The sequence below is a fragment of the Leptodactylus fuscus genome, chromosome 7, assembly GCF_031893055.1.
Source record: "Leptodactylus fuscus isolate aLepFus1 chromosome 7, aLepFus1.hap2, whole genome shotgun sequence".
Lineage (NCBI taxonomy): Eukaryota > Metazoa > Chordata > Amphibia > Anura > Leptodactylidae > Leptodactylus > Leptodactylus fuscus.
In genome coordinates this window covers 142,374,916-142,435,898 of record NC_134271.1, presented here as the reverse complement: position 1 = coordinate 142,435,898, position 60,983 = coordinate 142,374,916, and the positions used below count along the sequence as shown (strand labels likewise).

Sequence of the window (60,983 nt, the reverse complement as noted above, 5' to 3'; positions counted from 1 at the left end):
ATGTGAACAGAGATGGCTGACCGGAGCAGGAACGTGCTCTGCAGACGGCTTGCATTACATAATAGGCCTCTGTGGCTTTCCTTCCAGGCCCTGCAGATGACATGTAGACAGCAGGCCGGAGTGCAGAGTCATGCTGGCCCGGGCTCCAGTGCTGACATGTAATCCTGAGGGGTGTGCGCACATTTATAGATCCACCTGGGACACAAATACAAGAGCAAAGCCGTGCCAGAGTCTGCCTGTGCTGCCATAACCTGCCCCGACCCAGCAAATATACGCGACTCGGCATTGGTTAACCCCTTCCTATACCTCAGGAAGGTGCACACTTGCTTATGCAACCAGATTGCAAGCGGCATCAAGCCCCAGCCCCAGGGGAGCCCCAGACGGACCTGCTTGCACATTAATCTACAACTATGTTAATGGTGAGGAGCCGGTGAGGGCCCGGGCGTCCATCATAGTACATTGCCTATAATAATACCTCTTATAATTACTAAGGTAAACCTGGGTGTAAACCAAACTGTGATAATTGGCAGGGCAGACACGGTGCTACACCCCGACTGTCTATACTCAGCCTCCTTTAATAGCTCGGTGTGTCATGTGACCACACGGCCGCCTCTATAAGGGCCAAACTATAGGGGCAGCAAAGGCCATACATAACAAAGAGGATACACCAAAGCTCAAAGATTAGCATGGATCACTTCTGGTGTAGACGTCCCCTTTCACGGGCTGACAATTGCACCCTGCAGTAAAGTGAGGTGTGCTGCAATGCTGCAAAACTGCCAGAGAGAAGGCCCTGGACTCAACGCCAATCACTAACATAAACCAAGCAAAAGCCCCCTAACTGTAGCTGGTGGTCTCCTGTCTCTCCAGGGTATGAGATGGGCCCGAGGATTCCTCTACAGGTAGACATTCCCCACCCTCCGTGACAGGAGCGGCTGCAGGGACTCACAGACCCCCCCCCCCCCATATTCCCTCCCCAAAATGCAGATACCTTTTTTTTTCTGCAAATGTCTAAACTAGGGCAAAGATGCCAGAAAATCTGAGAAGCCTCCACAGGGTTTCCTCGGGAGCCGCTGTCAAACAAAAAGAGCTACAGGCGTCTGAAATACAACAGAGGAACGTGATTGTATAGAGGAGGAGGTACGGGGCGCGACATGGACGGCAGAGAGGAAAGCAAGGAGGGCGAGATCCATCGAGTGGTCTAGGCCTGGTCTGTTCACTGCACAGGGGCATCAACTTCTTAAAACACAGAACTACAATGTGGCAGAGATACACGCCAAGGCGCCAGCCCAACATGGCAGAGCTACACACCAACGCAATAGCCCAACGGGGCAAAGCTACAAGCCAAGGCGACAGCCCAACATGGCAGAGCTACAAGCTAAGGCGACAGCCCAACATGGCAGAGCTACAAGCTAAGGCGACAGCCCAACATGGCAGAGCTACAAGCTAAGGAGACAGCCCAACATGGCAGAGCTACAAGCTAAGGAGACAGCCCAACATGGCAGAGCTACAAGCTAAGGAGACAGCCCAACGTGGCAGAGCTACAAGCTAAGGAGACAGCCCAACGTGGCAGAGCTACAAGCTAAGGCGACAGCCCAACGGGGCAAAGCTACAAGCCAAGGCGACAGCCCAACATGGCAGAGCTACAAGCCAAGGCGACAGCCCAACATGGCAGAGCTACAAGCTAAGGCGACAGCCCAACATGGCAGAGCTACAAGCCAAGGCGACAGCCCAACATGGCAGAGCTACAAGCTAAGGCGACAGCCCAACGGGGCAAAGCTACAAGCCAAGGCAACAGCCCAACATGGCAGAGCTACAAGCTAAGGCGACAGCCCAACATGGCAGAGCTACAAGCTAAGGAGACAGCCCAACATGGCAGAGCTACAAGCCAAGACGTATAGCTCTTACAAGTCATCCCAAGTATGTGCAGAGTGTATATGGGGGGGGACGACAAGAGACTAAACAAGGCCCAATGACTTGTCGTGAACCCGAGCTGGTAACAAGCCTAGCAGCGTGAACAGGTCTGTACTGGTGTATATTATATTAAATATATATAATATGATCTATATATATTGCATTATACTATATACCACTATCAGAAGACAAAAACCACAAGCAGGAAGAGGAACGTGGAAAGAGCAGTCATAAACGGCTGCAATGTGGTAACTCGTACCATTACTATAGGGACACCGAGCGCCTCGTCCTGTACATGTATCCTGACATAGCCATTATATGATCAGTGTGTACACGTTATTGTGAGGCCTCCTCCATAGAGGATAAGACATGTCTGCTCTCCCAGAGCTGGGGCGGCTGCCAATCTATGACAGATAAGAGTGGCGGGAGGCCAGCGGCAGATAATCCTGGATGACTGTGCTCAATCCATGTTATTCTGACACAGTGCACACACACCATAGTGAGCTGTCAGCTTGGCTGCACATGTATCGGGGCTCGCAGCGCCCCCCTCCACCAGCCACATTGTGCATTCCTGGGAATCCTCTAAGCTCTTTACATACACAAAGCATAACCCCGCCGCCGGCCCAGAACATGACCCCGAATATCACAGGCTGGCTGATCCTCCAGCGGTAACAGGATTACAGCCCGAGTGTCCTGATGACACCACCCACACCTCCATCTTATATCACGATGGCCCTCAGATCTCATAATCTTGCGATCACTGGGGAAGACCAAACCGGACAAGGACTGAGCTGAAGAAACAGGTGAGAAAAATGCAAGATGGAGAGAAGAAGAGGAGTGAAGGAAACAGTCAGTGAAGAAGAGAGGCTCAAACCTGTGACCGGAAGTCATGACCCCTCTAAGCGCGATACTTGATCATCACTGAGACAAGGGGAGACAGTCAGAGGGAGGCAACGATCACTGAAGCCATGGGCTAAGCCCTAGGCCTATAGGTGGAAACTGTCAGCAAGTATTTCATCGCAGTCAGATGTCGCTCCTTGGCCAACCTTGCATCACTACGAGGGCCACAGACGAGGCAAAACAAGACCACCCCATAGTATATGTGGTAAGGATACAGAGTCAGGTTACAACAACCGTCAGCACTGCGGCTGTTGTAACACTACATATACCAGACTGACTGGAGCATGCTGGGACTTGTAGTGCAGAGGTCAGGATATATAGGAAGCCTAGCGTGGAGAGAACAGGCCGGGTCTGTAAATAGGACGATCCATAAAACCTATAATCACAATGCAGAAGGAGCGGAGCCTTGTCAGACAAGTTTACAACATCAGAGGGACGGACGACGTCGCCGAGTGCCCAGCCCTAAAGAATAACTGACACCGGCTATTCCTCCTAGCCCCCCATACACATGCACACCTATGGGGGGGATTAGGGGATCTCTAAGGAGTGTCAACGCTTCCTTCAGGGTTTTTTTTTTTTAAGGCTTTCAGGATGGGTCGGTCACATGACATGACCCCCCCCCCCTGCATTCACTATAATGATCCATCATACCTGCAAACCCACAACGGGATGGGAACCCTGGTCTGCTGCGTGCACAAGGGTGCAGGTTTCATCTTTTGCAATGCAAGACATGTAAACTTGTCAGGGCTGTGAAATGACGCTGGGGGTCCGGTGGGGGCTCAGATCATGTGACTCAGGGTCAGGATCAGCCCCGAACCCTCATGTTAGGACCATAAAGAACCCAGTGGCTGACGCAATGGAAGAATGGAAACCTTTCCCCTAGGTTCTTTATGGGCCAAACATGGGGGATCCGAACCAATCCTGAGCTTAGATCACATGATCAGACCCTGCACTTGACCTCCATTGTTTGCAGGTAGGAGTGGGGCAGTAAAGCCAGGTAACATAGGAGAAGGGGGTGAAAACGACTCCAATGACCCCAGCGTCATTTCACAGCCCTGACAAGTTTACATGTCTTGCATTGCAAAAGATGAAACCTGCAGCCTTGTGCACGCAGCAGAACAGGCCTGACTGTAGTGCCGTACGTAAGATTACATGGCAGGGCGCTGAGCGGCCAGGAAGGGGCCTGACCCAGAGGCTTCACAACCTACAAGTGACGGCCGCACCGCCCTGTTTTACTACAGCTTGCAGCTTCGTGGCTGAACCTTTCCAAATAGAGCTAAAAGTCACCCAGGACGGACCTTGGACCTCGCCGAGGGTGGAAGAGTTTTGGCAAGGTCTCAAATAAAGGAAGGATTAGAAAAACATGGCCGCTTCCCCCTCATCTCCACCTGTGCACAGGCTATGCGTGGTACCTATGGGACACATGTTTCCCCAGGACATGTGGTCACCCCAGGGCATGCTGGGATAGCTTCCAGATTCCCGCTCCAGGGCCGAGACCTTGGTAAACACAGTTGGTTATCGCTATACAGGAGCAGTTGTAGAGTGGATTACCCAGCATGCACTGCTGCACCACAGGACAAATAGCCTGCAGCCGCCTCTAACATAAAGTGGTCACTCAAGTCCAAACCTGGTATCCATTATATTGAGTGCATGCAAAACAGTGCCCCCTATAGGAACACCAAGAGACCGGGTCACGGCACCCAAGCTGTGCCATTCCTGGATGCCAGGTTATAATAGTGCTCAGCCCTGAAGCCTCGCACCCCTCCTCCCCCACATAGAGAGGCCAGATCTAGCTTATAAGAAGGGTTAAAGGGAATGTTCCACAAATTAAAGGCATTTATTTTCATGATGGCCATCAATAGCTGGACCGAGTACTATAGGATGGCTGGTGCTGGAAGCAGAGGGCGCCCTATACATTAGTGGCCGAGCCAGGTTACTGCAGTTCAGATCGACAGGATATCAATATCAGGGTCCGACACCCACCCCCTACCCCTCACTGAGTAACCAGGTACAGAGTCCACCGCTTCCAGCCATCATAGAGTGTCAGCTCCTGCGGCTTAGTATATTGTATCTTGGCCCTGCACAAACCCATCTCGCCCGCTGCACGATGTACCGAGCCCTCGGCTTCATAGACTTATCCCCCCCCCCCCCCCAACCACAGGTCAGATCGGGAACCCAAAGATTACAAACCCCCCCCCCCCCCCCCTGCTAATAAAAGCCAAATACCGTGCCCGCCTACCCCAAAGAGGCACACGTTAACAGACTGGGTAGCGGCAAGGACTCTTCCCCGTTTCTGGTCTCCACTTTCTACCAGTACATCAGGGGTTAAAACGGTTACCCGGTTTCCAGTACGGATGCCCCATCCTTAGAGTAGGTCACTAATATTCAATCTGCGAGCCGAGACCCCTCCCCAGTAATGTTTCCATGCCAAGCTTCAATGAGACGGCTGCAGTACCGAAAGCCGCCACTACACTTCGGATTGCCAGTGAGCAGGTAAACATTACCGCCCCCCCCCCCCCCCCCCCAACAGCAGATCTGGCTATCGGACCCTCACAGATCTAACAGCGATGACCTACCCCTAAGGACAGACCATCAATACTACAAAACTGGGTGATCCCTTTAAGTTGGAGCATTTTTTTTTTTTTCAATAAACTTTATCACGTCAGGAAATCGATAATAACACGGGAATAAACATATAAGTGCACCTTTGAAAATAAAAACAGTGACCTGACCGTAGCGTTCACACGGACGAGGTATTGATGAGGATTTTTGTTCCACTCCTGGATTTGGCTCCAAAACTTTATCAACAAACCTGCACGTGTGAACAGTGGCTTACACCCCACCCCCATTGTCTCAGGTCTGTAATGTGATACCCTACAGTAATGGCTCCTTATCTGCAGCACGCTGACACCAGATGTGAGCACACATGGCCCCACAAAGGGCACAACCTGGAGGCAGGAGCCGACCCCCGCCATCAGCCTGAGGTACCTGCACCCGTTCCATCCATGTAGAAGTAAGAGACACAGAACTACAAGTCCCAGCACAACAGGCCAAACATCTAGTAGGGACTCACGTCACGTGTGAACTACAACACCCAGCATGGCCGCACTATAAGGCGAGACGGTCCCGTTCATCTATTATCACACAGATCTGAGGAGAACTACAAGTCCCAGCAGAACAGTAAGGAACACACCTGAGACATAGGAGTGAACAGGCGGCAGCAAGTCATATACAGTATATACAGGAATATATATAGGAGATCAATACACTCTATGGATCGCCGTGACCAATACAGAACTACAAGTCCCAGCAGAATATAAACCTCTATACAGTAAGGAACGCACCTGAGACATAGGTGTGAGCAGGCAGCATATATACAGTATACATATACACAGGAATATATATAGGAGATCAATACACTCCATGGATCGCTGAGGCCAATACAGAACTACAAGTCCCAGCAGACTATAAACCTCTATACAGTAAGGAACGCACCTGAGACATAGGTGTGAGCAGGCAGCATATATACAGTATACATATACACAGGAATATATATAGGAGATCAATACACTCTATGGATCGCCGTGACCAATACAGAACTACAAGTCCCAGCAGAATATAAACCTCTATACAGTAAGGAACGCACCTGAGACATAGGTGTGAGCAGGCAGCATATATACAGTATACATATACACAGGAATATATATAGGAGATCAATACACTCCATGGATCGCTGAGGCCAATACAGAACTACAAGTCCCAGCAGAACAGGCCAAACATCTAGTAGGGACTCACGTCCGGGACTCCATATGAACAGGCAGAAACTACAACACCCAGCATGGCCACAAGGTCACACTATAAGGCGCTGTTTACACATGGCGACCCGGTCCCATTCATCTATTATCACCCAGATCTGACGAGAACTACAAGTCCCAGCAGAATATAAACCTCTATACAGTAAGGAACACACCTGAGACATAAGTGTGAACAGGCAGCAAGTCATATACAGTATATACAGGAATATATATAGAGAGAGAGAGGAGATCAATACACTCCATAGATCGCTGAGGCCAATACAGAACTACAAGTCCCAGCAGACTATAAACCTCTATACAGTAAGGAACGCACCTGAGACATAGGTGTGAACAGGCAGCAAGTCATATACAGTATACATATACAGTATACACAGGAATATATAGAGGAGCTCAATACACTCCATGGATTGCTGAGGCCAATATAGAACTACAAGTCCCAGCAAAATACAAACCACTATTAGGGACAATACATCTGAACGCACCGTGTGAACAAGCAGCAAGGCCTATACAGGATACCCACACACCCCCATAGATCAGAGCAGTCCAACGTGGAACTACAAGTCCCAGCAGCCACATCCAATATCTAGAGGCCACCATGAGAAGGCAACAGGTCTGGGTAACATGGCATGCACAGTGTGACCAAGCAGTAATACGTCACCAGGATGTGTCTGGGCTCCATGTGTCTGGGCTCCATGTGCCTGTGCTGTGGGACTACAAGGGCCAGCGTGCCCAGTGCCAGCTCCACACATTACATAAGAGGCAGGCGGAGGAGGAGGAGGGGGACTCACCCGGGCAGGCCAGTGCGGGTAGCCCTTCATCTTGGCGAACACCAGGTCCCCGCACTTGTACTCCTTCTGTCTGTTGGAGCGGGACATGACGAAGCTTCAGGCCTCAGCGAAGACTCAGAGGGGGGAAAGAGCGGGAAACGTAGCAGGAGCCACCCAGAGGTGAGGCGGGCCGGAGCACAGGGCAGGCCCGAGGAGGACGCGCTGAGGGCGGCTGGCGGGGGCTGAGTGGAGGGCGCGGGGCTGCGGCCTGGCTCTAGTGCTGGGCGGGCGACGAGTCGGTGTCCGGCGCTGATGGGTCGGTGCCCATCCAGTTGTTTGTGTTTGAATCTCTCCTCTCTGGCGTTGATTTGCTCCCTCCTCCGCTCTCCTCCCCCCTCTCTCTCCTCCTCCTCCTCCTCCTGCTGTGCGGTAATCTGCTACTCACGCCTGGCCCCTTTTGAAAAATCCGGGACTGGAAGCCTAATCCCCGCCCACCGATGACGTCCGACGCAGGGAGTCAGGGAGAGCGCCGAGGAGGATGGATTGTTGCCGTGGAGACGAAAAGGCGCGAAATAATACAGCGTTATAGTCGTGTGCGCGATGAGCGCGCATGCGCCATGGATAATGGCGTCACTGAGAGGGAAAAATACAAAAATAATGGAAATAATAGAATAATAAATACATGGAAAAATAATGGAAATAATAGAATAATAAATACATGGAAAAATAATGGAAATAATAGAATAATAAATACATGGAAAAATAATGGAAATAATAGAATAATAAATACATGGAAAAATAATGGAAATAATAGAATAATAAATACATGGAAAAATAATGGAAATAATAGAATAATAAAGAAATGGAAAAATAATGGAAATAATAGAATAATAAAGAAATGGAAAAATAATGGAAATAATAGAATAATAAAGAAATGGAAAAATAATGGAAATAATAGAATAATAAATACATGGAAAAATAATGGAAATAATAGAATAATAAATACATGGAAAAATAATGGAAATAATAGAATAATAAATACATGGAAAAATAATGGAAATAATAGAATAATAAATACATGGAAAAATAATGGAAATAATAGAATAATAAATACATGGAAAAATAATGGAAATAATAGAATAATAAATACATGGAAAAATAATGGAAATAATAGAATAATAAATACATGAAAAAATAATGGAAATAATAGAATAATAAATACATGGAAAAATAATGGAAATAATAGAATAATAAAGAAATGGAAAAATAATGGAAATAATAGAATAATAAATACATGGAAAAATAATGGAAATAATAGAATAATAAAGAAATGGAAAAATAATGGAAATAATAGAATAATAAATACATGGAAAAATAATGGAAATAATAGAATAATAAATACATGGAAAAATAATGGAAATAATAGAATAATAAATACATGGAAAAATAATGGAAATAATAGAATAATAAATACATGGAAAAATAATGGAAATAATAGAATAATAAATACATGGAAAAATAATGGAAATAATAGAATAATAAATACATGGAAAAATAATGGAAATAATAGAATAATAAATACATGGAAAAATAATGGAAATAATAGAATAATAAATACATGGAAAAATAATGGAAATAATAGAATAATAAATACATGAAAAAATAATGGAAATAATAGAATAATAAATACATGGAAAAATAATGGAAATAATAGAATAATAAAGAAATGGAAAAATAATGGAAATAATAGAATAATAAATACATGGAAAAATAATGGAAATAATAGAATAATAAAGAAATGGAAAAATAATGGAAATAATAGAATAATAAATACATGGAAAAATAATGGAAATAATAGAATAATAAAGAAATGAAAAATAATGGAAATAATAGAATAATAAATACATGGAAAAATAATGGAAATAATAGAATAATAAATACATGGAAAAATAATGGAAATAATAGAATAATAAATACATGAAAAAATAATGGAAATAATAGAATAATAAATACATGGAAAAATAATGGAAATAATAGAATAATAAATACATGGAAAAATAATGGAAATAATAGAATAATAAAGAAATGGAAAAATAATGGAAATAATAGAATAATAAAGAAATGGAAAAATAATGGAAATAATAGAATAATAAATACATGGAAAAATAATGGAAATAATAGAATAATAAATACATGGAAAAATAATGGAAATAATAGAATAATAAATACATGGAAAAATAATGGAAATAATAGAATAATAAATACATGGAAAAATAATGGAAATAATAGAATAATAAATACATGGAAAAATAATGGAAATAATAGAATAATAAATACATGAAAAAATAATGGAAATAATAGAATAATAAATACATGGAAAAATAATGGAAATAATAGAATAATAAAGAAATGGAAAAATAATGGAAATAATAGAATAATAAATACATGGAAAAATAATGGAAATAATAGAATAATAAAGAAATGGAAAAATAATGGAAATAATAGAATAATAAATACATGGAAAAATAATGGAAATAATAGAATAATAAAGAAATGGAAAAATAATGGAAATAATAGAATAATAAATACATGGAAAAATAATGGAAATAATAGAATAATAAAGAAATGAAAAATAATGGAAATAATAGAATAATAAAGAAATGGAAAAATAATGGAAATAATAGAATAATAAATACATGGAAAAATAATGGAAATAATAGAATAATAAAGAAATGGAATAATAATGGAAATAATAGAATAATAAAGACATGGAAAAATAATGGAAATAATAGAATAATAAATACATGGAAAAATAATGGAAATAATAGAATAATAAATACATGGAAAAATAATGGAAATAATAGAATAATAAAGAAATGGAAAAATAATGGAAATAATAGAATAATAAAGAAATGGAAAAATAATGGAAATAATAGAATAATAAAGAAATGGAAAATAATGGAAATAATAGAATAATAAAGAAATGGAAAAATAATGGAAATAATAGAATAATAAATACATGGAAAAATAATGGAAATAATAGAATAATAAATAAATGGAAAAATAAAAATAATGGAAATAATAGAATAATAAATAAATGGAAAAATAAAAATAATAGAATAATAAATAAATGGAAAAATAAAAATAATAGAATAATAAATAAATAGAAAAATAAAAATAATGGAAATAATAGAATAATAAATTAATGGAAAAATAAAAATATATTTGTATTTAAAAATATTTACATTGTAGCACCACAAAGACTGATAACGCTCAAGTAACTTCCATAAGGGTATATTCACACTTGCAGGTTTTGAGGCCAAAACCAGGAGTCAATTTAGGTCAATAAAAAAGTTGTTATATATGGAGATTTGTTTCCTGCCATGATTCACATCTTATTTTACATAAAAATGGCATCAAAAAATGGAATAAAACCGTAATAAAGCCGTAAAAAAGTGTTCAGCTGTCCGTTGTTCTGATCCATCGGAGCAAAATAGCAGTTACATTCAGAGCCGGGTGCGCGCAATACCGTTTCGTCCACCGATTTCCAGCAGACATTGTGATAGAGACTCTGATACAAAGATTCACTCTAGCGTTTGGGTTTCCATCCTTAAAAAGTGACTATAATGGGGTCCGCCATGTCTCCATTGACTCTATACTGAAATCGGTGAGAGAAAAGTCCTCCGATTTTAAGTAAAATCTGGGACGGAGCAAATGAAACCAGCAAACGACAGTAATGGACCCTGAGGAACCTCACTAACTAGATTGGGGTCCATTGATATCCCTTATGCAGTCGGGTTTCCGTTCTTCAGGTCTGCTTGGGAACCCAAAAAACGGAAACCCAATCCCCTTAATCCTGCGGAAATCCGTGGACCCCATAGACTATTATGGGGTCCACCCAAAAAATGCACAGTTTTGCAGGACTTTTCTCTGCATTTTTCAAGTGGATTTGGGTATTCGGAGACAGGGCGTAAGCGTGAACCTAGTCTTAGATTTGCCAATGCTTCAGTGCTTTATTATTGAGTAAATTTGGGTGTAATGGGTACACGTGTATGGGGTTTGTGTGTACTCTATTATGTAAGTGGTGTCTGCATTATACTGGCCCTCCTGAATGGGGCTCACAATAGGCAGCATTTACATTTTTCGCATATAAATGTGCAGCACAGGATCCGTTGTTTTTCCTGAGGTTTGCTTAAAGAGATGGAAATAAATGTAAATTTTTGTAGATTTTTCACTAAAGAATTGGCAGACACCAGGGGAGGGGGCTGTAAAATGTATACTGGAGCTCGTCTAACTGGTTTATGAGCTGGTTGTATGGGACATCTTATATACAGAAATACTTGTGGGCCCAACTACAGGGACTGGGGTGTTTTGCGCCCCAGTATGAATGGATTGCCAGGTCAGACTGCCCATGCAGCTCCATTCTTTTCAATGGGACTGCCGGAGAGAGCCAAGTGCAACCCCTTTAAAGAGTTTGCTACACCCCCCCCCCTTCCCCCTCAATACTTGCTGATCAGTGGAGGTCCAATCATGAGGGTTGGGGTGTTTGCACCCCAGTTTGAATGGATTGCCAGGTTGGTCTGCTCGTTCAGCCCCATTCATTGCGCCATTGCTGTACTTTGGCTATCGCTGGCCATCCCATTAATACAAATGGAGCTGCACAAACAGTCCAACCTGCCGAACACAAGATGAGGTGTTTTGCACCCCAGTTTGAGCAGAGGGGCAGGTGTCACAGCACGCACAGCTCCATCTGTATTAATGGGATGGTCAGTGATAGCCGATATATAGCTCTTGGCTCTCTCCGGCAGTCCCCTTGAAATGAACGGAACTGCATGGGCTGACTGATTTGCCATTGTGTTCAAACTAGGGAGCAAAACACCCCAGTCCTCATGATTGGACCTCCACGATCAGCAGCTATCGGCGATAACTTGTTCTTTACTTCTAGTGGCAAGACAAACCCTTTGAAAGGATTATACGGATCTAAATTGATTTCACCCAGGATAGGTCATCAGTATGTGATCTGTGGGATCCGACAACCAGACCCTGCACAGATCAGCTGTACCTGCATTCACTGAGCGCTGGAACCCTCTAGTGGACAGGGAGCATGTTCTGCATTGCTCCTGTTCAAGTACTGTGTGCAGCACTGCAATTCCCGCTATGCAGTGGACAGGGCTGCTGCGCCTCTCATATTGAATAGGGGCAGCAGTGTACGCACTCCCCGTCCACTAGCCAATTTTGGCCCCCAAGGATGCAAGAATAGCTGATCTGTCACACCCCCTACAGATCACATACTGAACCATACTATTGTGGATAGCGATCATGGCATCCAGGGGCAAGTTAGCCCCCCTACCCCTCGGATCCTCTGCAATAAGCTTGCTGTGGCAACAGCCTCCTGACTACCTATGCCCTTCATACATAGTGAGCCCATGTGCTGAAATACTATGGTATGTATTGCAGTACATTGCACTGGGGTTCAGAGATCCCTTGAGAGCAAGGGGAAAAAACATAAAGTATAAAATAATAAAAAATTAAAACAAAAAAACCTTTTAATAAATAAAACCATAATATAAACAATAAATAAACAATAATATAATAAAGACACCAGCCCATCAAGTCCAACCTATAACCCTACAATCCCTACAGTGTTGATATGTGCGTAAGTCCGTGCTATCCAAAAATAGTCTTATGTAACCTGTACGGTGAACACTGTAAAAAAAAGTGATCAAAAAGCCAAACATACCAAACCTTGGTATGAATAGTAAGAACAACTTGTCCTGCAAATAAAAAGCCCTGACACATCTCTGCCAGCAGTACAGTAACATCGTTATACGCGCCGGAATACGGTGACTCCAGGAAAATCGCTCATTTTCAAAAAGCGACATTTTATTAGCAAATGCAGTAAAACACGATAAAAACAATATAAATCTGGCATCGCCGTAATTGTAATGACCCATTGGAAAAAGCTTCCATGTCATGTCTAATGCAGAGAGAAGGCTGGAAAAACTAAATTCTTTTGTTCTCAGGGTCTCCACTGGAGGTGCAAAGGGTCTTTTGACTGAAATATTGATATCGATGCGGCAGTTATTGTAAGGCCATGTTCATATCTGCGCTAGGGTCCCCATTAGAGACTACGTGGCAGAGTCACCCAGTTCCAGTTTAAAAACAATGTACCCCATTGTACTTAATGGGGCCCACATATAATCGCTGTTTGAACAGGGAAACGAACAACAAAGGCACCTAACATAATCGATTGTCCCTATACAGTTTGTTCTTGTCAGCCGCACATCTCCGGGTATCAAGTAACATTCATGTGCCCCCAGCGTTTGCTCATTTGTCAGGTGACTGGGGGCATGTTCACATGGGAACAAATATCTCTACAATATAGTGTTGGCCAAAAGTATTGGCCCCCCTGCAGTTCTGTCAGATAATACTCGGTGTCTTTCAGATAATGATTACAAGCACAAACTCTTTGGTAATATCTTCATTTATTTTGCTTGCAATGAAAAAACACAAAAGAGAATGGAAAAAAGTCAAATCATTGATCATTTTACATAAAACTCCAAAAATGGTCCGGACAGAAGTATTGGCCCCCTCAGCCTAATACTTGGTAGCACAACCTTTAGACACAATAACTGCGCACAACCGCTTCCAGTAACCAGCAATGAGTTTCTTACAAGGCTCTGCTGGAATCTTAGACCATTCTTCTTTGGCAAACCGCTCCAGGTCCCCCCTGAGATGTGAAGGGGGCCTTCTCCAAACTGCCACCAAGAGATCTCCCCTCCCCCACAGGTGTTCTATGGGATTCAGGGCTGGACTCATTGCTGCCACTTTACAAGTCTCCAGGGCTTTCTCTCACCACCATTCTAGTGCTGACCTGAAGTGTGTTTTGGGTCATTGTCCTGCTGGAAGACCCCTGACCTCTGAGGGAGACCCAGCTTTCTCACACTGGGCCCTACATTATGCTGCACAATGTGTTGGGAGTCTTCAGACTTCATAATGCCATGCACACGGTCAAGCAGTCCAGTGCCAGAGGCATTTCATCTGGCTGCAAGTGTGATTTAGTTATTGCCACCACCTGTTAGGTGCCTCAGGTAAGTAACAGGTGCTGTTAATTACACAAATTAGAGAAGCATCACATGATTTTTCAAACAGTGCCAATACTTTTGTCCAACCCCTTTTTATGTTTGCTGTGGAATTATATCCAATTTGGCTTTTTGACAATTCTTTTTGTGGTTTTCCATTGAAGACAAATTAAATTAAGATATTAATACCAAAGAATTTGTGCTTGTAATCATTTTCTGGAAGAAACTGAGTATTATCTGACATTATTGCAGGGTGGCAATACTTTTGGCCAACACTGTATATAACCCCGCTGCTGCGCTTTTTAAAATGATTCTATTCACTTTTATAGCACCATCCAATCGGCAGCGCTGTACAGAGATTGTCATTACTCACATCAGTCTCGGCCCCACTATCTAAATTCCAAATTATTTGTTTGTTTTTGAGAGGAAACTCATGTAAACAGGGAATAACACACATATGTCACACTTTGTGGAATTTGATTCCTCTATAAGCATCTGAATCACAATATGTGAGGGGCGTAAATTTGGTGAATTTGCAGACTTGATTCGGAGACGGGTGCACCACAGGAGAGCTATGGATGTAGGCTTCAGGGAACAGACTTAAAGATGGGACAAAAGGAGAGATTAAGGGAGGGAAGTCGCACTTTATCTGCAAACACAGGAAGCCAATACTGAGTGCTCATGGCTATATACATTCAACAACTGGACACCAGCTCCTAATCCCCCATACACATGCATGCTTGGTACACGTCTGTTAGAGATAGCCCAGCCTGCAACACTTATCACCTGTCCATGCACACGACCAAGTACGCCTCCAAAGTGGGGCTGAATTTGCAGCGAAACGCGTTTAAGCGATATCCGAGTACATTCGGTTATGCATTCATGTCTATGGGAGATTCCAAGTCATGGGGCAGGATAGGACCTGCTTGGAATGGACTGTAAGTCCCCATAGACATGAATGCATTTGGATCAAACACAGCGCCACATCGGAGGCACAATCGGTCATGTGCATGGGGTCTAAGTGATAAATACTGTATTGCTGGGACCCTCAAAGATCAGCAGAATAGGGGACCTCGATCCGCTCCACTCCCAAGGTACAAGACCTCAACTAGGCGAAATGTTACTACATTGGTGGTCAAGCATGCACCCTGCCAATCCAGTCAAAGTCTAGGTGAACAAGGCTCGGTACTTGACTGTCTTCAGCTACGTGACCTCAATTAGAAGAATTCTTCAAATAATAGAAAAACTATCATATTGGCAATAAGAATGGGGGGAAAGCTAACCTCTACCATAATCCGAACCTCCCGCTCCTCCGGCCAAGACTTTTCTAGAGCTGCACTACTTCTCTAGACTGCGCTATCCCGGACAGCCAGGTTAATTCCCAATATCCACAGGTGTACCCTAATAACACGTTCTTTTAGGTAGGGTCATCACATTCCCTAACCTAAATTTTCTCCCTTCAACCCCTCTACACACTATTACTGGATATACTCACCAGTATATCCAGTAATCTCCAGTAGGGGGATGTTATGTTATGGCTGCTGGGGTGGGATGTTATAGCGCTTATGGGGGCCATTATAATCTGCTGGGGCCACAGGGGTTATGCTATATTTTGTGTGGGCCAGGTGGTGTGGGATGTTAAACTCTGTATGGGCCACAATGGATGCTATATATGTACTATGGGAAGGACGGTACACTGTTTAGGGGCCAATGGGTGGACGTTATACTATGTGAGAGCCAGTGGGTTGGAACGTTATACTGTATGGGAACAATGGTGGGTGTTATTTTATGTGGGCGCCACTGGGGGGATGTTATATTGTGTGGGGGCCACTGGGGGGGGATGTTATATTGTGCGTGGGCCACTGGGGGGATGTTATATTGTGTGGGAGCCACTGGGGGGATGTTATATTGTGTGGGGGCACTGGGGGTATGTTATATTGTGTGGGGGCACTGGGGGGATGTTATATTGTGTGGGGGCCACTGGGGGGATGTTATATTGTGTGGGAGCCACTGGGGGGATGTTATATTGTGTGGGGGCCACTGGGGGGATGTTATATTGTATGGGGGCCACTGGGGGGATGTTATTTTGTGTGGGGGCCACTGGGGGGATTTTATATTGTGTGGGGGCCACTGGGGGGATTTTATATTGTGTGGGGGCACTGGGGGATGTTATATTGTGTGGGGGCCACTGGGGGGATTTTATATTGTGTGGGGGCCACTGAGGGGATGTTATATTGTGTGGGGGCCACTGGGGGTATGTTATATTGTGTGGGGGCCACTGGGGGGGATGATATTTTGTGTGGGGGCCACTGGGGGGATGTTATATTGTATGGGGGCCACTGGGGGGATGTTATTTTGTGTGGGAGCCACTGGGGGATGTTATATTTTGTGGGGCCACGGGGGGGATGTTATATTGTATGGGAGCCACTGGGGGGATGTTATATTTTGTGGGGCCACGGGGGGGATGTTATATTGTATGGGGGCCACTGGGGGGATGTTATACTGTATGGGGGCCACTGGGGGGATGTTATATTGTGTGGGGGCCACTGGGGGGATGTTATATTGTGTGGGGGCCACTGGGGGGGATGTTATACTGTATGGGGGCCACTGGGGGGGATGTTATATTGTGTGGGGGCACTGGGGGATGTTATATTGTGTGGGGGCCACTGAGGGGATGTTATACTGTATGGGGGCCACTGGGGGGGATGTTATATTGTGTGGGGGCCACTGGGGGGATGTTATATTGTGTGGGGGCCACTGGGGGGGATGTTATACTGTATGGGGGCCACTGGGGGATGTTATATTGTGTGGGGGCCACTGGGGGATGTTATATTGTGTGGGGGCCACTGGGGGGGATGTTATACTGTATGGGGGCCACTGGGGGATGTTATATTGTGTGGGGGCCACTGGGGGGATGTTATACTGTATGGGGGCCACTGGGGGGGATGTTATATTGTGTGGGGGCCACTGGGGATCTTATACTACGGGAAGGCCACTAGGGTGGGACACTATACTGTGTAGGGTCCACAGGGGGAGCCAATGGGGACTGGGAGAATATTAAACGTCCTTAAAGGGGCTATCCAGTCCCTAATATTGATAGCCTTTGCTTAGGACAGACCATCAATACTGGAGAACCCCTTTAAGGTCAAAAATTGCCTGGTCCCTAAAGAGTTACTATGATTGTAATCTCATCCCCCTCTATCATTACTATAATAATACATCCTTTATATTCCTATCATGTAGTTGTGTCAGGTAACAGGTCGCAATGGCTGCTGGGAGTCGTAGTTCTTGCTGTCAGACTTCAGGTAAAATCTCCCGCCAGAGACCACAACTCCCATGATCCCTTTCGGCCGCCCGCTCTCGCAATAGGCCGCTGGCTATGCCGCGATGGCTGTCGGGAGTTGTAGTCGCAGTGGCCGCCATAATGCACGGCGGCCTGTGACCTGTCTAGTGTGAATCCGGCGGCCGGGAACGTGGCGTTGGTGAGCTAACACGGGACGAGAGCCGGGGCCTGGAGGCCGTGAGAGCAGCCTGCCCCGTCCTCCTGCCCCCAGGCCGCAGCCATGTCTCTGGTGGCCTACGCCAGCAGTGAGGAGAGCGACTCCGAGTCGGAGATGGCGCCAGAGTCTTCCGGGGGACTCCTGTCTAGCCTGCCCCCACCGAGAAAGGACGGCCCTCCTGGACAGGCCGAAGCCTCGGGCTATCCTGCGACGTATGCCCGCCAGTCACCGGGAGAACAGGAGCAGCACAGTCCGGGATACTACGGGCCGCCGGGGGTGTACGGACTCAGCTACCCGCCAGGGTATGGACCCCCGCCCCCTACCTATGGCTCTCCAGGCTATCCCACCAGCCCGGGGTATGCAGGCTACAACCTAAGCTTTCCTCCTCCTGGTATGAATCTACCACCCCCACAAGGTGGACATGGTATGGCCCTGCCACCGCCTCATGGTGGACCAGGAATGAACCATCCACCACCTCATGGGGGTCCTGGGATAAACCATCCACCTCCCCATGGGGGACCTGGAATGAACCATCCACCACCTCATGGGGGTCCTGGGATAAACCATCCACCACCTCAGGGTGGGCCAGGCATGAACCTTCCCCCTCCCCAAGGTGGTCCGAATATGAATGTTCCACCTCCTCCAGGTGGGCTGTCCCTTCCTCCCCCTACTCACCCCAGCCCAGGACTGAATTTGCCCCCACCTCAAGGAGGGTCTGGACTACGCTTACCCCCACCCCAGAACACACATGGTTTGAACCTACCTCCCCCGCAGAACAATTCTGGCTTAAATTTGCCTCCCCCTACAGGCGGTCTTGGTATGACCCTCCCTCCTCCACCGCAATCCGGTAGCGGACTTAACCTGCCGCCCCCTATGGGCGGCCATGCGATGAACCTCCCGCCACCGCAAGTGAGTGGGGGGCTCAGCCTACCGCCACCTATCAATAGTCAAGGACTGAACATTCCCCCTCCTCAGCAGAGCTCCGGCTCCTCCATGGCGTTACCTCCACCAAAAGTCACCGGCCAAGGGATGAACCTGCCACCGGAGAAAGAAAACTCAAAGCCGAAGAAGAGAGCGGAGCCCGTAAAGATCAGCGTCCCCGAGCTGCAGGCGGGAGACGTAAGTGATAAACCGCTATATGGCGACGCGGTCACCCGCCATGACAAATACCGCTCTGTGCCAAGGCTCTCAGGGAGCAAATACTTGCTAGTTTTGTATTGTTGTCCCTCCATTATTCCTCCTGGAAATCATTATTATTATTATGACCGCCGCCATGCCGGCCGGGTGAGCGGGGCCCGATGCCGACGTAGTACGCGGCCGCGCTGCCACCCGTGCGGCGGAGAGCACTGTATAGCCTGCGGAGGGAAAGCTCATGCCGGCTGCTGTGCCTGACGCGGCACACGTCTCCTGAGCATGTACATGGTGAGTCAGCCTGCGCGCCCTAGTCTGGCTTCCCCGCCAGGGTTTGACAGTCTGATGACCCGGCGGGGACCGTTATCACGTCCCGCTGGTGCGCTCGGCCAGTACGGGGGCGCCACCGCGGAGGTACGGCCTCGACGCTGGGGTGGGGGAGGGGCCACAGGTGCACAGTGGGGCCTGGGCTGCGCTGGGGGTGAGGGGTCGCGGGTACTGCTAGTGTGTAAATAAATGGACTAGAGGGTGCTACTCCTTCCCCTTTCAGATGTCATAGTGTAAAAATTTAGGGGGATGGTAACGCCCAGTAGTCAGTTTATTCATACATTTCCAGGAGGAGCAACAGAGGAACGTCCACAGAATAAAGGTCTAAGATGCTCCAGAGTTGTCATGTAATGAAGAGGGTGAGTGATTGGTGGAACAGATGTGACCGCTCCTCTATAGGACATTGTAATATGAAGGCAGTCGCTGACTAACCCACTGTAATAGGGACAGGGTGTCCATGAGGTCGCAGCGTCGGCAGACACGTGACTGTGCCAGGGATAGTTGTCTCAGTACAGTCGTGTCATCTGACTAAACCCCTGTATGTTTTGTCTTCCCTCTGCAGTCGGATTCTGATGAAGATGAGCCAAGTCGGAAGAGAACGGTCATTCAGGTGAGTCCGCACGGAGCCAAGGACTTGTCAGACATACTGACACCAGGGTACACGCTACAGGACAGCAGAATATCCCGCATGGGTCCTATTCTACTTATAGGGATCTTCCAATGACCTGTTCTAAGCAGGAAGCAGACAGCACTGTTCTCCGTGTAGTGGTCGGATCGAGGTACTGCAGTTTAGCTGCCATTCACTTAAATGGGACCCAAGCTGCAGTACCTCAGTTCTGCCACTGCACAGAACAGCGCTGTCATCTTCCTGCTCTATTCTCTGTGTATCTGTTGCCAAAAACAACTGGTTGGGGGTGCCAGACCCCACAGATCTGATATCCTTAGGATTGGTCGTCATTATTTTTATTATGGAAAACCCCTTTAATCGCAACGGCCATTTAAATGACTTATCCTAGGTCATCCATTGAAGACAGCACCCAATTACTAGAACCCCTTTAAATAACTGGACGCCGGACCCCTGACAATCTTCAGCTGATAACCTATCCTCAAGATAGGTCATCGGTTTATAATCCTGGAAAACCCCTTTAACGTTGATTGTTAAAGGGGTAGTCCGAGATTAAAATTTTGATGACCTGTCCTTCTGATAGGTAAACAGGAACAGATTGGTGGGTTTCTGACACCTGGGACCCCCAAAAATTCGTTGCTTGAAGAATACCAAGCACAGCGCCGTACATTATATAGTGGTTGTGCTTGGTATTGCAGCTCAGCCCATTCAATTGAATGGGACTGAGCAGAGATCAGTCCCATTCAAGTGAATCACACGGCCTGCTTCGAACAGCTGATCCACGGGGTCCTGGGTGTCTTGCTCCTACTGATCTGCAGTTGATGACCTGTCCTAAGGATAAGTGTTCGATTAATAAGCCCAAAAAAGTCACTTTTGGGGGCAGTTTGGAAATTGGCTCTTACCTGTTCGGTTGATGCTGCGTGCTCTCACCATCTCCTTTCTTGTTTCCAGAGCTCCAAGGAAGGCTTCGGTTTGTCGTCTTTACTCCCTCAACCAAAAAACGCCCCCGGCGGCGAAGCCAAGCGCCAGCTCCTCCCCTACAGCTTCCTTAAAAAGGCCTCCGAGGCTCCCAGCGAGGCCAAGCTTCCCAAAGCGACTCCATTATCTAAGCCCAAGCTCACGGCCAGTCCCGAGGTCTCCCACACGCCATCGCCGTCCGCCATCAAGGCGGCAGCAAAGAACGCGGCCCTGCAAGTCACCAAACAGATCACCCAGGAGGAGGACGACGACAGCGACGAGGAGTTCCGGCAGGGCAACTTCTTCTCCCTGTCAGAGAGCAGCGAGGCCCCTGCCGCCCCGTCTGAGAGCTTCACCTACCCGCTGCCTGCCGTGAATGACGACGAGGGGCCGCCCGGGGTAGATCCTCTCGAGCTGCAGAACGACGCCGCAAACGCTCCTCTAGAGTTCAAAACGGCAGGCGGGCAAGGGTCCAGTCAGCAGTGGTCGGCCATGTCTGGGGAGGACTACGGTGACCAGCAGTACGGCCAGTATCCGGAGTACTACCCGGTAGGTGTCTGGTGTGGCTTCTGGTGTGGTCCTTACTTGGGTCCGGGCCCGTGACTGATGGCTGTTCTTACTCTCCACAGCAGGGGTATTATGGCAGCGGGTACTACCAAGACCAGGAGCAGCCGTCCTCCGCACAGCGAGACAGCGCCCCCAGTGACTCCTTCATGGACGATGAAGCTGTAAGATTTCTAGTAATTTTCTACTTTCAGAGGAGGAGGTTTAGCTGTGGTCCTATTAGGACTACTCGGTGCAGTCCAGGTCATACAGTCGTGTGATGGCCTCATTTCCTGGACATGCCCTTTAACCCCTTCCTAAAACCCGCCATAATGGTAGACCGTACGCCGGGTCTTTACAGATGGAGGTGCCATAGCCGCTGGGTCTCTGCTGTATTGTACAGCGGATACCCAGAGCTAATGCCCTGAACATAAGCACTGCTGTTTGTGAGGCCGGGGTGTTGGGGGACATCATTTTACTTTGGGGTTGGGAATACAGTTGTATTTGGAAGGTGGGGAGTCAAAAACGAATATCGAAAAATATTATGGCAGGAAGGGATTAAGTACGGAGCAATAGACCCACAGTCAGGCTGGTCCTGGACATCCCCTTTAAGTACGGAGCTGTAGTCCCACAGTCAGGCTGGTCCTGGACATCCCCTTTAAGTACGGAGCTGTAGTCCCACAGTCAGGCTGGTCCTAGACATCCCCTTTAAGTACGGAGCTGTAGTCCCACAGTCAGGCTGGTCCTGGACATCCCCTTTAAGTACGGGAGCAGTAGACCCGCAGTCAGGCTGGTTCTGGAAGTCCCCTTTAAATATGAAGCAGTAGTCTCGCAGTCAGGCTGGTTCTGGTCATCCCCTTTAAGTACGGGAGCAGTAGACCCGCAGTCAGGCTGGTTTTGGGCATCCCCTTTAAATATGGAGCAGTAGACCTGCAGTCAGGCTGGTTCTGGACATCCCCTTTAAGTACGGAGCAGTAGACCCGCAGTCAGGCTGGTTCTGGACATCCCCTTTAAATACGGAGCAGTAGACCTGCAGTCAGGCTGGTTCTGGACATCCCCTTTAAGTACGGGAGCAGTAGACCCGCAGTCAGGCTGGTCCTGGACATCCCCTTTAAGTACGGGAGCAGTAGTCCTGCAGTCAGGCTGGTTCTGGACATCCCCTTTAAATACGGAGCAGTAGTCTCGCAGTCAGGCTGGTCCTGCAACTTTGCCCTATTTACTAATATACCCTGCACAGACACTAAGTTTATGGGGTGCGGGTGTCGGAGCCAGAGAGGGGGGGGGGTCATGGGAATGCCGAGAGTCGCCCCCTACAGATCTCATGTTTATTAACCACTTCAGTACCGGGCCAATTTGTGGTCCAGGACCAGACACATTTTAGGTTTATTTTGTATGTGCGGTTTTGAGGGCTGTAACATTTTTCTCGTATGTCTCAGTCAACTAATTTTTGCGTCTTTTTTCGGGGACACATAGGGCTTTATTTTTATGTTGTTTTTATTTTCGAATGTGTTTTAATTTTTTTTATATCCGGGAAAATATAAACATAATAGGAGGGAAATTGTGTCTGGGTTTCACTTTAAAGTGTCACTGAAAAACTTTATAAAATAGTTTTTCCTCTCTGTTACAGTAATTTTTATTTTGTATGGTGTTGTCGGGGGCTGGGCTATAACCTTTAATAGCGGCGTTTTATTAGCGTATTCTTTTTTTTTTTTTTTTAATTTATTTATTTACATTTAAAAAAAAAAAAAAAAACTTTATTATATTTTTATTTTATTTTCCCAGATTGTGTCCCCATAAGGTGATAAGAGACCTTTGGGGACATCTGATCACTTTTTTTTGTACTGGAGGCTGATTTCTCCTATAACTGGGGCTGGTACATTTAGCCCCAGTTGCAGGAGGAATCCAGCCTCCTGCACACTGTATACACAGCTTACTGAGCTGATCTGGAGTCCTGTAGGACCCAGCAGCTTTTGCAAGACTCTGCTCCCAGTGGATCACGTGACCGCCGGGTCAGAGGGCAGCTGAATTATGGCAGCATCCATAGCTGTGTATACAGCGCTCATTGAGAAGGCAGAGGAGGTAATAAATCTTCCCTGCTTTCTCTCTGGGAGCTGAAGTTACAGCCGGCTCCCAGCTTCAGTAGCTGCACGATCTCCGTGCAGCTACTGTGTTCTGACTGGACGTACCGGTATGTCCTGTCAGAACTAGGCAACCACTATCCGGACGTATATAGTCTATGGGCAGTCCGGGAGTGGTTAAGAGATTTGTCATACCAGATAAACTACTGTGCACAGAAATAACTTTATTTGTACGCACGCGACCGTCCTCCTCATCACCTTCCTTATTGCTCTTGCAGTTTAAGCGGCTCCAGGGTAAGAGGAATCGGGGAAGGGAGGAGATCAATTTTGTCGAGATCAAAGGCGACGACCAGCTGAGCGGTAACCAACAATGGCTGACCAAAGCGCTGACTGAGGAGAAGAACATGAAGTCCTTCAGTAAGGTAAAGATGGCGGCATGGGCGGGTTATCCCTACATGTCAGGAGGTGGTACTGGTGCCCCGTCAGGCAAGTGAGAATTTGGGCATCGCTCCTGACTGAAGCCATGGGGGGGCATTAGGTCTATCATTAACCCCCGCACTGCAGGATCAGCGGTCTGAGATGAGTCCAATTGGGCGCTGTGGGCGTCGTCTCCTCTGTTCCTCTGCGGCGCTTCCGGTCAATCTCACCCAGGTGGTATTGGGTGTAAGGTTTAGGGGTGAGAAGATCGGAATATTGTCACGTAATTCAGGTTAAATCAAGTTAATTTTTATGTTTTTAACCCTATAGAAAAAAGGAGAACAACCGACGGGACAGCAGAGGCGGAAGCATCAGATCACCTACCTGATCCACCAGGTAAGTCCTGGCCTGCAGAGGGCGCCACATCTATAAGGATCACCTGTGGTTATTGTCATTGATGCCATATACAGGGGGGGGATTTGTCATTCCCACCATATCTTCTGTTCTCAAGATGGCGAACATGGTTCAACATGACCAGAACCAGAAGGGTAGGAACATAGGGGGCGCAATCCCTGCAGTCAGGGAGCAAGATTATGATGGTTTCTTGCTATAGCGGTGTCCCAGCCCCTTGTATACACTGTGAACACTGCAGCCCCTTCACTGACTATCAAGCACAGCGCCGTACATTGTATAGTGGCCGTGCTTGGTATTGCAGCTCAGCCCCTTTCACTCGAGCTGTTCCTGATGATATCCTAGGCACAGGGAAGATACTGAAGCTCTCGTAGACATTATTGCTTCTTTAGTCTGAATGTTGGTCCCCACCAGCCATATAAGGATCGGTTGTCCATGGCCATCTTAAAGGGATCCTCCCCGTACCATGCAGACTATCTCACAAGTGGCTTTTCTTGCAGGCGAAGGAGCGGGAGCTGGAGCTGAAGAACACCTGGTCCGAGAACAAGATGAGCCGGCGACAGACACAAGCCAAATACGGGTTTTGATGACCCGTCGCCGACTGGTGGGGGCTCGGTTGCCGGAAATGAGACTATTATCAGATATTGCCAAAATGGATGGCGCCCCCCTCACCATCGCGTGTCACGTAAAGACTGTGGCCGAGCTCCTGCCTTTTTATTAATGTGATTAACTCCTGAAACGCTGGACTGCTCTATGGGGTTTGGCTTTCTGGCTGGCACTGAAAGGGTTTGTCTGTATAATGTTTGTGTGAGAGGTCACGGCCTGGCTGTTTTTGTGGCAGGTGGTGGTCGAGGGACCCTCCAAACCAAGCTTCACCCCCTGGAATGAGAACCTGGACGACTATTTTTGGCCATATTTTGCAGCCCCATCGACCAGTGAGTACACCCAGGACCCCCGCAGATCTAATATCGCAAGAATAGGCCATCGATATTAGAAATCGGATAAACCCCTTAAATAATGGCCATTAACTACAAGCACAAATAAGGATGGGGGTCCCTGAGCCCCCTGTGTGATTCAGTAGGGGGTCCCTGCGCCCACTGAGGAAGCCCAGTCTGGCACTCTTGGCCCCCATGGGTCACACAGGGGGCTCCCGTCTTTGCTTTCATTTTAGAATTTCAATGACAGTGCCCTCTGTGGGCCATACAGAGGTACTACAAGCTATGCCCCAATCTCGCCCTGCAAATGTCGGCCATGGCCTCTCCCATTCTGTATACAAGGAAGACGGATGGCGCGGGCTGTAAGTTATCAGCGGAGGGGGCCGTATTATGGCGACACACCCAGATGAACTGACGCCGCTGACCAGCCCGCCGGGATGGCGCGAACCAACTCAATGAATTTAGAGCTATTTTGTGATGTGAACTTTTGTACATAATCTAAACTGTATATATATATTTTCGAGTTAACTCTTTCCCCTCCCCCACCTTATAGCTTTTTTTGTCTAATTCGGAGGGTTCAATGCCTGGAACAGTTTGTGGTTTCATCTAGTTAGGATAATTGCTCTGCTAATAAAGTGTTAATTTAAAGGTGCTGATATTTAAAGGGGGCTCTGGTTTTATGGAGTGGGTGTGGCTATAGGAGAGGTTGCAGTACCGAGATCTACCGCCAGATGTCAGTGTATCCCTATAGGGCAGGGTTATGGAACCTTCGGCTCTCCAGCTGCTGTGAAACTACAACTCCCAGCATGCTCCATTCACTTCCATGGGAGTTCTAAGAACAGCAGAGACAGTAGGCATGCTGGGAGTTGTAGTTTTGCAACAGCTGGAGAGCCGTACGTTCCCTACCCCTGCTATAGGATCCTCATATATAGAAAGAAACCCAGACGTGAGCCAAAGAGCGGTTCTGTATTTACATATATGAGCGGTATATCCTTTATACAGACTATTTACAGGTTACATAACCATTGTAGCATGCCCCTAGTGGCAGAGACTTGGTTTAATTTTTCATGTAGATTGTGAGCCCCATATAGGGATCACAATGTCCATTTTTCCCTATCAGTATGGCTTTGTAGAATGGGAGGAATCCACGCAAACACGGGGAGAACATACACACTCCTTGCAGATGTTGTTCCTGGCAGGATTCGAACTCAGGACTCCAGCGCTGCAAGGCTACAGTGCTAACCACTGAGCCACCGTGTTGCCCCCACCTAGTGGCAGAGACTTGTAATTACACACATGATCTGATTTTACAGCTTGTTTTTAGGCTGTGCAGTGTGGAGATAGAGTGCGCTACTTGGAAACAGTCAGCAAGCAGGAAAGGTGCAACAGATGGCTCTTAAAGGGATCCCACTTTGATTTATTTTCATACCAAAAGTAATAATATACTGTTAAAGGGGTTGTCTGTGGGGTTAAAATGTCCTTGTCTGATACGGCAAGGGGGGTTCTGAGCCCTGAGTTGTGTGATCGGAGCCAGCCCCTGACCCTTGGGTTCTTCACCCCCTCCCCTGACCTCACAGGTAATTTACCTGATCAGCCCCAAATTACCCTGAGATAAGGGGAGGGGGCTGGTTCTGATTGCTTGACTTGTTTCGCAACCAGGCTCCAACCTCCAATGTCCACCGGTTCAGTTCGCAACTCCCCGCAGTGCCCCTTTTTCAAAGTGTTTACTTGGACTTGTATTTGGATGACCTATTGTTAGGAAAATTCACCAGTATGTGATTGGTGAGATCTGACACCCAGGACCCCCACGACCAGCGTTCATGTGAGTGCTGCAGCCTCCTCACTGAATATCGTGCACAGCGCCATCCATATCACAGTGACCGTTCTTGGTATTGCAACTCAGTCTCATTCACTTGAATGGGACTGAGCTGCTGCTATTCCATGTGACCGATGAATGTGATGTCATTTGCACAGACAGCTGATCGGTAAGGGTCCTGGGTGTCTGTCCCTACCAGTTAGGGAACCTATCACTAGTTTTGGACACTATAAACCACTGTCATACTGCAATGCCTTTACAATCATGTAAATGTATGTAGCACAGGCAGGACAGCATTAAAGGGGTTGTCCAGGGAGTTAGGTTACTTCCTCTGGGGTGGAGGTTGCGGCCATGTTTTTACCTGATCCCTGGCTCTCTCTCTGCCTTTCCCGTTGTCTCAGGTAGTGGCTACAACATAGCCGGACCCTATAGCATTGGTATAGTGGTGGTCCCCATGACCTGACCTGAGATCACAACCAGCCTGTAACCTCCAGGTCCAGCAGAAAGTAAGTAAAACACCCTGCACCGCCCCTTTAATATGGTCCGTCTGCCTCCTTAACCTCAATCACATTTAGGGTTCCTGGCGAAAAGCGCTAATCGTTTGCTTCTAGTTTTGTGGCGTGAACAAGTCAAATGCGCCAGTTTGCAGTAAAGCATGGACAGTTTTTGCAGCATTGTTCCTTACAGGCTTCTGAGCAGACCCAAAGCCCAGTAATCAGTATGGCAGATCTTCCCTATACTGTCGTACTACGTGTCACGTCATCTCGCTTTTCTTCCGGTTGGGTTGTTCCTTATCGTGGCCACACAATTTTCCGGAATCTTCTCGTAGATGTTCTCCTCGTCTAGGTTTGGTGGAGCCGAATGTTGTAACTGGCCCTTTCCATACATGGGGTCATCTAGCTGTATAGTAGCCTTCAGCCGCGTCTGAAAAATATAAAAATATACCCATCCATAAAAAATGTAGCGCCCAGAGCGATCAGCACCCCTGTGATGGAAGCCACACCACAGGATGGCCATTCATATGTCTTACAAGGACACACTCTTTTATGGCTCATAGATGGGGTCACATGACCATAAAACCGTCCAAATCGTGTGAATGTCCCCCGAGACCCCATGACTGAGGACGCAGCGAGTGTGGGCCCGAGTCTGCAGTCACATGATAGAACGGACATACCAGAACACAGATTCTCCTTATACCAGGGATACACAGCGACCATGGTCACGAAAACCAAAAAATATCTGGGTGACTAGATTTTGGGATTTGTTCTTAGAATTTCCAGTACTGCAGACGTGACGTGAGTAGAGATGAGCAAAGCGGTTTGAAACGAGCTAGATTTGATACCATTTTTCCAAAAATTGACGAAATCTGAAAGGTTTGGGGTTCAACACCCATAAGTCAACTTCAGACTCCAGGAGTATAATGTGGAGACCCAGGCGAGGTGAAGAAATGCAACAACATTATACTCACCTCTCCTGCCCTCCCCATGGTCCTTTTCGATTATCTTCTGGCCTCCTGGGTGGTGTAATGGGCCCACAGACCACTGGCCTTCACGCTCATGTGGAGTAGGATGATGTCAGTATGCCCATGTGACCACTGAGGTCCAATCACAGACCTCATCAGGAGGACAGAAGAAGCCCTGAGGGAGCCCAGGAGAGGTGAGTATCAATGTTTATTATGTTTCCACACCTCTCCTGGGCCTCCCATTATTATACTGTGGGGTCCGAAGTATAAAAATTGCCCTTCTATTTTGGACAGTCCAAAACTAAGCAGGTGGTCAAATCTTTTTGTAAAAAAAATGATCCAAATCTCTTAAAGGGATTCTACCATTAAACTACTTTTTTTTCTAATGAACACGTCGGAATGGCCTTAAGAAAGGCTATTCGTCTCCTACCTTTAGACGTGGTCTCTGCCGCACCGTTCCGTAGAAATACCAGTTGTAACCGGTATGCAAATGAGCTCTCCGCAGCAATGAGGGCGGGCCCCAGCGCTGAAAGGCCGATGAGCGCATCCCCATTGTTGCCCAGAGCTCTTTCCTGCGCCGCCTCCTTCTTCTGCAGCAACTCTGCCTCTTCTGGCTTCTCTTGCTCTTGTAGTTCAATACAGGAGCATAGAGAGGCCACCCCAAAATGGCCGCCGGCCAGCTCCTGTATTGAACTGCAAAAGCGGCTACCCCAAAATGGCCGCCAGCTGCCTCCTGTATTGAACTGCAAGACCGGCTACCCAAAAATGGCCGCCGGCCGTCTCCTGTATTGAACTGCAAGAGCGGCTACCCAAAAATGGCCGGTGGCCATTTTTGGGTAGCCGCTCTTGCAGTTCAATACAGGAGATGGTGGCCTCTCTATACTCCTGTATAGAACTACAAGAGCAAGAGAAGCCAGAAGAGGCGGAGTTGCTGCAGAAGAAGGAGGCGGCGCAGGAAAGAGCTCTCGGGCAGCAGTGGGGATGCGCTCAACGGCCTTTCAGCGCTGGGGCCCGCCCTCATTGCTGCGGAGAGCTCATTTGCATACTAGTTAAAACCAGTATTTCTACGGAACGGCGTGGCGGAGACCACGTCTAAAGGTAGGAGACGAATAGCCTTTCTTAAGGCTATTCTGACGTGGTAATTAGAAAAAAAAAGTAGTTTAATGGTAGAATCCCTTTAAGGATTGCCCATCTCTAGTCACATCCAGCAGATGTAGAAGCCCATTCCGGCAAAGTTGATGCAACTTGCAGCTGAAAATTCAGAAGCTTTGGGTTTTTGTGACTCCTACGTTGCAGCCATGTTTTGCCGCGACCACATTTACAAATGCTACGTAACCAAAGCCTTAGGCTCCGTGCACATGGCCGAGGGGTGACTGATGGTCCGTTCCGTACTGATGAAAACAGAGCAGGTCGCATCCAGCTCCTTGTCATCGGAACGGAACAGATTGGAAGGCACCATGGAGGTGAAGGCATCACGGAACACACTCGGATGTCACTCGGCCCACTTGGGGTCTCCGTTTTCGAGATCCGTGAGACAGGCCCAGATGGGTGGTGTAAGTTCGGTGTCCTCATACATTGATATCAGTTTCGTGTAGGTGGACTGGTTTCTACCCTCTACTCACCTTAGGCACTGAGAACTGTCCCCTTCTTGGGTCTTCCAAGGGTGAAGCCACCTTCGAGTTATGAGAGCGGAACGATGAGTGGAAAGCGGTGGTCTTATGTTTTACAGGTTTGGGTGCGGGATGAGGAAGAGTAGAGAGTCCGACGTTACGATTCATAGCCGCTCTGGAGCGACACGACGCGATGGAGTTGACGTCCACCTCGCTATAGACGTTCTCCATAGTGTCCTTACAAGAGCCACGGCCTACGGCATAGAAGGCGATGGGCTCACTGTCATGGCTGATGGTCCCCTCTCTTGGACGATCCCACAGGCTGGGTTCTGAGTAGGTATGGATCTCTTCCAAGGGGTTGTACGAAGAAGGATGAAACTCAGGTTCTTCATCGCTCTCTTCTTCTATAGACCTCCTAGCCAGGTCAAGGTCTTGAGGACTTGGTCTGGGTTCTCTCCTAGGATACCGTAGGACCTTCCTTTGAAATGACGGTGAAGCGTATTCCGCCTGTACAAAAAAAAATTACGAAGAATCATTGGGTTGGGCTTTAGATCATTAAGGGTTAAACCAGTTTGGAGGTCTTCTATGATCTTACTGGTGTTTTCGAGTCACAGAGTAGATTGCTCCTGTCCTTGGGGGAGGTGGCTAGAAGAAGCGCGGAGTCCGATGGCACCTGGTGCTGTTTACTGACCCTGGCGTACATTTCCTTCCCAGCAGCTACATCTGGAGGGTTGTGTTGTGTCGGGCTGGAGACGTTCTGTCTCAAAGGGTTCTGTAGATGGTGAAACACGTGGATGAGTATATACCGGATGTATACAGGCCCAATAACTCTTTGGATGTGGACCATGAATGGTGAGTATTGGTGAGCGCTCTTCACCATCACGAGTAGTGGTCAGTTTTGTATTATATATTGGACAATCCCTTTGGTGACCATAGGGACTATGTTTAGTTCACTTTAGCCATTTCTCTAAAATGTGACCTTAAAGGGGTTGTTCATTATGCAAAATCCCTTTAAGAATTACCCACAGTGACCATCTGTAAGATGTACGTAACATAAAATTCTAAAATTTAGCTTGTATGGACGTTGAATTTTTATCAGTAAAGTATATAGTGTGCAGGAAACCCAGCAGCAAGTGTTCAATATCCCCGCACTGCCTCCAAAGGGCAAATTAAGTATTACAGTTCCCCTTAAAATATAGGAATAATATAGAGTCTAATATATACCATAGGACAGGCCTTTGTCAGAGTCTCTTTGTACGGCTCCACAGGAAACCTAGAGTAGTGATTGAGCAGATCTTCTAGACTAGGATGAACGCTCTCCTCTCCCTCTATCACATACTGATTGTCCTCCAGGTGATTGAGCACAAAGTGACGGCAGCGCTCAGTACCCCTGGGAACAAAAATATCAAGTGTTAGGATCATTATCACAGTCCCTCCTGATGTCGCACTACAGGGATAATACACACAGTGATGTCACAGTACAGGGATAATACACACAGTGATGTCACAGTACAGGGATAATACACACAGTGATGTCACAGTACAGAGATAATACACACAGTGATGTCACAGTATAGAGATAATACACACAGTGATGTCACAGTACAGGATAATACACACAGTGATGTCACAGTACAGAGATAATACACACAGTGATGTCACAGTACAGGGATAATACACACAGTGATGTCACAGTATAGAGATAATACACACAGTGATGTCACAGTATAGAGATAATACACACAGTGATGTCACAGTACAGGGATAATACACACAGTGATGTCACAGTACAGGATAATACACACAGTGATGTCACAGTATAGAGATAATACACACAGTGATGTCACAGTATAGAGATAATACACACAGTGATGTCACAGTACAGGGATAATACACACAGTGATGTCACAGTACAGGGATAATACACACAGTGATGTCACAGTACAGAGATAATACACACAGTGATGTCACAGTACAGGGATAATACACACAGTGATGTCACAGTATAGAGATAATACACACAGTGATGTCACAGTATAGAGATAATACACACAGTGATGTCACAGTACAGGGATAATACACACAGTGATGTCACAGTACAGGGATAATACACACAGTGATGTCACAGTACAGGGATAATACACACAGTGATGTCACAGTACAGGGATAATACACACAGTGATGTCACAGTAGAGGGATAATACACACAGGGATGTCACAGTACAGGATAATACACACAGTGATGTCACAGTACAGGGATAATACACACAGTGATGTCACAGTACAGGGATAATACACACAGTGATGTCACAGTAGAGGGATAATACACACAGGGATGTCACAGTACAGGATAATACACACAGTGATGTCACAGTACAGAGATAATACACACAGTGATGTCACAGTACAGGGATAATACACACAGTGATGTCACAGTATAGAGATAATACACACAGTGATGTCACAGTATAGAGATAATACACACAGTGATGTCACAGTACAGAGATAATACACACAGTGATGTCACAGTACAGGGATAATACACACAGTGATGTCACAGTACAGGGATAATACACACAGTGATGTCACAGTACAGGGATAATACACACAGTGATGTCACAGTAGAGGGATAATACACACAGGGATGTCACAGTACAGGATAATACACACAGTGATGTCACAGTACAGGGATAATACACACAGTGATGTCACAGTACAGGGATAATACACACAGTGATGTCACAGTAGAGGGATAATACACACAGGGATGTCACAGTACAGGATAATACACACAGTGATGTCACAGTACAGAGATAATACACACAGTGATGTCACAGTACAGAGATAATACACACAGTGATGTCACAGTACAGAGATAATACACACAGTGATGTCACAGTACAGAGATAATACACACAGTGATGTCACAGTACAGAGATAATACACACAGTGATGTCACAGTACAGGGATAATACACACAGTGATGTCACAGTACAGAGATACTACACAGTGATGTCACAGTACAGAGATAATACACACAGTGATGTCACAGTACAGGATAATACACACAGTGATGTCACAGTACAGGATAATACACACAGTGATGTCACAGTACAGAGATACTACACACAGTGATGTCACAGTACAGAGATAATACACACAGTGATGTCACAGTACAGGGATAATACACACAGTGATGTCACAGTACAGGATAATACACACAGTGATGTCACAGTACAGGGATAATACACACAGTGATGTCACAGTACAGGGATAATACACACAGTGATGTCACAGTACAGGGATAATACACACAGTGATGTCACAGTACAGGGATAATACACACAGTGATGTCACAGTACAGAGATAATACACACAGATGTCACAGTACAGGGATAATACACACAGTGATGTCACAGTACAGGATAATACACACAGTGATGTCACAGTACAGAGATAATACACACAGTGATGTCACAGTACAGAGATAATACACACAGTGATGTCACAGTACAGGATAATACACACAGTGATGTCACAGTACAAAGATAATACACACAGTGATGTCACAGTACAGGGATAATACACACAGTGATGTCACAGTACAGAGATAATACACACGATGATGTCACAGTACAGAGATAATACACACAGTGATGTCACAGTACAGGATAATACACACAGTGATGTCACAGTACAAAGATAATACACACAGTGATGTCACAGTACAGAGATACTACACAGTTATGTCACAGTACAAAGATAATACACAGTGATGTCACAGTACAGAGATACTACACAGTGATGTCACAGTACAGGATAATACACACAGTGATGTCACAGTACAGGGATAATACACACAGTGATGTCACAGTACAGAGATAATACACACAGTGATGTCACAGTACAGGGATAATATACTCAGTGATGTCACAGTACAGGGATAATACACAGTGATGTCACAGTACAGGGATAATACACACAGTGATGTCACAGTACAGGGATAATACACACAGTGATGTCACAGTACAGGATAATACACACAGTGATGTCACAGTACAGGATAATACACACAGTGATGTCACAGTACAGAGATAATACACACAGTGATGTCACAGTACAGGGATAATACACACAGTGATGTCACAGTACAGGGATAATACACACAGTGATGTCACAGTACAGAGATAATACACACAGTGATGTCACAGTACATAGATAATACACACAGTGATGTCACAGTACAGAGATAATACACACAGTGATGTCACAGTACAGGATAATACACACAGTGATGTCACAGTACAGGGATAATACACACAGTGATGTCACAGTACAGGATAATACACACAGTGATGTCACAGTACAGGATAATACACACAGTGATGTCACAGTACAGGATAATACACACAGTGATGTCACAGTACAGAGATAATACACACAGTGATGTCACAGTACAGAGATAATACACACAGTGATGTCACAGTACAGAGATAATACACACAGTGATGTCACAGTACAGAGATAATACACACAGTGATGTCACAGTACAGAGATAATACACACAGTGATGTCACAGTACAGGGATAATACACACAGTGATGTCACAGTACAGGATAATACACACAGTGATGTCACAGTACAGGATAATACACACAGTGATGTCACAGTACAGTAGAATTAGGTAAAATTAGGTAATTATGGGGTTCTATACTAAGGGGGCGTTCACACTACCGTCATTGTCCGACAGGTAGTGTCCGCTCCCAGTGTCCACTCAAAATCTGTCACGGACATTAGCAGCGGACACTAGCTGTGTCTGTGACACTTGTCATTCATTTAAATGGAGATCGGGTGCGTTGTTTTACACTCCCTGCCTGTCCTTACCTGTCCGTTCCTAAAGATGTCTGACTTTTCAAGCGGACAGAAAAAACCTACATGTCGGGTTTTTCTGTCCGCTTGAAGAGTCGGACATCTTTAGGAACGGACAGCTAAGGACAGGCACGCAGTGTAAAACAACGCACCCGATCTCCATTTAAATGAATGACAAGTGTCACGGACACAGCTAGTGTCCGCTCCTAATGTCCGTGACAGATTTTGAGTGGACACTGGGAGCGGACACTACCTGTCGGACAATGACGGTAGTGTGAACGCCCCCTAACTCTATATAGAGATACTGTAGCTTTGGTTAGTAGTTTGCCCCATAGCGGCTGCTAGGTCCGCCGCCACCCTCAGAGTTATAACCACAGATGCTGTAATTCTGGTTCACCACTACCATGTAATAATTGTACAATGAGGAGAACTACTTACCTGTACGACAGGACAAATCCAACTCGGCTTTCACAGAATCGGATAAGGAAACACCCCAGCGGCTTATCTTGTAACATTTCTTCTGCTCGGCTGTGTGTGACAGGAGGGGTACAGGGGAAAATCTGATGAGATCATTTACAATAAAACAGAAAACCATTTATTGAGGGTGGACGTAGTCATATGCGAATTGTCTAATATTTAGCCTGGTATTGTGTGACCTTCACCATTGTGATCTCCGGTATTGGAATCATAGGTCCATATAACTCAGTACTATTAGGCCCTGAGAGGACCATATAACACAGTACTATTAGGTCCTGATAGGTCCATATAACTCAGTACTATTAGGCCCTGATAGGTCCATATAACACGGTACTATTAGGCCCTGAGAGGACCATATAACACGGTACTATTAGGCCCTGATAGGTCCATATAACTCAGTACTATTAGGCCCTGAGAGGACCATATAACACAGTACTATTAGGCCCTGATAGGTCCATATAACACGGTACTATTAGGCCCTGAGAGGACCATATAACACAGTACTATTAGGCCCTGATAGGTCCATATAACACGGTACTATTAGGCCCAGTAGGTCCATATAACACGGTACTATTAGGCCCTGATAGGTCCATATAACTCAGTACTATTAGGCCCTGATAGGTCCATATAACACGGTACTATTAGGCCCAGTAGGTCCATATAACACGGTACTATTAGGCCCAGTAGGTCCATATAACTCAGTACTATTAGGCCCTGATAGGACCATATAACTCAGTACTATTAGGCCCTGATAGGACCATATAACACAGTACTATTAGGTCCTGATAGGTCCATATAACTCAGTACTATTAGGCCCTGATAGGTCCATATAACACGGTACTATTAGGCCCTGAGAGGACCATATAACACGGTACTATTAGGCCCTGATAGGTCCATATAACTCAGTACTATTAGGCCCTGAGAGGACCATATAACACAGTACTATTAGGCCCTGATAGGTCCATATAACACGGTACTATTAGGCCCTGAGAGGACCATATAACACAGTACTATTAGGCCCTGATAGGTCCATATAACACGGTACTATTAGGCCCAGTAGGTCCATATAACACGGTACTATTAGGCCCTGATAGGTCCATATAACTCAGTACTATTAGGCCCTGATAGGTCCATATAACACGGTACTATTAGGCCCAGTAGGTCCATATAACTCAGTACTATTAGGCCCTGATAGGACCATATAACTCAGTACTATTAGGCCCTGATAGGACCATATAACATGGTACTATTAGGTCCTGAGAGGACCATATAACACAGTACTATTAGGCCCTGATAGGTCCATATAACACGGTACTATTAGGCCCTGATAGGTCCATATAACTCAGTACTATTAGGCCCTGATAGGTCCATATAACACAGTACTATTAGGCCCTGATAGGTCCATATAACACAGTACTATTAGGCCCTGATAGGTCCATATAACTCAGTACTATTAGGCCCTGATAGGTCCATATAACACAGTACTATTAGGCCCTGATAGGTCCATATAACACAGTACTGTTAGGCCCTGATAGGACCATATAACACAGTACTATTAGGCCCTGATAGGACCATATAACACAGTACTATTAGGCCCTGATAGGTCCATATAACACGGTACTATTAGGCCCTGATAGGTCCATATAACTCAGTACTATTAGGCCCTGATAGGTCCATATAACTCAGTACTATTAGGCCCTGATAGGTCCATATAACACAGTACTATTAGGCCCTGATAGGTCCATATAACTCAGTACTATTAGGCCCTGATAGGTCCATATAACACAGTACTATTAGGCCCTGATAGGTCCATATAACACAGTACTATTAGGCCCTGATAGGACCATATAACACAGTACTATTAGGCCCTGATAGGACCATATAACACAGTACTATTAGGCCCTGATAGGTCCATATAACACAGTACTATTAGGCCCTGATAGGACCATTTAACACAGTACTATTAGGCCCTGATAGGTCCATATAACACGGTACTATTAGGCCCTGATAGGACCATATAACTCAGTACTATTAGGCCCTGATAGGACCATATAACTCAGTACTATTAGGCCCTGATAGGACCATATAACATGGTACTATTAGGTCCTGAGAGGACCATATAACACAGTACTATTAGGCCCTGATAGGTCCATATAACACGGTACTATTAGGCCCTGATAGGTCCATATAACTCAGTACTATTAGGCCCTGATAGGTCCATATAACACAGTACTATTAGGTCCTGATAGGTCCATATAACACGGTACTATTAGGCCCAGTAGGTCCATATAACACAGTACTATTAGGCCCTGATAGGACCATATAACACAGTACTATTAGGCCCTGATAGGTTCATATAACACAGTACTATTAGGCCCTGATAGGTCCATATAACTCAGTACTATTAGGCCCTGATAGGACCATATAACACAGTACTATTAGGCCCTGATAGGACCATATAACACAGTACTATTAGGCCCTGATAGGTCCATATAACACAGTACTATTAGGCCCTGATAGGACCATATAACACAGTACTATTAGGCCCCGATAGGACATATAACACAGTACTATGAGGCCCAGTAGGTCCATATAATACAGACCTATTTTATCACGATAGGTCCATATAACACAGTACTATTAGGTCCTGAGAGGTCTATATAACACAGTACTATTAGGTCCTGATAGGTCCATATAACACGGTACTATTAGGCCCTGATAGGTTCATATAACACAGTACTATTAGGCCCTGATAGGACCATATAACTCAGTACTATTAGGCCCTGATAGGACCATATAACTCAGTACTATTAGGCCCTGATAGGTCCATATAACACAGTACTATTAGGCCCTGATAGGTCCATATAACACAGTACTATTAGGCCCTGATAGGACCATATAACACAGTACTATTAGGCCCTGATAGGACCATATAACACAGTACTATTAGGTCCTGATAGGTCCATATAACACGGTACTATTAGGCCCTGATAGGTTCATATAACACAGTACTATTAGGCCCTGATAGGACCATATAACTCAGTACTATTAGGCCCTGATAGGACCATATAACTCAGTACTATTAGGCCCTGATAGGTCCATATAACACAGTACTATTAGGCCCTGATAGGTCCATATAACACAGTACTATTAGGCCCTGATAGGTCCATATAACACAGTACTATTAGGCCCTGATAGGTCCATATAACACAGTACTATTAGGCCCTGATAGGACCATATAACACAGTACAATTAGGCCCCGATAGGACATATAACACAGTACTATTAGGCCCAGTAGGTCCATATAATACAGACCTATTTTATCACGATAGGTCCATATAACAGTACTATTAGGTCCTGAGAGGTCTATATAACACAGTACTATTAGGTCCTGATAGGTCCATATAACACGGTACTATTAGGTCCTGAGAGCTCCATATAACATGGTACTATTAGGTTCCGATAGGTCCACATGACACAGTACTATTATGCAAGGATAGGTCCGTATAATACACAGCTTGGTACATATGTGATGTAGTGGCGTGCATGTGAGTTCTCTATAATTTCACCACAACTTTTGGGCGTCTGTTAGCTCCTCCCTTGAGACCCTCACCACAGATTACCAGTGTATAAGGCATTGATCCCAGCTCTATTGTTAGAAACCCCCCAAAACCACACTGACGTCCTGTTACATTTTACAAGAGCACACGCACCTATTCTGAGTAAAGAAAACCTAGTGTCATGAGACTCATGACGTTGGCGTCCTCTCACCCCTACCCCAAAATATGCAAATGACTTGGCGGGTAAAGAATGTACACATACTTCCACTTTAACCCTTTCCGGGCTGTAGTCACAGCAAAAAGATGTAGGCTGTTATGTGGTAGGAAACACTAGCAATCGGCCTATATACCATGTGCCTAAAGAATGAGCGATTATATGTGAATATTTGTACAAAATTGTAAAAAAAATACTGAAGTGACAAAATAAAATTTTTGTATACATAGGATTCAGGAGCGTCTGGAATTTTTTAATTTCAAAAACAGCGCCACTTCTGATTACTGGTTGTGACTGGCAATGCAGCTTAATTGCATTCAATATAATGGGACTGAGCTGCAATTCCATAAATAGCCTATAGAACCCCCCCTCCCTCTTAACTTGTCCTAAAATTGGGCAGAGGACCTTCTGAGGCCCAGCAAATTCTCTATAATTTACGACAGGAGCTGACTTTCCATCTTACAGAAGGCCATTGGTGTTCCTAAATCGTGTCCGTCTTAAAGGTGTAATTTTAATATATCTCAGTCCTGATGATGGGGATCAAGACTGGCGAATGTTACAAATATCATTGTGTTTTGGTCCATGATGTTTTTGGGGCCTATGATGTTATAGTTAGCTATATCTGAAGAACCCAGAGGAATGACCTCTCTACATACATCTCGTCCACATCAAGGAGGCCTTAAAGTATTAAATACTATAAAAGTACTGTATAAAAACATCCTACAAAAGACCCACAGCACTAACACTCACCTCCGTGTAATAAATCCATGGAACCAGTCTGCAAAGCGGCCATTTTTAAGCAGCTTTTTCCTCTGGGTCCTTTCAAACCATTGATACGTTTGGTCTTTCAGGCTGGCTCCAGGGTTTCTTGATGTCTCTGTATTCTAAGGAACAAAAACATATGGTGGTTTAGAATGATGGTGATCACAGCTGTACCCATGTGCCTTAAAGGGGACCTTTCACCAACTCCAACTTTTTGCATCCTTCAATAGGTGCCATTTTGCTGATTCTAACACAGTTGGAATTTTTTCTCTAGGCCATACCATTCCTGAGCAATTAGTGCTGAAAGTTTCAGCACCCAATATACTAATTAAATTCCCTACTGTGAGGTGGGCGGTCCTGGGCAAACAGTACAGTAGGGAGCAAAATTATTATATTGGGTGTTGAAACTAAATGTAGTGATTGTTCAGGAATGGTGAGGGCTAGAGAAAAAATTCCAACTGTGCCAGAATCAGTGGAGCGGAGCCTATAGAAGGAGATGGAGTTGGTGGAGATAGTGAAAGGTCCTTTCTAAGTAGTGAAAATCATGTGAATTGCATACACAACAAATGGAATTTTTTTCATACGTGTACTAGATTCTTACGGCTGTGGAGGAAGTGGACAGATTTTTATTTTATGATATTCTTGGGCAATTTTTTGAAAATTCAAGTTTCATCCTCTGTAATACAGACCAAGAGAGCACAAGCTGAAATTTTTTCTAGACAGACCATGGGCATGCACTACTATGGCTCCATGTGTAGTCTGTTGTACTCATGGCATACTTGCTGACTCCCCTGGAATATCTTGGAGGATCCCAAGAAAGAGTCTCAGTAGAGCTAGCAAATCTCCCAGGTCTAGCAGAATGCTCCTGCATCCGTCATTCTCCCTATTATCTGTGACATGGGCATGTGCTGGTCACATCACCAAAAAAAGTTGTGGCGGGTACGTTACACATACACTACCCAAAAAGGGGCACATCTCCAAAAGAGGCGTGACCTCGCAAAAGAAAAAAGGGCCACCCGGGTAAAAGGCATGCCATTCTCCATTGTTGTCAGGTAGGACACATGGACATTGACCAAATATATGGGCCTTAGTGGAGAGCCCAGAGATGGTCACACGATGACACAATTGACCGCAATCACCAGTGGCCTATATAATGGCCATATACTGCAAGATGACATGCTGTAACAATGTGCAACGTGATTATAAAGGAAGCAACACTTGAGAGTGACACTTGAAGACAGTTTCAATTCTCACCTTATTTTTGGCCTCTATAGCCGTCTCTACGGACAATATGTCTTCTTTATGGCACGTTGTAGGGCTGCCGGCGGGTACGTCCTTGTTTGGAGGAACCGGCTTGAAAGTGCTGAAGAGGATGGGAGGGAAGTCTATGGATAAGAATATGGAGGTGTTAACAAGGATCAATTGCCAAAATAATATCAAATAACATAAAGTGTGTGGACGTGTCATGGGGTGCCCCTTTAAATATAGGATACCGTGGCTGTCTGATGTTAAAATTGGTCTCTACTCAGGGATAGTAGAAAGACACAGGCGGACATTTGGGTGAACGGTGACATGTTAATCAGATAGCAATGAGAATTAGTCACTGACTAAATAGATCATTTCCTCTTAAAGACATACATTTTTCAGGAAATACAGACGTCGGTGGGCAGCCCTGTCACAGACTATTTAGAAGAATCATGACTGAATCAGATACATCCTTGTTCGTCAATGTATGAGGTAAATGGTGAACAAACTCCGCAGACTGTTTGCCGCCATCTAGGCCACTTTCCGAGGTTCCTCAAATCGCGCTCATGAGATTCTTATCAGAGAAGAAGATCTGCCCTATAACCAACACTCATATCATAAGTGAGAATCTCCGGGTGACAACTTGTCAGAAGAACATTTCCTATATCTACCCTATACCGTAAAGAACAGGATGTTGACTATGGGTCGGAGATTGTCTTCTGCGCCAAGAGGGTTTATTTTTAGAACGAGATTCTCTGCCGCGGCTGCTAAAAGTCATCTTATTAGTAAGAGAAATGGTTTGCTCCTATATACTGTATTACATCGATGGCCAGAAATGAGAGCAAAGTCAGGGGTGGCCAGGGTGGGTGTAAAATATAGTCACCCATCCCGATCCCTGTTTGGCTTTGGCTCCAAAAACTGCATGTGCCTTCAAGACTCATCTATGGCAAGCTCCGCCTTATAGACTCGATGGATAACAACTCATAGCCTCTAACAACTCATAGCCGCAGATGTTGTACCTGGGGGGATTTGAACCCAGGACTCCAGCGCTGCAAGGCTGCAGTGCTAACTACTGAGCCACTGTGTTGCCCCAACTTCTAGACTCATTTCATGCATGCTACACCTTATAGACTCGATGGATAACAACTCATAGGCTCCAACTTCTAGACTCATCTAATCCAAGCTCTGCCTTATGGACTCAATGGAGAACAACTCATACATATATAGATATACGGCTATATACAGTGTCCGTATTACAGGCCGTATTACTCACATGTGCCCTATTAACTAGACGCACCACCTTGCCCTAGGACTTATTTCGCTCCCCAAATAAAAGCTGACCGATATAAATGCAACACCGACGTCTGCTTCCCCCATGACTAAATCTGTGTATGCGTAGGGTCAGTGTGGTCAGACTTCTTCTTATGTCACACGAAGCAAAACCACAACAAGCCGGTGTATTCACTACGCAAATCGCAAAACCTCCGACTATAAGGCTAAAGACCCACGTAGTGAGCCGTAGCCAAAAAGTGCGGTGGGAAAAATTGTGACGGAAACGCATCAGTTTTTCCTGCAGCGCTTTTCACAGAAAGTCCGCAGAGTTTTTCTTCACAGACTTTCTGCTTCCATTATACCTGTAGGGAAACCGCGATTCCATAGACGATTGTGACTGTGATACTGATTAAAGGGCCGTCCATATCTAGTCCCATATAACTGATTACTGCCGTACACTATAGGGGTGTGTTCACACAGGGCTTCAGGACTTTTATTTTGACATGCTTTTTTACATAATGTATTTTTTGCCCATGGTTTTTGATCACAGTTTTTTAGGGTAGGTTCACACAGCTAACTAGTGTACATTCCCCACATCATTTATACCAGATTTCTGGCAAAAAATCTCACCACGTCCTCTTTTCACAAACTGACGATTTGCCCCAAAACTTTTTATGACTTGTATGCCAAAAAAAAATAGCATAATAAATGTGTCCCAATATGATCAGTGATGTCACAGTACAGGATAATACACACAGTGATGTCACAGTACAGGATAATACACACAGTGATGTCACAGTACAGGATAATACACACAGTGATGTCACAGTACAGGGATAATACACACAGTGATGTCAAAGTACAGAGATAATACACACAGTGATGTCACAGTACAGGGATAATACACACAGTGATGTCACAGTACAGGATAATACACACAGTGATGTCACAGTACAGAGATAATACACACAGTGATGTCACAGTACAGAGATAATACACACAGTGATGTCACAGTACAGAGATAATACACACAGTGATGTCACAGTACAGGATAATACACACAGTGATGTCACAGTACAGGATAATACAAACAGTGATGTCACAGTACAGGGATAATACACAGTGATGTCACAGTACAGGGATAATACACACAGTGATGTCACAGTACAGGATAATACACTCAGTGATGTCACAGTACAGGATAATACACACAGTGATGTCACAGTACAGGATAATACACACAGTGATGTCACAGTACAGAGATAATACACACAGTGATGTCACAGTACAGAGATAATACACACAGTGATGTCACAGTACAGAGATAATACACAGTGATGTCACAGTACAGGATAATACACACAGTGATGTCACAGTACAGAGATAATACACACAGTGATGTCACAGTACAGGGATAATACACACAGTGATGTCACAGTACAGGGATAATACACACAGTGATGTCACAGTACAGAGATAATACACACAGTGATGTCACAGTACAGGATAATACACTCAGTGATGTCACAGTACAGGATAATACACACAGTGATGTCACAGTACAGGATAATACACACAGTGATGTCACAGTACAGGATAATACACTCAGTGATGTCACAGTACAGGATAATACACACAGTGATGTCACAGTACAGGATAATACACACAGTGATGTCACAGTACAGGGATAATACACACAGTGATGTCACAGTACAGAGATAATACACACAGTGATGTCACAGTACAGAGATAATACACACAGTGATGTCACAGTAAAGAGATAATACACACAGTGATGTCACAGTACAGGATAATACACACAGTGATGTCACAGTACAGATATAATACACACAGTGATGTCACAGTACAGGAATAATACACACAGTGATGTCACAGTACAGGGATAATACACATAGTGATGTCACAGTACAGGATAATACACACAGTGATGTCACAGTAAAGAGATAATACACACAATGATGTCACAGTACAGGGATAATACACACAGTGATGTCACAGTACAGAGATAATACAAACAGTGATGTCACAGTACAGAGATAATACACACAGTGATGTCACAGTACAGGGATAATACACACAGTGATGTCACAGTACAGGGATAATACACACAGTGATGTCACAGTACAGGGATAATACACACAGTGATGTCACAGTACAGGGATAATACACACAGTGATGTCACAGTACAGAGATAATACACACAGTGATGTCACAGTACAGAGATAATACACACAGTGATGTCACAGTACAGGATAATACACACAGTGATGTCACAGTGCAGGATAATACACACAGTGATGTCACAGTACAGAGATACTACACAGTGATGTCACAGTACAGAGATATTACACACAGTGATGTCACAGTACAGAGATACTACACAGTGATGTCACAGTACAGAGATACTACACAGTGATGTCACAGTACAGAGATAATACACACAGTGATGTCACAGTACAGGGATAATACACACAGTGATGTCACAGTACAGGGATAATACACACAGTGATGTCACAGTACAGAGATAATACACACAGTGATGTCACAGTACAGAGATAATACACACAGTGATGTCACAGTACAGAGATACTACACAGTGATGTCACAGTACAGAGATAATACACACAGTGATGTCACAGTACAGAGATAATACACACAGTGATGTCACAGTACAGGGATAATACACACAGTGATGTCACAGTACAGAGATAATACACACAGTGATGTCACAGTACAGGATAATACACACAGTGATGTCACAGTACAGGGATAATACACACAGTGATGTCACAGTACAGAGATAATACACACAGTGATGTCACAGTACAGGATAATACACACAGTGATGTCACAGTACAGAGATACTACACAGTGATGTCACAGTACAGAGATAATACACACAGTGATGTCACAGTACAGGAATAATACACACAGTGATGTCACAGTACAGAGATACTACACAGTGATGTCACAGTACAGGGATAATATACTCAGTGATGTCACAGTACAGGGATAATACACACAGTGATGTCACAGTACAGAGATAATGCACACAGTGATGTCACAGTACAGAGATAATACACACAGTGATGTCACAGTACAGGAATAATACACACAGTGATGTCACAGTACAGAGATACTACACAGTGATGTCACAGTACAGGGATAATATACTCAGTGATGTCACAGTACAGAGATAATACACACAGTGATGTCACAGTACAGGGATAATACACACAGTGATGTCACAGTACAGAGATAATACACACAGTGATGTCACAATACAGGATAATACACACAGTGATGTCACAGTACAGGGATAATACACACAGTGATGTCACAGTACAGGGATAATACACACAGTGATGTCACAGTACAGGATAATACACACAGTGATGTCACAGTACAGAGATAATACACACAGTGATGTCACAGTACAGGGATAATACACACAGTGATGTCACAGTACAGGGATAATACACACAGTGATGTCACAGTACAGGGATAATACACACAGTGATGTCACAGTACAGGGATAATACACACAGTGATGTCACAGTACAGGGATAATACACACAGTGATGTCACAGTACAGAGATAATACACACAGTGATGTCACAGTACAGGATAATACACACAGTGATGTCACAGTAAAGAGATAATACACACAGTGATGTCACAGTACAGGATAATACACACAGTGATGTCACAGTACAGGGATAATACACACAGTGATGTCACAGTACAGGGATAATACACACAGTGATGTCACAGTACAGGGATAATACACACAGTGATGTCACAGTACAGGGATAATACACACAGTGATGTCACAGTACAGGGATAATACACACAGTGATGTCACAGTACAGAGATAATACACACAGTGATGTCACAGTACAGGATAATACACACAGTGATGTCGCAGTACAGAGATAATACACACAGTGATGTCACAGTACAGAGATAATATACTCAGTGATGTCACAGTACAGAGATAATACACACAGTGATGTCACAGTACAGGGATAATACACATAGTGATGTCACAGTACAGGATAATACACACAGTGATGTCACAGTACAGAGATAATACACATAGTGATGTCACAGTACAGGGATAATATACTCAGTGATGTCACAGTACAGAGATAATACACACAGTGATGTCACAGTACAGGGATAATACACATAGTGATGTCACAGTACAGGGATAATACACACAGTGATGTCACAGTACAGGGATAATACACACAGTGATGTCACAGTACAGGGATTATACACACAGTGATGTCACAGTACAGGGATAATACACACAGTGATGTCACAGTACAGGATAATACACACAGTGATGTCACAGCACAGAGATACTACACAGTGATGTCACAGTACAGGGATAATACACACAGTGATGTCACAGTACAGGATAATACACACAGTGATGTCACAGTACAGGGATAATACACACAGTGATGTCACAGTACAGGATAATACACACAGTGATGTCACAGTACAGGATAATACACACAGTGATGTCACAGTACAGGGATAATACACATAGTGATGTCACAGTACAGGGATAATACACACAGTGATGTCACAGTACAGGGATAATACACACAGTGATGTCACAGTACAGGGATTATACACACAGTGATGTCACAGTACAGGGATAATACACACAGTGATGTCACAGTACAGGATAATACACACAGTGATGTCACAGTACAGAGATACTACACAGTGATGTCACAGTACAGGGATAATACACACAGTGATGTCACAGTACAGGATAATACACACAGTGATGTCACAGTACAGGGATAATACACACAGTGATGTCACAGTACAGGATAATACACACAGTGATGTCACAGTACAGGATAATACACACAGTGATGTCACAGTACAGGAATAATACACACAGTGATGTCACAGTACAGTGATAATACACACAGTGATGTCACAGTACAGGGATAATACACACAGTGATGTCACAGTACAGGGATAATACACACAGTGATGTCACAGTACAGGGATAATACACACAGTGATGTCACAGTACAGGATAATACACACAGTGATGTCACAGTACAGGGATAATACACACAGTGATGTCACAGTACAGGATAATACACACAGTGATGTCACAGTACAGAGATAATACACACAGTGATGTCACAGTACAGAGATAAAACACACAGTGATGTCACAGTAAAGAGATAATACACACAGTGATGTCACAGTACAGGATAATACACACAGTGATGTCACAGTACAGAGATACTACACAGTGATGTCACAGTACAGAGATAATACACACAGTGATGTCACAGTACAGGAATAATACACACAGTGATGTCACATTACAGAGATACTACACAGTGATGTCACAGTACAGGGATAATACACACAGTGATGTCACAGTACAGGGATAATACACACAGTGATGTCACAGTACAGGGATAATACACACAGTGATGTCACAGTACAGGGATAATACACAGTGATGTCACAGTACAGAGATAATACACACAGTGATGTCACAGTACAGAGATAATACACACAGTGATGTCACAGTAAAGAGATAATACACACAGTGATGTCACAGTACAGGATAATACACACAGTGATGTCACAGTACAGAGATACTACACAGTGATGTCACAGTACAGAGATAATACACACAGTGATGTCACAGTACAGGAATAATACACACAGTGATGTCACAGTACAGAGATACTACACAGTGATGTCACAGTACAGGATAATACACACAGTGATGTCACAGTACAGGGATAATATACTCAGTGATGTCACAGTACAGAGATAATACACACAGTGATGTCACAGTACAGGGATAATACACATAGTGATGTCACAGTACAGGGATAATACACACAGTGATGTCACAGTACAGGGATAATACACACAGTGATGTCACAGTACAGGGATAATACACACAGTGATGTCACAGTACAGGGATAATACACACAGTGATGTCACAGTACAGAGATAATACACACAGTGATGTCACAGTACAGGATAATACACACAGTGATGTCACAGTATAGGATAATACACACAGTGATGTCACAGTACAGAGATAATACACACAGTGATGTCACAGTACAGAGATAATACACACAGTGATGTCACAGTACAGGATAATACACACAGTGATGTCACAGTACAGAGATAATACACACAGTGATGTCACAGTACAGGGATAATACACATAGTGATGTCACAGTACAGGGATAATACACATAGTGATGTCACAGTACAGGGATAATACACACAGTGATGTCACAGTACAGGGATAATACACACAGTGATGTCACAGTACAGGGATAATACACACAGTGATGTCACAGTACAGAGATAATACACACAGTGATGTCACAGTACAGGATAATACACACAGTGATGTCACAGTAAAGAGATAATACACACAGTGATGTCACAGTACAGGATAATACACACAGTGATGTCACAGTACAGAGATACTACACAGTGATGTCACAGTACAGAGATAATACACACAGTGATGTCACAGTACAGAGATACTACACAGTGATGTCACAGTACAGGGATAATATACTCAGTGATGTCACAGTACAGGGATAATACACACAGTGATGTCACAGTACAGGGATAATACACACAGTGATGTCACAGTACAGGGATAATACACACAGTGATGTCACAGTACAGGGATAATACACACAGTGATGTCACAGTACAGGGATAATACACACAGTGATGTCATTGTACAGGGATAATACACACAGTGATGTCACAGTACAGGGATAATACACACAGTGATGTCACAGTACAGAGATAATACACACAGTGATGTCACAGTACAGGATAATACACACAGTGATGTCACAGTATAGGATAATACACACAGTGATGTCACAGTACAGAGATAATACACACAGTGATGTCACAGTACAGAGATAATACACACAGTGATGTCACAGTACAGGATAATACACACAGTGATGTCGCAGTACTGGGATAATACACACAGTGATGTCGCAGTACAGGGATAATACACACAGTGATGTCACAGTACAGAGATAATACACACAGTGATGTCACAGTACAGGGATAATACACACAGTGATGTCACAGTACAGGGATAATACACACAGTGATGTCACAGTACAGGGATAATACACACAGTGATGTCACAGTACAGGGATAATACACACAGTGATGTCACAGTACAGAGATAATACACACAGTGATGTCACAGTACAGAGATAATACACACAGTGATGTCACAGTACAGGATAATACACACAGTGATGTCACAGTGCAGGATAATACACACAGTGATGTCACAGTACAGAGATACTACACAGTGATGTCACAGTACAGAGATATTACACACAGTGATGTCACAGTACAGGGATAATACACACAGTGATGTCACAGTACAGAGATAATACACACAGTGATGTCACAGTACAGGGATAATACACACAGTGATGTCACAGTACAGAATAATACACACAGTGATGTCACAGTACAGGGATAATACACACAGTGATGTCACAGTACAGAGATAATACAAACAGTGATGTCACAGTACAGGGATAATACACACAGTGATGTCACAGTACAGGGATAATACACACAGTGATGTCACAGTACAGGGATAATACACACAGTGATGTCACAGTACAGGGATAATACACACAGTGATGTCACAGTACAGGGATAATACACACAGTGATGTCACAGTACAGAGATAATACACACAGTGATGTCACAGTACAGAGATAATACACACAGTGATGTCACAGTACAGGATAATACACACAGTGATGTCACAGTGCAGGATAATACACACAGTGATGTCACAGTACAGAGATACTACACAGAGATGTCACAGTACAGAGATATTACACACAGTGATGTCACAGTACAGAGATACTACACAGTGATGTCACAGTACAGAGATAATACACACAGTGATGTCACAGTACAGAGATACTACACAGTGATGTCACAGTACAGAGATAATACACACAGTGATGTCACAGTACAGGGATAATACACACAGTGATGTCACAGTACAGGGATAATACACACAGTGATGTCACAGTACAGAGATAATACACACAGTGATGTCACAGTACAGAGATAATACACACAGTGATGTCACAGTACAGAGATAATACACACAGTGATGTCACAGTACAGAGATAATACACACAGTGATGTCACAGTACAGAGATAATACACACAGTGATGTCACAGTACAGAGATAATACACACAGTGATGTCACAGTACAGGGATAATACACACAGTGATGTCACAGTACAGAGATAATACACACAGTGATGTCACAGTACAGGGATAATACACACAGTGATGTCACAGTACAGGGATAATACACACAGTGATGTCACAGTACAGAGATAATACACACAGTGATGTCACAGTACAGAGATAATACACACAGTGATGTCACAGTACAGGATAATACACACAGTGATGTCACAGTACAGGGATAATACACACAGTGATGTCACAGTACAGAGATAATACACACAGTGATGTCACAGTACAGGGATAATACACACAGTGATGTCACAGTACAGGGATAATACACACAGTGATGTCACAGTACAGGATAATACACACAGTGATGTCACAGTACAGGGATAATACACACAGTGATGTCACAGTACAGAGATAATACACACAGTGATGTCACAGTACAGGATAATACACACAGTGATGTCACAGTACAGAGATACTACACAGTGATGTCACAGTACAGAGATAATACACACAGTGATGTCACAGTACAGGAATAATACACACAGTGATGTCACAGTACAGAGATACTACACAGTGATGTCACAGTACAGGGATAATATACTCAGTGATGTCACAGTACAGGGATAATACACACAGTGATGTCACAGTACAGAGATAATGCACACAGTGATGTCACAGTACAGAGATAATACACACAGTGATGTCACAGTACAGGAATAATACACACAGTGATGTCACAGTACAGAGATACTACACAGTGATGTCACAGTACAGGGATAATATACTCAGTGATGTCACAGTACAGAGATAATACACACAGTGATGTCACAGTACAGGGATAATACACACAGTGATGTCACAGTACAGAGATAATACACACAGTGATGTCACAATACAGGATAATACACACAGTGATGTCACAGTACAGGGATAATACACACAGTGATGTCACAGTACAGGGATAATACACACAGTGATGTCACAGTACAGGATAATACACACAGTGATGTCACAGTACAGAGATAATACACACAGTGATGTCACAGTACAGGGATAATACACACAGTGATGTCACAGTACAGGGATAATACACACAGTGATGTCACAGTACAGGGATAATACACACAGTGATGTCACAGTACAGGGATAATACACACAGTGATGTCACAGTACAGGGATAATACACACAGTGATGTCACAGTACAGAGATAATACACACAGTGATGTCACAGTACAGGATAATACACACAGTGATGTCACAGTAAAGAGATAATACACACAGTGATGTCACAGTACAGGATAATACACACAGTGATGTCACAGTACAGGGATAATACACACAGTGATGTCACAGTACAGGGATAATACACACAGTGATGTCACAGTACAGGGATAATACACACAGTGATGTCACAGTACAGGGATAATACACACAGTGATGTCACAGTACAGGGATAATACACACAGTGATGTCACAGTACAGAGATAATACACACAGTGATGTCACAGTACAGGATAATACACACAGTGATGTCACAGTAAAGAGATAATACACACAGTGATGTCACAGTACAGGATAATACACACAGTGATGTCACAGTACAGGGATAATACACACAGTGATGTCACAGTACAGGGATAATACACACAGTGATGTCACAGTACAGGGATAATACACACAGTGATGTCACAGTACAGGGATAATACACACAGTGATGTCACAGTACAGGGATAATACACACAGTGATGTCACAGTACAGGATAATACACACAGTGATGTCGCAGTACAGAGATAATACACACAGTGATGTCACAGTACAGAGATAATATACTCAGTGATGTCACAGTACAGAGATAATACACACAGTGATGTCACAGTACAGGGATAATACACATAGTGATGTCACAGTACAGGATAATACACACAGTGATGTCACAGTACAGAGATAATACACATAGTGATGTCACAGTACAGGGATAATATACTCAGTGATGTCACAGTACAGAGATAATACACACAGTGATGTCACAGTACAGGGATAATACACATAGTGATGTCACAGTACAGGGATAATACACACAGTGATGTCACAGTACAGGGATAATACACACAGTGATGTCACAGTACAGGGATTATACACACAGTGATGTCACAGTACAGGGATAATACACACAGTGATGTCACAGTACAGGATAATACACACAGTGATGTCACAGCACAGAGATACTACACAGTGATGTCACAGTACAGGGATAATACACACAGTGATGTCACAGTACAGGATAATACACACAGTGATGTCACAGTACAGGGATAATACACACAGTGATGTCACAGTACAGGATAATACACACAGTGATGTCACAGTACAGGATAATACACACAGTGATGTCACAGTACAGGGATAATACACATAGTGATGTCACAGTACAGGGATAATACACACAGTGATGTCACAGTACAGGGATAATACACACAGTGATGTCACAGTACAGGGATTATACACACAGTGATGTCACAGTACAGGGATAATACACACAGTGATGTCACAGTACAGGATAATACACACAGTGATGTCACAGTACAGAGATACTACACAGTGATGTCACAGTACAGGGATAATACACACAGTGATGTCACAGTACAGGATAATACACACAGTGATGTCACAGTACAGGGATAATACACACAGTGATGTCACAGTACAGGGATAATACACACAGTGATGTCACAGTACAGAGATAATACACACAGTGATGTCACAGTACAGGATAATACACACAGTGATGTCACAGTACAGGATAATACACACAGTGATGTCACAGTACAGGAATAATACACACAGTGATGTCACAGTACAGTGATAATACACACAGTGATGTCACAGTACAGGGATAATACACACAGTGATGTCACAGTACAGGGATAATACACACAGTGATGTCACAGTACAGGGATAATACACACAGTGATGTCACAGTACAGGATAATACACACAGTGATGTCACAGTACAGGGATAATACACACAGTGATGTCACAGTACAGGATAATACACACAGTGATGTCACAGTACAGAGATAATACACACAGTGATGTCACAGTACAGAGATAAAACACACAGTGATGTCACAGTAAAGAGATAATACACACAGTGATGTCACAGTACAGGATAATACACACAGTGATGTCACAGTACAGAGATACTACACAGTGATGTCACAGTACAGAGATAATACACACAGTGATGTCACAGTACAGGAATAATACACACAGTGATGTCACATTACAGAGATACTACACAGTGATGTCACAGTACAGGGATAATACACACAGTGATGTCACAGTACAGGGATAATACACACAGTGATGTCACAGTACAGGGATAATACACACAGTGATGTCACAGTACAGGGATAATACACAGTGATGTCACAGTACAGAGATAATACACACAGTGATGTCACAGTACAGAGATAATACACACAGTGATGTCACAGTAAAGAGATAATACACACAGTGATGTCACAGTACAGGATAATACACACAGTGATGTCACAGTACAGAGATACTACACAGTGATGTCACAGTACAGAGATAATACACACAGTGATGTCACAGTACAGGAATAATACACACAGTGATGTCACAGTACAGAGATACTACACAGTGATGTCACAGTACAGGATAATACACACAGTGATGTCACAGTACAGGGATAATATACTCAGTGATGTCACAGTACAGAGATAATACACACAGTGATGTCACAGTACAGGGATAATACACATAGTGATGTCACAGTACAGGGATAATACACACAGTGATGTCACAGTACAGGGATAATACACACAGTGATGTCACAGTACAGGGATAATACACACAGTGATGTCACAGTACAGGGATAATACACACAGTGATGTCACAGTACAGAGATAATACACACAGTGATGTCACAGTACAGGATAATACACACAGTGATGTCACAGTATAGGATAATACACACAGTGATGTCACAGTACAGAGATAATACACACAGTGATGTCACAGTACAGAGATAATACACACAGTGATGTCACAGTACAGGATAATACACACAGTGATGTCACAGTACAGAGATAATACACACAGTGATGTCACAGTACAGGGATAATACACATAGTGATGTCACAGTACAGGGATAATACACATAGTGATGTCACAGTACAGGGATAATACACACAGTGATGTCACAGTACAGGGATAATACACACAGTGATGTCACAGTACAGGGATAATACACACAGTGATGTCACAGTACAGAGATAATACACACAGTGATGTCACAGTACAGGATAATACACACAGTGATGTCACAGTACAGAGATACTACACAGTGATGTCACAGTACAGAGATAATACACACAGTGATGTCACAGTACAGAGATACTACACAGTGATGTCACAGTACAGGGATAATATACTCAGTGATGTCACAGTACAGGGATAATACACACAGTGATGTCACAGTACAGGGATAATACACACAGTGATGTCACAGTACAGGGATAATACACACAGTGATGTCACAGTACAGGGATAATACACACAGTGATGTCACAGTACAGGGATAATACACACAGTGATGTCATTGTACAGGGATAATACACACAGTGATGTCACAGTACAGGGATAATACACACAGTGATGTCACAGTACAGAGATAATACACACAGTGATGTCACAGTACAGGATAATACACACAGTGATGTCACAGTATAGGATAATACACACAGTGATGTCACAGTACAGAGATAATACACACAGTGATGTCACAGTACAGAGATAATACACACAGTGATGTCACAGTACAGGATAATACACACAGTGATGTCGCAGTACTGGGATAATACACACAGTGATGTCGCAGTACAGGGATAATACACACAGTGATGTCACAGTACAGAGATAATACACACAGTGATGTCACAGTACAGGGATAATACACACAGTGATGTCACAGTACAGCGATAATACACACAGTGATGTCACAGTACAGGGATAATACACACAGTGATGTCACAGTACAGGGATAATACACACAGTGATGTCACAGTACAGGATAATACACACAGTGATGTCACAGTACAGGATAATACACACAGTGATGTCACAGTACAGAGATAATATACACAGTGATGTTACAGTACAGGATAATACACACAGTGATGTCACAGTACAGGATAATACACACAGTGATGTCACAGTACAGAGATAATACACACAGTGATGTCACAGTACAGAGATAATACACACAGTGATGTCACAGTATAGGGATAATACACACAGTGATGTCACAGTACAGGGATAATACACACAGTGATGTCACAGTACAGGATAATACACACAGTGATGTCACAGTACAGAGATAATACACACAGTGATGTCACAGTACAGGGATAATACACACAGTGATGTCACAGTACAGAGATAATACACACAGTGATGTCACAGTATAGGGATAATACACACAGTGATGTCACAGTACAGGGATAATACACACAGTGATGTCACAGTACAGGATAATACACACAGTGATGTCACAGTACAGAGATAATACACACAGTGATGTCACAGTACAGGATAATACACACAGTGATGTCACAGTACAGGATAATACACACAGTGATGTCACAGTACAGAGATAATACACACAGTGATGTCACAGTACAGGGATAATACACACTTTGATGTCACAGTACAGAGATAATACACACAGTGATGTCACAGTACAGGGATAATACACACAGTGATGTCACAGTATAGGGATAATACACACAGTGATGTCACAGTACAGGGATAATACACACAGTGATGTCACAGTATATAGATAATACACACAGTGATGTCACAGTACAGAGATAATACACACAGTGATGTCACAGTACAGAGATAATACACACAGTGATGTCACAGTACAGGGATAATACACACAGTGTTGTCACAGTACAGGGATAATACACACAGTGATGTCACAGTACAGAGATAATACACACAGTGATGTCACAGTACAGGGATAATACACACAGTGATGTCACAGTACAGGATAATACACACAGTGATGTCACAGTACAGAGATAATACACACAGTGATGTCACAGTACAGGGATAATACACACAGTGATGTCACAGTACAGAGATAATACACACAGTGATGTCACAGTACAGGGATAATACACACAGTGATGTCACAGTACAGAGATAATACACACAGTGATGTCACAGTACAGGATAATACACACAGTGATGTCACAGTAAAGAGATAATACACACAGTGATGTCACAGTACAGGATAATACACACAGTGATGTCACAGTACAGAGATACTACACAGTGATGTCACAGTACAGAGATAATACACACAGTGATGTCACAGTACAGAGATACTACACAGTGATGTCACAGTACAGGGATAATATACTCAGTGATGTCACAGTACAGGGATAATACACACAGTGATGTCACAGTACAGGGATAATACACACAGTGATGTCACAGTACAGGGATAATACACACAGTGATGTCACAGTACAGGGATAATACACACAGTGATGTCACAGTACAGGGATAATACACACAGTGATGTCACAGTACAGGGATAATACACACAGTGATGTCATTGTACAGGGATAATACACACAGTGATGTCACAGTACAGGGATAATACACACAGTGATGTCACAGTACAGAGATAATACACACAGTGATGTCACAGTACAGGATAATACACACAGTGATGTCACAGTACAGGGATAATACACACAGTGATGTCACAGTACAGGGATAATACACACAGTGATGTCACAGTACAGGATAATACACACAGTGATGTCACAGTACAGGATAATACACACAGTGATGTCACAGTACAGGGATAATACACACAGTGATGTCACAGTACAGGATAATACACACAGTGATGTCACAGTACAGAGATAATACACACAGTGATGTCACAGTACAGGATAATACACACAGTGATGTCACAGTACAGGATAATACACACAGTGATGTCACAGTACAGGATAATACACACAGTGATGTCACAGTACAGAGATAATACACACAGTGATGTCACAGTACAGGATAATACACACAGTGATGTCACAGTACAGGATAATACACACAGTGATGTCACAGTACAGGATAATACACACAGTGATGTCACAGTACAGAGATAATACACACAGTGATGTCACAGTACAGGGATAATACACACAGTGATGTCACAGTACAGAGATAATACACACAGTGATGTCACAGTACAGGGATAATACACACAGTGATGTCACAGTACAGAGATAATACACACAGTGATGTCACAGTATAGGGATAATACACACAGTGATGTCACAGTACAGGGATAATACACACAGTGATGTCACAGTACAGGATAATACACACGGTGATGTCACAGTACAGAGATAATACACACAGTGATGTCACAGTACAGGGATAATACACACAGTGATGTCACAGTACAGAGATAATACACACAGTGATGTCACAGTATAGGGATAATACACACAGTGATGTCACAGTACAGGGATAATACACACAGTGATGTCACAGTACAGGATAATACACACAGTGATGTCACAGTACAGAGATAATACACACAGTGATGTCACAGTACAGGATAATACACACAGTGATGTCACAGTACAGGATAATACACACAGTGATGTCACAGTACAGAGATAATACACACAGTGATGTCACAGTACAGGGATAATACACACTTTGATGTCACAGTATAGGGATAATACACACAGTGATGTCACAGTATAGGGATAATACACACAGTGATGTCACAGTACAGGGATAATACACACAGTGATGTCACAGTATAGAGATAATACACACAGTGATGTCACAGTACAGGGATAATACACACAGTGATGTCACAGTACAGAGATAATACACACAGTGATGTCACAGTACAGAGATAATACACACAGTGATGTCACAGTACGGGGATAATACACACAGTGATGTCACAGTACAGGGATAATACACACAGTGATGTCACAGTACAGAGATAATACACACAGTGATGTCACAGTACAGAGATAATACACACAGTGATGTCACAGTACAGGGATAATACACACAGTGATGTCACAGTACAGGGATAATACACACAGTGATGTCACAGTACAGAGATAATACACACAGTGATGTCACAGTACAGTCATACACCTTACTGCTATGTGAAAAATTGACCCTACATTGGAGCAATAACCACATGGGGACCCGAAAGACGGAATCGCTGCCTTCTAAATATCAGTTACACGCGGACACTCGCAGACCCCATAGACTATAATGGGGTCCAACAGGTTTCCCTTCCAGTTTCCAACAATCTGAAACCAGAGAGAAATAAGTCCCCCGTGTGCAGGATTTTGATTCAGTGGCGGAGTCTCCGTATAAGTCTCCCAGCACTAGTGTGAATCCAGCCTTACTAAGTCCACCAGGCAGAAAAAGCAGCCATGGAACGTACTGCAGTAATGTGAACAACAGTCATAACAGTGTGTGGCTTGGTCTGCCGCTCATCTATAGGCACCTATTGTGGTTTCAATGCAGGTTATAAATGAGAACATGCAAAAATACTGCACGGCAAAGCCCTGAATATACCCAAACACTCAAAACAAAACAATGCTAATAGTCTGGCAAACTTAGGACCCTGCTTGTCTGAGCAACTGAACATTTTCAGAATCCAATCAAATTCCAGGTTTTAAGGATTTTTTAGGGTTTGGGTTCCTTGATGTCCATTATGGGTTGACGTTTACAAAATGCATAGCATTTTATCCACTTTGGGACTCAGGTTTCGAGACCAGGGCACTATCTATAAGGGGTTTGTAGGTTTTGTATGGTTTTTGGGTGCCCACTAGAGTACCAGAGGGTCCTCCGGTGGGCCAAGTTTCTAATAATGGTCCCAAATTTGAAGGATACTATGGTCTATTTCCTGGGGGGTTTGGAGGACGGGTCCAGGAAACCTCAGATGTAGATGGCGGCTAAGATTTTGGACCATATACTGCAGATCCTACTGCGACAAGGAACCAAAAATCAGAACTTGAAGGAGTCAAAAAGTGTCCGGTATAATCCGAGGACCTGGAGGAAGCCAGAAGAAAGTGGGCACTTACCATTCTGGTAGTCATAGGCCATCCTGGTCACCGTATAGATAACGTATAGGTGACGTGGGCTCAAGCCTGGCGCTCTGCTGGTCCCCGACTCCGGCTCATTGCTTGTATAGTCTCAGCGGCAGGAAACAAAGTCTAAGCCACAACATAAGGCGATGTCAAGAAGGTGTCAAGAGATCTGAACGTGAAAAGCACGCCCTTCATCACCGACGTCATGGAAAGAGCACCCAGCGCGCTGAGGTTTGCAGTTTTTAAGAACGATGGGTCTGGTTTTTTTCTTTCGTTAGCAGCAACGCTTCATTTTAGCCCTTTTTTTTCCTTATTGTGTAACCTTCTATGTTCTTCCTGTTTTCACAAAACAATCGGAGAGCGATGATATCTCTGTTCTCAATGAGTCTATGGACACTTAAAGGGGCGCTCCTATGACGGCACATCAAGGTTACAGAGAAACCAGATTATGCAGCTTTATAGTACCTGGAGGTGCAAATAGCCCCCCCTACTGGTGAAAGATCATGTGCCGCCACATCACTCATCATGGGGATCTCTCTTCACGCTCTCGTTTACAGACTGCGGCATTGTGACCACATGATACCCCGCCATGACACATCGGAAGATCGCCAAAAAGGAAGAAGCCACCAAAAATGGATTTTTTAAAAAAAACTATACTTTATTTTTAAGAATTTTTTATGATTTTATATTCAATCTCACTATCTATAAATTTAATATATATATATATATATATATATATATATATATATATATATATATTTATTTATTTATTTATTTTTTATTT

At 44.2% G+C, this 60,983-nt stretch overlaps 3 protein-coding genes across 4 annotated transcripts in view; 1 reads left to right on the top strand and 2 right to left on the bottom strand.

The window, feature by feature from the left end:
* The window catches only part of HDGF (heparin binding growth factor), a 15,538-nt gene extending 7,726 nt beyond the window's left edge, over positions 1-7,812 (bottom strand). Inside the window, exon 1 of the mRNA XM_075283236.1 lies at positions 7,415-7,812. Coding sequence (XP_075139337.1) covers positions 7,415-7,501 — 87 coding nt within the window. The 5' untranslated portion in view covers positions 7,502-7,812. The remainder of the gene's footprint in view (positions 1-7,414) is intronic.
* A 10,083-nt stretch (positions 7,813-17,895) lies between these two features.
* Positions 17,896-26,047, top strand: PRCC (proline rich mitotic checkpoint control factor). Of its 2 annotated transcripts, none has more exons than XM_075283210.1 (7): positions 17,896-19,094; positions 19,996-20,043; positions 21,010-21,564; positions 21,648-21,743; positions 23,915-24,058; positions 24,384-24,449; positions 24,965-26,047. In XM_075283210.1, exons 1-7 carry the CDS (start codon positions 18,039-18,041, stop codon positions 25,049-25,051), a joined length of 2,052 nt encoding a protein of 683 aa, XP_075139311.1. In that variant the 5' UTR covers positions 17,896-18,038; the 3' UTR covers positions 25,052-26,047. The 2 variants fall into 2 exon arrangements, with proteins under 2 accessions (XP_075139311.1, XP_075139310.1); XM_075283209.1 differs by having other exon boundaries at positions 21,645-21,743.
* Positions 26,048-27,971: 1,924 nt separating this feature from the next.
* Positions 27,972-60,215, bottom strand: SH2D2A (SH2 domain containing 2A). The gene is made up of 7 exons (XM_075283543.1): positions 60,194-60,215; positions 41,424-41,554; positions 40,158-40,291; positions 31,512-31,677; positions 30,883-31,059; positions 30,300-30,794; positions 27,972-28,139 (listed from the first exon to the last, which is right to left on the bottom strand). Exons 1-7 carry the CDS (start codon positions 60,213-60,215, stop codon positions 27,975-27,977), a joined length of 1,290 nt encoding a protein of 429 aa, XP_075139644.1. The 3' UTR covers positions 27,972-27,974.
* Positions 60,216-60,983: the final 768 nt, after the last annotated feature.

Excerpts from the sequence above, each read along its gene's own strand:
- PRCC (XM_075283209.1), top strand. The coding sequence starts at position 18,039 with ATGTCTCTGGTGGCCTACGCCAGCAGTGAGGAGAGCGACTCCGAGTCG. Across the intron at positions 24,059-24,383 it reads ACATGAAGTCCTTCAGTAAG|AAAAAAGGAGAACAACCGAC; the intron begins GTAAAGATGGCG and ends TTAACCCTATAG. Across the intron at positions 24,450-24,964 it reads TCACCTACCTGATCCACCAG|GCGAAGGAGCGGGAGCTGGA; the intron begins GTAAGTCCTGGC and ends CTTTTCTTGCAG.
- SH2D2A (XM_075283543.1), bottom strand. The coding sequence starts at position 60,215 with ATGGCCTATGACTACCAGAATG. Across the intron at positions 30,795-30,882 it reads TCTGTGACTCGAAAACACCA|GCGGAATACGCTTCACCGTC; the intron begins GTAAGATCATAG and ends TTTTTTGTACAG. Across the intron at positions 28,140-30,299 it reads GACAGTTCTCAGTGCCTAAG|ACGCGGCTGAAGGCTACTAT; the intron begins GTGAGTAGAGGG and ends TATATTTTTCAG.